Genomic DNA, 72,089 nt, shown 5'->3' on the forward strand with positions numbered 1-72,089 from the left:
TCCTTTCGCTTCTGCTATAAACCAGCGTGTTCAGAGCAGCTGAAGAGGGAGCGTGGTCATCTCTACATTAAATCAGGTAGGACCTGAACCTGCCATTTATGGCAGGCCATGTGTATATTTCATGTACACTCAACATTAGTATATCCTCTAATCTAATGTGAATGCTTAGCTTAGTGCTTAAAGGGACTCTGTCACCTGAATTTGGAGGGAACAATTTTCAGTCATTCACCCTTTCCTTACCCGCTGGCTGCAATATTGGATTGAAGTTAATTCTCTGTCCTCCGTAGTACATGCCTGCACAAGGCAATCTTGCCTTACGCAGGCGTGTACTATGGAGGACAGAGAATGAACTTCAATCCAATATTGCAGCCAGCATGCAAAGGGTGAATCAAACACCCGAAAACTTCGCCCCTATGGCTGAAAATTGTTCCCTCCAAATTCAGGTGACAGAGTCCCTTTAAGACCAACATCACTTTTAATGTATTAAGTATTAAAGGGAAGGTCAGGAAGAACAACCTCCTGCCCCCAAAACAACATATATGGATCTGCAAGTCTTTGACATGTAAATCCATAGGCACCTTTATAGCTTCTCTCTGTTGCTGCATTCCTAATAGATTAAATTAAAATATTAGATACAAATGAAGAGCCAAGTGTTGTGGGCATGACGAGCGCTTTCTGAGCCTCTGCCTTTTGAGGCTTAGTTCAGAGTCTGATACTCATGCCCAACGCCTGTCAATCAAGCTAAAGAGGCTGTTAATAGGCGGAGAATCAACCTCAGGAGGCAGCAGACCACGAAACACTGTCATACCCAGAGCACTGAAAGAGGTAGCCTGGGACTTTTATACTGATGGCCTATTCGAATAGATCACCAATATCTGATCCCTAGAGGTGACAACTGACACCCCTGCCCATCAGCTGTTCTGTGCTGGACAGCAGTGTTCAGCTGTAAAGCACAGCTGCGTCGACTGTATTGAGGCTGGATAGTACATACCTGCCCTTTTTCTAACCAATAGGGAGCAGATATGTAGTTGATGGAGGTTCTGCAACTTAGCACATCTGAACACAGCTAGATGTCACACCCCCACCGATCAGATATCCTAAGTACTGGACAAACTCTTGCATATGAATGAAAATACCATTTCTTGGGAATGCAGCAACAGATAGAAGATATAAAGATGTAGATGGATTTACACTTCAAAAGACCTGCAGGGCCAAATATGCAGTTTGAAGGTTAGTAGGGGACGTCCTGAGATTCCCATTGACCAAACTGTCCAAATAGCTGGAATCTTTCTAATGAAATCAACCCTAGATCACCATATAAGCTTTTTAAAACAGACAAAAAAAAAAAACATTTTTCAAACGGTCCTATTTTATTTATTTGCACCAGCAGCATTGAGACATATGGGGACATGGAGTGCAAGTCTCTTTTCAGTATCATTTTGCACGGTTGTACACATTTCCCACAGTATAACAGACACAGGAACAATCAGCACAATGATCGCAGGTTTGGACTGATCGGTCAGCATGTAGTGTAACAGTCTGGGGTGCAGTCCTCCCACTGAATGACCTAGAACCTCAATGTCTGAGGAGGATCACGTCACAACAATGGCAGTGCTAGGTTTGTCCTGCCGTAAGAATGGGCTCCAGATCTTCCATGGCTGGTTTATAACACTGAGACTTACAGCCGGATGTCCATTTTGGAAGAACACAAGAAAATAGGTAAAACTTACATAGCGTGTTGTCCTGCATGGACATTGCCTGACGTCCATGTAGCAGATGTCCTTTATGCAACATTGTCAGTGTATGAACACATACTAAGAGTTAAAACGAACTAACCTCCGAGCAGCGGACCGGTAGTTGTGCTTATGAAATACTTGCCCGTAAGGCAACCAGATTTAGGTGGCTCCCACTGGGTGGGAAAACGAGTTGAGGTTTTTTTTCATAGTGGGAAGAGACCCCCAATCCCTGCTGATGGCGGAATAATAAACGCCTCCTCCCCCTATTTCACACATATTTCATTTTAGATCCAGGAGCATGGCGGAGGGATTCTCCAAGTAAGATTTCCATAGGTTAGAAAACCGGGACATCGTCGCACCGTCGATAATCCTGTGATCTGCGGACCAGCTGACGTTGAGGATTTGGGCCTTCACAACCTGCCCCTGAGAGTCAAACCGCGGTACAACCTGTAAGAAGAAAAGTGGGAATTATTAAATATGGATATACCGGTATATTTTCCTTTCTTTTATACAGCCTTATCCACAAGGAAAAAAAGGAAAATACTATTACAGAAACATAGCAAATATAAAACAACAGTAACGCAGAACCTAAATGATCGCAGGCAGCTTAATAGGCAATTAGTGAGTAGCTGGGGGTTGGTGTCCAATATACAGAAAGCGAGGGGACAATGGTGAACACTGCATTCCTGTACAATTGTGGATTAGGATTCCTTACAAGTCTATTCTGCAGTTCCTCGGTTATTCCTCCTGGCAATGTAGGAATGTATTAACAGCCGAGTGTTACCGTTCCCATCGCTGATAAGACGTTTCATATACAGTTTTTCACTAATTGGACATCTTCCTCTGAAGACAAAAATCACTGCACAGCAGCGCTCCAGAGAAGAACTGAAGGAACGCACCAAGTCCCTAGGACCGTGTAATCAAAGGGCATTTCTCCACTAAATACAATTTTCACTAATCTTCGAGAACAGTGTCCCCAAAGTCATCTGTATAAATGGAGCAAAAGCTCAACTACCTCCAGTCAGCACTATGGACTGACAGGACTGTTCTCCAGATTAGTGGGGGTCTTGGTAGGGGGACCCCAAGTTATCAAACATTCATCTCCTATTCTGTAAATCGTGGGGAAGCCCAACACCACTATTCAAATAACCAAAAAGAAAAGTGAAATAGGTATTCATCCACGCTGGCTCTGCCGCTATTCCGGAGAGGCACCCCGACGCTATTCTAAGTAGGAAAAACCCCAGCAAAGCTCGAAGTGAAACAATTAGTCAGAAAACCAGGACTTTACTGATTCCTCTAATAGTTGTATCTGGAGGAGAAGAGAAGGATTGTATACAAACTAGAGGTGGTGGGAACAGATTCACAGGATCCAGTCCATCGACCACATCAGTAATCTGTGGTAACTGGACGGGGCCAGATAACCACCTCTGGCCTGACCGCATCCGTGGCTCTTCTTTAATTAGCGGACCTGGCGCCACATCATTATTGCAGCAGGCTGACTAATCACGAGTAGAGCCGTGGATGCAGTCAGGCAGGAGGCGATTCTCGGGGCCCGTCCAGAGACCACTGACTACCAATGTTGCGGATGGACAGAGTCCTGGGAATCGATTCGCACCAACTCTAATTCTAGACAGTGTAGGTCACGGCAGGTGGCAATATGATTTAGAACAATCAGGAAGATCACCCTCTTTAAAAAGCAAATATTTTGGATCTTGAATCCTGCATTTCTAGAACCAGAACTGTAATTTTTCCATTGATATGACTGAAATGTAGCTTGTTTTTTTATCTTTTTGCAGGATGAGATAGATTTTCAGCCAAGCCACGTGTATATCCAGCTCATCTATGGCTGAATGATGACATTGGGAAGACGACACTGCTGGAGCCTGGAGCTCTCCACTGCTGTACTCTGGTAGTACGATGCAGCGCGGCTGCTAATAAGGTGGGTGAGATTTTCATATCAACATGTGATAGCGGCCCGGCTGGCTTACAAACATGCACAAAATAAAACTAAATGAACAAGATTACTGTACAAAAAAAATGAATATAATTAGTGTTATAAACACAAAATTGTGAAAAAATAAAAAACAAGTTACCCACCTGCAGCTTTCCAATGGCTCCAATTGCCACTTCTGGGGGCATAATAACAGGTTTTGTATATGTGCCTCCAATCTACAAAAAGGAACCATAAAAAGAACACTAGAGTTATTACCCTGGGCTAAGATTTTTGCATTTTTGTGTGTGGATATGATGATTGGAGCAGCCATCTCACCGAGCCAATGTTGGAGAGAGTAAAGGTGCCTCCGGTCAGGTCCGCAGCCCCCAGCTGTCCTGAAGACCCCAGTTTCTGCAAGCGGTTCAACTCCACAGCAATATCGAAAATGCTCCGGACTTGTATGTTCTTCACATTAGGGACAATGAGCCCCTGTTGGGTATCCATAGCAACCCCAATATTATGAGCAGCCTAGGAGATACAATATCTTCTTTAATGACCTCTCACAATTCAGACTCCGATGGATCTGACAAACGTTGGGTTTCAGACTTAAAGACCAACCTTATAGGTGATATTCTGACAGTTTTCATCCACTGAGGCATTGAGTATTGGGTATTGCAAAAGTCCAAGGCTGGCTGCCTGTGGAAACAACGACCAGAATAACAATGTCAAGTACAACTTGTGCCAATGGGGGTCATGCTTGGGGTAGAGGTAGGTCTCTGTGATGAAGCCCTAATCTATCAGATATACAGTCATGGCCAAAAGTATTGACACCCCTGCAATTCTGTCAGATAATACTCAGTTTCTTCCTGAAAATGATTGCAAACCCAAATTCTTTGCTATTATTATCTTCATTTAATTTGTCTTAAATGAAAAAACGCAAAAAGAATTGTCCTAAAGCCAAATTGGATATAATTCCACACCAAACATAAAAAAGGGGGTGGACAAAAGTATTAGCACTGTTCGAAAAATCATGTGATGCTTCTCTAATTTGTGTAATTAACAGCCCCTGTAACTTACCTGTGGCACCTAACAGGTGTTGGCAATAACTAAATCACACTTGCAGCCAGGTGACATGGATTAAAGTTGACTCAACCTCTGTCCTGTGTCCTTGTGTGTACCACATTGAGCATGGAGAAAAGAAAGACCAAAGAACTGTCTGAGGACTTGAGAAACCAAATTGTGAGGAAGCATCAGCAATCTCAAGGCTACAAGTCCATCTCCAAAGACCTGAATGTTCCTGCGTCTACCGTGCGCAGTGTCATCAAGAAGTTTAAAGCCCATGGCACTGTGGCTAACCTCCCTAGATGTGGACGGAAGAGAAAAATTGACAAGAGATTTCAACGCAAGATTGTGCGGATGTTGGATAAAGAACCTCGACTAACATCCAAACAAGTTCAAGCTGCCCTGCAGTCCGAGGGTACAACAGTGTCAACCCGTACTATCCGTCGGCGTCTGAATGAAAAGGGACTGTATGGTACGAGACCCAGGAAGACCCCACTTCTTACACCGAGACATTAAAAAGCCAGGCTGGAGTTTGCCAAAACTTACCTGAAAAAGCCTAAAACGTTTTGGAAGAATGTTCTCTGGTCAGATGAGACAAAAGTAGAGCTTTTTGGGCAAAGGCATTAACATGGAGTTTACATGAGAAAAAAAGAGGCATTCAAAGAACAGAACACGGTCCCTACAGTCAAACATGGCAGAGGTTACCTGATGTTTTGGGGTTGCTTTGCTGCCTCTGGCACTGGACTGCTTGACCGTGTGCATGGCATTATGAAGTGTGAAGACTACCAACAAATTTTGCAGCATAATGTAGGGCCCAGTGTGAGAAAGCTGGGTCTCCCTCAGAAGTCATGGGTCTTCCAGCAGGACAGTGACCCAAAACACACTTCAAAAAGCACTAGAAAATGGTTTGAGAGAAAGCACTGGAGACTTCTAAGGTGGCCAGCAATGAGTCCAGACCTGAATTCCATAGAACACCTGTGGAGAGATCTAAAAATGGCAGTTTGGAGAAGGCACCCTTCAAATATCAGGGACCTGGAGAAGTTTGCCAAAGAAGAATGGTCTAAAATTCCAGCAGAGCATTGTAAGAAACTCATTGATGGTTACCGGAAGCGGTTGGTCGCAGTTATTTTGGCTAAAGGTTGTGCAACCAAGAATTAGGCTGAGGGTGCCAATACTTTTGTCTGGCCCATTTTTGGAGTTTTGTGTGAAATGATCAATGTTTTGCTTTTTGCTTCATTCTCTTTTGTGTTTTTTTTATTTAAGACAAATTAAATGAAGATAATAATACCAAAGAATTTGTGTTTGCAATCATTTTCAGGAAGAAACGGAGTATTATCTGACAAAATTGCAGGGGTGTCAATACTTTTGGCCATGACTGTATATGGCCGATTGTGCCAAGCATCCAAACCATTTCACCTAGTCAATAAAGTCCCCATTAGTGATGAGCGAACATGCTCGGATAAGGTGTTATCTGACCATGATCTTGTTCTAACACCTCGAACTGCTCAAAAAATATGTTCAAGTCCCAGCGCCTGCATGTCTCGTGGTTGTTCGAGAGCCTCAACACATACAGGGAATCTCTCCATGTGTTGCGGCTGTTGTACAGCAGTGAGACATGCAACTGCGGGGACGCAAACATATTTTTCGAGCACGTTGAAGACACTCGATTAGTACCCGAGCATGGTCAGATAACAGATTATCCGAGCACATTCGCTTATCACTAGTCCTCTCTAATTTGCTGTTTCTATGGAGCGCTGCCTTTTCTTTGGCAGTTCAGTTGTGAGGACCTCGTGTCTTGCAACCACCCAGACTCTCATACACAAAGATTCTCCATGTTTCCATCATTAATATATACGTTTTTCCAATACTAAAACCTATGGGTGATGCATGGCAGAGGAATGTCAGCCAACACATGAAAACATTTTTTATATAATAGCTTTAAAAAGAACAACAGTCACAGACATCAGGATCTGGATCAGCTGCACATAGGAGCATCCAATGAAGTAAACTCATACATAAACTCATACATTTCTACATGCCGTCGCCTATTTCTGTGCAGCGGTATCACATATTATTGTGAGTGCTGTATGGATTCCTTCCATGTTATCAGCACTGCTACGGTATACATATTTATTTAGGACTGTTTGCTTAAAACTCGCCTTGAGGAAAAAAGGCATAAACGACAGCCGGGCTCCACGAGATTCAGCCCAAGGCTTGAGGTCCTCTCGGAGCTTGACAAGTGCGGTCATATCCACCTCATCACAGTAACCAAAGTGGGGGATTTTTAGGGCTGAGGTCATAGTTTTCACCATGGCTTTGTGGAAGCCTGAGAATAAAGAACACACAGGAAGACAGCATCAGAGAAAACTAGCACGAGAAAATGCTAGTAGGCAGCAAAACACAAGGAGACCGATAAGTACTTGGTGTGATCCACAATACCTTCACCATCACAGTGGCTTTCCTCTAGGCTCACAGGGGCAGATCTATTAATGTGCCTCAATGGTAAAACTTTAGGAGCCCTCAGATATAATGCTGTCTGCCAACCCACTAATGCCCCCACAATACACAGTCCGGCCAGCTGCAGTTAGCAGTAGTAGGTCTGCTACATTACCCCTAAATCATGTCGGAGTTTAAGACTATGTTCCCACGATAAGTATTTGGTGAGTTTTTGATGTTGCACATTTTTTGCACCTGTTAAGTAAATTAGGTCACTTGCGTTTTTTCATTATGTTTGAGTGATTTTTTGATCACATTTTTTCCTCTACTTTTTTGCCTCTTGTTGGCATGTCACGTTTTAAACAAAGCCGTTTTATTCATAGTAATGGTGGAATTGAACCCCTAACTAATGTTTCTGGTAAATAATCGGCAATCAATGAGTAGGTTGTTTAAAAGTTGGTCATCACCTATTTAAAAAATGTATATTCTTTTATAACAGGAGGAGAACATATTGCTGGAAAGCTTAGCACATGATTATACCATTACCTTTCAAGGGCTCGGTGACATCCTTTCCTGAGAACACGATTGGTTGAGTAAAGGATACTGGAATGGTGGGAGCTTTTTCCTTCTGAATTGGTTTGGAGACTTCTTTTTTGGGAGGTGGTTGTATGATGTCCATTTTGGGAGACGGTGGCAATATGGCGCCTGTTTGTTTAGCCAAAAAGTTAAGAATGTCATCTTTTAAAATGCGTCCATCCCGGCCGGTGGCCACCACTTCACTAAGCTTTATCTGAAGAAATTGAACAGAAACACATAAGACACGGTAAATATATCTACCCAATAGCAAGCTGCAAGAGTGAATTTTACATGGTATCAAGTGTTAAGTGATTTATTATTAGCAGTGTGCCTTAATTAAGGTTCTAACGATCTATATAGGATTTTCACTCCTATATACTACAGTATTAATGTATGAAACCCACAAGAATAGATTTGGGTAGTAGTAGTGAGGATGTCTCAGTGTGTTTTATTTATTGACCGATTCCTCCACAGAATAACAACATAAAATTCAAACACTGCCTCCCAACAGGTTTCGCCTGTTCAGGCATCTTCAGGGGTTACTAGGTTAATAGAATGGTAAGGAATGCAGCCAGTGATTTTAAGAGGTCATATTTCAAGTCAGTCAAATCTGTCTGGTTGGAGAATTATTGCATGACCTCCATAAGTGGGACAAGTAATATAAACTTCTAACATACACAGCGGGTGGATAGTACAAGATGTCACATAATTTGCCGAGTTGCTTTAAGTGCCAATCAGCTATCACAGGAGGGAGAATCCCAGTTTAGGATACGATTAGCTTCCTTACTGACACGAAATGCAAACTCTTGAAAAGGGTTGGCTGCACCTTCTTCAGTAACCCCTGAAGAAGCCTGGACAATGACACAGGTCAAAGCTTAGTGTGCTGAATTTTAACTTGACCTATTAATTAAACAAATGATGCACTGCAAATATATACCACAGTGATTGCAAGTTTTCATTCATTGCAGGAGTGAAAATAAAATGAATATGAAGAAGTAAAGTGCCATGGAATAAATGGCGCAATAATAATAATAATAATAATAAAAGTAAAACCGCTAACTCCAGGGTGTTTCTTAATCACACTTCAATTTAATTGTAAATAAAAGTTAAGTTTTATTACAATTGACAACACGATATTAAATAGGAGCAGGTATAACAGATAATTTCAATAAATTCAACTAAAATTAAAAATGACATTCTAGACTTAAATACATGGAGGACTTTGAGCCAGAATAGCCATCTTTGGTAGCCATCAGAAACCACGCGACTCTTCTCATCTATTAATCATGGGCCCTTTCCTAATGGAAACCAAGGACACTCACATTGTTCTCCATCGCGAGGCGTCTGACAGCAGGAGTGGCCAGCGTTTTATGTCCCTTTATTTCTTGGTGTGTGTGTTCCTGGCAAATTGCTGGAGTCTCCACCACATCTTCTTCAGATGCCACAGCTAAGGAGCAGAATTCATTTTTTAATAAGATATATGCAGAGAAAACATGGCTTATACGTGGCTAAAGATCCAGAACGTTCGACTTTACCTATGAGGAAATATATACCGTACATAAAAATAGGCCTACAAGATCCAAATACAAGGTGCGACAAAATTCTGATATTCCATGTGAAAAGCGAAACCATAGCCATCACATTTACTGAATGCCCCCCATAAAATTTCATTAAGGATGGTGAAGGAAAAAAAGTGTGCAGAGCGTGCGTCTCTGATAAAAAGCAGAGACAAATTGACTGTACAGTGCGTTATTGGGTTTAGTCATGTAAAATTAAAAAATTGTTGGTTTGAGGATCACATGTAATAGTCTGAATAGCCCAAGAGCCACTTCTCAGAAGGATGGAAAATGGCCGCAATTGGGCATCTACAGTGCGGCCACAAGATTCAGTCAGATTGAGATTTGCGGCTGTAATATGGCCGACTAATAAAAATAATCCTGTCAGATTGTATCCTCCTGTTCTCATCTCATTCATCTTTCCTTGCAGAACGTGTCCTGTACACATTTACTATCCTCACATGACAAGACTCAGTTTAATTATCATTTCCAGTTTGTTTTTCAATTCTCTCTGCACATTTCACCTTTAGTGAGAAAAATCTGACTAAAAAGAGTATTGCCATAGTCTTACGTCACAACAACTGATATGCGTCTACTAGGCCCGGCACTACAACACAACTATGTAGGCGAATGTGTTCTTTGCAAAGTGTGGGTGACCAAAGAGTCTCTCTGCAGGGGGTAAAGGAAAGAAAGGAGCCTCGAGATTTACCTAGCAATATATTGCCACATTCTAGGGATTAGTGGGGGTTTGAGACTGGGGCCTGTAAGAACGAGTGGGCCGAGGACAAAAGGTGGCTCACCAATGGCCTGCACCATTTCTAAATAACCACGCATCCTGGAGCGCACGGTTAAAAACGATTGCGTAAAAGTGTGAACCTGGCTCCCTGCCCTAGCTAGAAAAACTAAATGCCAGTTACAGGCATGGACAGTGTACCATCAAATGGCTGCCCAAAACATCACTGCATTGCACTGCCTACATGTAAAAGAAGAAAGGCGGCAGAAGGGACAGGTGAGGGGCAAGTGATTGCTTTGTTCGTTTTTATTTTACATATTTGTTAGCGCATAAGGGACACCATTATAAAATGTCTTGGAGGCACAATATGGGTCAGTAGCGCTGGATGAGAAACACAAAAAGGACATTATTAGTTTATATGGTCACCAGTGGTGGGTCTTATTACCATAAAGAGGGACACTACTATAATATGGAGAGATAAGGTGGTCATTATGACTGTATGGGGGCCATAGGGTAGCATCATTATTGTATTAGGGCATAATAAAGAATTTAACATTTGTTTAGGCGTATAAAAGCATGAACACTTGATTGCGAACACAGGACAATATTTATACTGTGAGGTGGGCACAAAGGAGACATCACTACTGTAAGGCATTATATTTTTGAGATACTGTTACCAAGGGGGGGGGGGGGGGGGGTGACAAAAGCAAGGTACTGCCGCGGTACAAGGAACTAGAGTGGCACCAAGGTATGTGGGGTAAAAAGGGGTTCACTAGAAGTGATCAGCCATTGAGGTCTGTGCATTACAATCTGCAGAGATGAGTCGTGGCTGGAAGTAGTTATAGCGGTTTGTGCCAGATGGGAAAAAAAAATTAATTACTTCAACTAGAGACATCCCTGGATTAATCTGTACTGAATACATATAGAATGCCTGCATTCCACCTGTGTATAACGAATATCTACCTCCACACGGTCACGGGGGTAATATTGTTCTAAGTTCTGGGGTTTTTGTGAATAATCAGTATAGTGGTATTATTCGGTCATCAGAGTATAAGTTGGTAACTTTAACTTCAAATTGTTCAGATTTGCATTTTTACTAACTGAATGCTGTGTTAAGAATGGGGCCTATATTGCAATTCCTGAGAGCGACAGGATGGGAATGCTGGAGTCTCATTCTGAAGCAAGCTATGACTGTAAAAATCAACCTAAGGTGGAGAATCTTTCATTTGATTAAAAATGTGGCTTAGACGTCTGACGCAGGGTAAGCTCATTCACAAACCTTTCACAACATCTGTTTCAATGTCCACCAGAGGTTTCCCAACCAGAGCCGTGTCCTCGACATTGTAATACAGCTTCCTGACAACCCCATCATAGCGGCTGGTGATGGTCACTGAGGCTTTGTCACTCTGAACTTCACAGATACTATCAAACTGGGACACTGTATCGCCTTCCTTCACATACCTAAAAACAAAAAAGGGAGAAAGCAGAACTTGATAAGTAAAGAGGTTGCCCACTACTTTAGCACCTATAACAGCTGATCGCTGGGGGTACCGAGTGTCAGACCCCGACCGACATTAGGAAAGGTCATCAATGCTAAAGTAAAGGATAACCCCACATCACACATAGGACAGGTTACAAAATCGTGAAAAAAAATATGCGATAAGAGGCAAACTTTTTTTTAATATATGTACTGCAGGGATGAGGACATAAATGTTCATAGTCGTCACTGAGGTCTTCTCTTACCCAACCCTTGTCAGGAACATTATTATTACTCCTAACTGGACATGTAAATTTATACGTTTGCAAATAAGGGAAAATGGTATTTTACCCATTATTCACTCCATGCCATACAAAGAAGTAATAATAAAGGAAAGGGATCCTGGTCCAGCAGCCATGTCAGTATTTTGTGGACACCAGACAGGAGTCCTACAAACGGCCTCCGCGTCCCTTCTTCTGATTGTAGGCCTCTAGCTTCACATTGTTGCAGTGTAACACAGGCCTAACAATCATAAGAGGCAATAAAGATGCCGGCAGGTACGCAGTTCCCAGGGCTCCCCTCCGGAGACCACAGAATACTAACATGGCCCGGTCTTGGGAATGGATTTGCTCATCTCTACTGCCCATGTGTTGGAAAACTACAGATTAGCTCAACGCTTCTCTTCCAACTTCTGAAGCCTCAAAATACAACCTTACAATTTATCTATAAAAAGGTACCCATAAAATACAGAGTATGAAATTAGGATTAGGTATATCGTTCCCTCCAGGTTAGGTTTTGTTTTTTTTTTACAATTTCTCTTTTTGCCTTGTTTTATTGCATGTATACAAGATAGGAAAAAAGATTGGCATCCCACATCTGGTGTGCTTACTTTACAGTTTGTTGATTTCCAATTCATGACTGCATGGGTTACATGCCAACACTGCAGTATATCAGATGTGGCCGGTCTCCTACACAAGGAGCGCAGCACTTCCAAGCTCTCGATTAGTGTAAGTAAGCAATGACCTGAAAGTGGCCAAATTGCTGAATCCGGCAAACTTTAGGACCCCCAAAGTTCTGTGATGTAGAGGTAAAGCTCTGCTTGCAGCAGCGGAGTATATACAGGTTGTCAGGCCAGCAGGGCAACTATGTGTCTGGTCCAAATGGTCAATCAGGAGGTAAGCACAAAGCAAAGAGGCTGGGGAGCAGTGCGCCCCTGAAGATCAATCATGAGAACAACCCATAGGCACAAAGCAAGGAGGCTGGGGAGCCGTGCGCTCCTGAAGATCAATCAAGAGAACAACCTGTAGGCACAAAGCAAGGAAGCTGGGGAGCAGTGAGCTCCTGAAGATCAACCATGAGAACAAACCGTAAGCACAAAACAAGGAGACTGGGGAGCAGTGCGCTGCTGAAGATCAATCATGAGAACAACCCAAAGGCACAAAGAAAGGAGACTGGGGAGCAGTGCGCTCCTGAAGATCAATCATGAGAACAACCTGTAGGTGCAAAGCAAGGAGGCTGGGGAGCAGTGTGCTCCTGAAGATCAATTATGAGAACAACCCCTTCTAGGAGCTTACCAATCCTTCACTGTAACTTCCCGGATTCCCTCTCCAATGTCTGACAACTTGAACTGTACAATCGCACCATTCAAGGCTGAAAAACAGAGACAGATCATCAGATGCTCAATAATTACTAAGGTAAGGCGTTGAGCGAAAACTCAATAGTAATGAGCAGATATTTCTGATAATGTCACATACCTAGGAAATTCAGCTTATAGCATAATAAAGTCTGATGGCTGCCAGTACAAGGTCACTCCTAGACATTTCACTATAAGTCACACATGTTGCTGGTTGCCGACAGACATTTGGTGCTTACCGGAGGCGGTTCTGAAGAGTCTTCGCTGCAGAGGTTGCAGAGTCACGGAAGGAGGCTGCTTCTTGCATGACTTCTCTAGTAAAAACTGGTTACATAGGATCACTTGTCTAAAACTGGTCTGGGGAGGCGAGTGTCCAAGACGGTGATCAATGGCAAAAACATGAAAAATAAATATGAAACATAACAGAAAAGGTGAACTTTACACCACCATCCCTTTCTAGTATACCATCACTCTATATGTGCTGTAATAGTAGAAACGATCCAGACGAAGGGGAATAACATTCTGTCCAGCTTTATTTTGCATAGGTCACTCATTCAGCATAGAGATCTCTTTCCCGACCCCATGAAAAATGCACGCTCTATTTGGCAGGGCGCGAATGTGTTTTCAATGTGCTTCAACCTCATGCCACAAAATTGATGACAAGGGTTAAAGCTTCTGTAACCGGCCTGACAGCTACAGGAGCAAATAGGAGAGGTTTATGAGAGAGCACAATGCAGCCACCAGAAGCGTTGGACATGCTGATGCTTTTCTATGACCTGGAAATCAGATGATCGCTGGTCCCTGTCGACATAGCAGAGCTGCGGGGTCCTAGCAGACCCAGATCACCTTTGTCACAGGACTTCTGTCACTATAGAGCATTTTTCCCTGTATCTGGGGCAACACAGATGACACATAAATAACTGTTTGCAAAGTGCAAAAGGGACCTCTTATGACTTGCTTTCAAAATGGCTTTCTTCTTGCTAAGCTACAATAAAGGTCAGATTTGTGGAGCATACGACTAATAGTTTTTCTGTGGACAGATTCTCCACCTGAGTTGTGGATCTCTGCAGCTCCTCCACAATGACCATGGCGCTCTGCTTCTCCAGTGCTCGCCTGTGTTGGGCTGTCAGGTAGGTGGACGGCCCACACTGGCTTTTTACAGTGTATGTCATCTTATTGGAGGCATCAAAGGTAGGATCCTGCTGTAAGTAAATCTGCCGGAGGCAACGAGAATCGCCGTATCGTGGCTGCTGGGGACATGAATTGGCCAATTAATGTGCTAAGTATTCTAATTTTTTCCAATTTTCTAGAGCAGTAATGCAATTCATATATCATACATGTCATGTTTGCAAGCTATAGTGCGACTTTATTGGTTGGTTAAAATATTAAGCGATTATGACAGCCATGCCCCCAGCTGCTTGGCACTGATGCCCCCGGCTGCTCAGCACTGATGCCCCCCAGCTGCTCGGCACTGATGCCCCCCAGCACACCCCCAATGCTCAGGTGAGGCTCAATAACACAAGCCAGGTCTCCTTGGACCACACCGGCACAGGAGCCTGGTGTACTGCCACTGACAGCTGGCACACAGCTGCCCACCACATCTGCAGCCTCCTCACACCTCCACCAGTGCACACAGCTGCCGATCTCACCAGGAGGCCGAATGACCGGTTGCAGCTCCTCAGCGCCCTCACAGCCGCCATGTTATCCGGAAATGCTGGGAGACCAATCCCGTTAGGACTATTCTCCAAACAGCCAATCAGCGGAGAGCAGCGGGAACAATGTGTCAATTCCAAGGAGAAGGGGGCGGGGGAGAGGTGTGCGAGGCCGACAGCCAATCAGCGTGTGTGACTACACCACTGCCCGGCTGTCACTGATGGGCGTCTGATGGCTACCTTAGTGGGCGGTGTCATAGCCAATGTCGCCGGAGTGGGCGATGGCCGCCATGGTTTTGGCTATCTATAATTGTGACTCTAATATACGTTTGATCACACTATGCGGATGTTACGCTTCTTGTCCCCACAGACGGTCTTCGCTCTTCTCAGGGACACCACTCATAGCTAAACCTAGATGTATGGCGTCCTGTGTTCTCGGCCTTCCTATAATGAGGAGATCGCTCTATTTAGGTCGATGCGGCTCAGATGTAATCCCAGGGATTCTCTCCGGAAAGACAGCAGCTGCCCGGTACATCCGGCGATGAGAGGGTTAAGCACCTAACAGGAAGAGGCGGGGACTACAAGTGTCGGGAGCCGGCGGCTGCACAGAGCAGAGGGCCAGGTGTGAGGCTGCAGAGCCGGGAGGTGAGGGCCGGGTGTGAGGCTGCACGGCCGGGAGGTGAGGGCCGGGTGTGAGGCTGCAGAGCCGGGAGGTGAGGGCCGGGTGTGAGGCTGCAGAGCCGGGAGGTGAGGGCCGGGTGTGAGGCTGCAGAGCCGGGAGGTGAGGGCCGGGTGTGAGGCTGCAGAGCCGGGAGGTGAGGGCCGGGTGTGAGGCTGCAGAGCCGGGAGGTGAGGGCCGGGTGTGAGGCTGCAGAGCCGGGAGGTGAGGGCCGGGTGTGAGGCTGCAGAGCCGGGAGGTGAGGGCCGGGTGTGAGGCTGCAGAGCCGGGAGGTGAGGGCCGGGTGTGAGGCTGCAGAGCCGGGAGGTGAGGGCCGGGTGTGAGGCTGCAGAGCCGGGAGGTGAGGGCCGGGTGTGAGGCTGCAGAGCCGGGAGGTGAGGGCCGGGTGTGAGGCTGCAGAGCCGGGAGGTGAGGGCCGGGTGTGAGGCTGCAGAGCCGGGAGGTGAGGGCCGGGTGTGAGGCTGCAGAGCCGGGAGGTGAGGGCCAGCTGCAGGTTATTATAGAGCTGTGTATACCGCACGTGTCCGGGGGATGGTGAGCCGGGAGTGTATACAGGTCTGTGGCGACTGGACAACTACAACTCCCAGCATGCCCTGGCTGTACAAATGTATACACTGTATAGTATAGGACGCCCCTCTTACAGGAGCTGCTTCCCCTTTCCTAAGTTCTATAGTCTCCAATATGGGAAATATATCCGGTCATTGCAGCGATGTCCGCACTGTGTCCCAGCGCATGTAGCGTTACGTCATGTGAGCACTGCAGCCAATCAACAGTCGCTGATAGGTTGCAGCGTTCTGTCCGGCTGCAGTGCTCACATGACGTAACGCCGCATGCGCTGGGACACAGTGCGGACATCGCTGCAATGACGCAGATCCGGGAGCGATTATATATAATGTCCAAAAGTAGGTGGACGGTATGTGTAATAGGGTTATGAAGGGGGAGATTTATCAAACGGTGTAAAGTGAAACTGACTCAGTTGCCCTTAGCAACCAATCAGATTCCACCTTTCATTTTCCAAAGAGTCTGTGAAGAATGAAAAGTGGAATCTGATTGGTTGCTAAGGGCAACTGAGTCAGTTTCACTTTACACCGTTTGATAAATCTCCCCCTTCATAACCCTATTACACATACCATCCACCTACTTTTGGACCTATATATATAATAAAATGTAAAAACAAACAAAAAAAAAATTATATGTGGGGGAATTGCATGGTCGTTGGCCGGCACGTGCCTGGACATTCATTTTTTCCCAGCAGCGCGGATTATATCCACAATGTTTCTAAACTGATTATCCTCAGTCAGTCACTAGGTCGACCAGTGGATCTGTGGCAAACTGCCGAGTTTTCTAGGCTATATTCTTGGAAACACTAGGTGAGTGCAATCTCCTTTTATATCTCAAAATCTCCATCGGATAGGACCCTTTTTTTCCTGTGGTGTCTGATTGTATTCCCAGTGTCATGGCCGCTTCCATTTTATCCGCAGATACTCATCCGAAGCATCAGACACAAATCCTGGGACGATGGCAGAACAGGGTGGACCAGTGGACGTTGATGGCAGCATTATGGAGGGGGTGAGGAAGCACAGATTTCAAACCAAAATCAGAACCTGTTCCTTTTGGTAAACTTATGACAATCTACCATAGAGACGTTTAAAGTGATCCAGTCTTTGTAGTGGAGCTGTCAATTTGTAAAAGTTCTTATATATTATTACAGAAACTGTATTGTGTCGCTGATTGGTGGGGGTCTGGATCTTGAGACCCCTGCCAGTTAGTTAAAGGGACTCTGTCACCTGAATTTGGAGGGAACAATTTTCAGCCACAGGGGCGGGGTTTTTGGGTGTTTGATTCACCCTTTCCTTACCCGCTGGCTGCATGCTGGCTGCAATATTGGATTGAAGTTCATTCTCTGTCCTCCGTAGTACATGCCTGCACAAGGTAATCTTGCCTTACACAGGCGTGTACTATGGAGGACAGAGAATGAACTTCAATCCAATATTGCAGCCAGCATGCAAGGAAAGGGTGAATCAAACACCCGAAAACCCCGCCCCTATGGCTGAAAATTGTTCCCTCCAAATTCAGGTGACAGTCCCTTTAAAACACATCTCTGAAGTGCGCAGCTCCTGTATGAGCCTCGAGTACAGACACTGTATGGGTTGATTAGTAAGTCTATGGGTCTGTATATTAAATGGGTATTCCCATCTCCAAGATCCTATCCCAATATGTAGTGGGATTATTATTATTATTATTATTATTATTATTAGCAAATTCCTCCAATTAGAAAAGTAGTATAGTTTTTCTGATTCACTGTGTCTTATTTCCTCATGTGCAGGACCTTAGGTATCCATGGTTACGACCACTGGTATAGTGACAGCTAGTTGCTAGTGGTCGTAACCATGGATACATAAGGTCCTGCAATGCCTGCACATGAGAAAAGAGACATAGTGAATCAGAAGAACTATACTACATTTCTAATTGAAGGCATTTGCTAATATTATTATTACACCTACTACATACTGACATAGCATCTTGGAGATGGGAATACCTGATTAACTCTCTAACAGCGGTTTATGTGCCTATATACTTAATATTGAGCTTGATCAACTTCTTTGAGGTGGGAGCTGCGTACTTCAAAGCGATGACTGATAAGTGGGAGTCCCAAGACCTATTCTCCCACAGATTAGCAGCACATAGCAACACATGTAATATAAAAAAACTTTTTCAACACGACAGTTAGTTAAAGGGGTTTATCTGAGAACTTGGAGAGAAAAAAAAGTCATGTAGTTAACACAGGCAACCTCCTGTCTGTTGTACCTGGTGCCGGTCATTGACTGCTCCTGCCAGAGATTCAGCTGCTCCCTATCAACAGAGCGGCAGTTTATTTTCCTATTGACTGGACGGGACTACAGAAGTCATGCTGATTGACAGCCGTAACTCTGCTGCCTAATTGGGGGAAGTTGGCTGTCAATCAGCATGACATCTGTAGTCCTGTCAATAGCAAAATAGGAAAACTGCTCTGTTGATAGGGAAACGAACAAGAGTAAAATGGAAACAACTGTTATTATTATTTATTATATATATATATATATATATATATATATATATATATATATATATATATATATATATATATATATATATATATATATTATTTTTTTTATTATTTTTTTTTTATAAAATCTAAAAATCCATTTCATTAGAGAACACTAATCCATTATAAAAACCTAAGACAATAAAATTGAGAGTGATAATGAGTACAACACTGCTCATGGCGTATAAAGTAGCATAGGAGAAATGAACATGTATGAGAATAAATGGCGACCAGAAGTGCATATATCCACCATAAGATCAATCCTCACCGTAGTATCAGAGGTATAAAGTACCAGTCCTATATTATATAATGGTGCTATAGGAAAATCCAGATATGAATGCAAACATACTGGGATCAGATGTAGTAGTCTAAATCTGCCCATACAAAAAGAACTGTCTATGGATCACATAAACATCCTAGATGAAAGGTCTTAAGATACATATTGTGCAGGGAGAGTGAAATAAACAGTAAGTGAATTATTTCCAAAGGTATATCTTCCAGAGGGCACTCATTGCAAATTCACAGGCAGTTCTTTAGGCAGTGACACAAGTGTTAGTATAGTCAGTTACTCAGTAATACCGTCATAGTGATGGCACAGACATGAATACATAAATCGCAGACTTGTACAACCCGAGGTTGAAGGTAGCCCCATCGAGCGTTTCGCATTAGCTTCTTCTGGGGGCATGTACACCTGGACCTGTGGAAGTGCTAGAGAAGCGCGAAACGGCCGTTGTCCATAGTTTACCCTGCATTCCCTTGCTTACCACTTAATGTCCCGCTAAGGAATGGTAAGTGCTGCTTTTTCCAAAAGACATTATGAAATATATTTCAGCAAGTGATCCAACGAGCTCACAGAAGGTTGTTTTTTGTTTTTTTTTGATCGGTGGCAAAGTTCTTCTGTTTGGACATGTATATAGTACAGTTGGCGATGGCTCACGTGCTTCTGGTTTTTTTTTCCTTCTTATCGTGGTGTTATAGGGAGGTCAGATCCTGCGTATCTGCACCGCCCTGAGCTGCCTTCTGGGTATTCGAGTCCGAGTGTCAAAGATACGAGCAGGGCGAAGCACTCCGGGCTTAAGGTAGATCTGTTATGCGTCGTTACAGGAAGTACCGGGTCACTGCTTAGTTTTACTGTTCTTGACCATTTTTTTTATTTTTAAGGAAACAAAGGAAATATGCTGTTTCTCCAAACGCCGGCATTTTTCTGGCATGTTTTCTTAAAGCTTTGAACGAAAAACACAATAAAGCTGCTAGATAGACACAATCACTGTTTGTATTTTATAACTTCCCATTCATAATATGTGGATAGAATCACCTGCTAAATGTAACTTGACACACAGCAGGTTTGTTTATTTTAATTTTTTTTTACATTAAAATAAAAATACTGTGTTCAAAACTCCTTTTTCAAAGTATTTTAAGCCCCTTTTGTTGCAGTTTTTTGGCTGCAAATAACACTTGTGCTTTGTCTACAGGACATGTTTAAGAAATTTTAATTTTATTAACATAAAACACTTAAAATAAAGTTTACAGTTTTTACAGCAATTTTTTTCCCTTTCTCATTGCTTTCTATGTGTAAATAACTGCTGAAAGAATTGACACGCTACAGTTCTTAAATTTAGTCAGTGAAAGAGATCAGGCTTGTGAATGAGATGTTTGTAATCTTATAGCTTTTGCTGTAAAATTCAGCTTTTATTTTGCATAAAAAAGCGCTGCATGTGAACATGGCCATATAAATCTTCCACATTTATTGTGATCCGGGCAGAGCTCAATCCTGCTCTCTCTGCATATGACAAGGCTACATGAATTTAAAGGGTTATTCCAAGAAATCACTGTGTGGTCTCATAATAATGTACACATACATTTATTAATTTGTGCCAATAGAACTCCTTTTGTAATCTGTTGGGTTTTGCAAATATGAGCACCTAAAGGCTGCTCCTCATTTACCTGCTAATTACTATTAGACCCATCCTTCTGCTGCTATTCCAGTGCTCCTGGTTGTTGGTGTTCAGTGCAATGTATCCCAGCTGGCTTCCTGCCAGCATAGTGCGGCTCTACCTCCGCTTCTCACATAATGTATGCTATGTGTAGAATACACCACTCCTGAGCACTTTATGCTCCTCTACAGGACCCTGCTGGACCCATTTTATCTTCTGCCATCTACATCCGAGTTGCTCGCTGTGCTTTTGTATCATTAGTTGGTATTCAGTAGAGCACCGGTGTCCTCGGCAGCGAAGCTTGTAATAACTTGGCTCAGCAGAGCTGTCACAAGCAGAGCTGAGCTGTTTGATGTCTGTAGCAGACCGCTTATTGATGTAAAACTGCAAATACTGCTCAACTGATGCATATGGTAGAAGATAAAATTGGTCAGATAGTTGTATACATGGCCATACACTGCACAGGAGAATAGAGGGAATTCTAAACTTAGATGGTGTGCCAATTATCTGTGATGGGTGCAGCCAAGTTATCAACTCTGAGTGGTGGGGTGGTCACTAATACACAGGAGAGGCAGGGGTCTGCAGCACTGAGGAGGAGCAGGGTGCTGCTGGTCTTAGCAGTGTAAAAATAGCACTGCATATACATCTATATGAAGCTGGATCCGCAGAGGGGCAATAAGAACTATAAAAAAAAAAAACAAAACAAAAAAAACAAAGGTACAAGAAACCTTGTTAGGCTGAGTCTGCATATTAACAATAAGTATGCCTTTATTGAGCTTTGTGAAAAAAATAATATAATTGGTGGAATAATCTTTTTAAAAGTCTTGCTGACGGATTCTTTATTAGCTGTGCCAGCCCCCTTATTTGTTTCTGGATTTGATGGCCATCTCTGATGCCCACACTGCATATTATCCTCTAATGTTGTATAAGAAGCTTCAATGTGACGACTACCGGCCATTTCCCACCTCCTTAACACTGATTGATTCCGGGGGGCACGGACTGCAGATCTGTTTCCATGTTTCTAAATCTTCCTTTTTTTTCGTAGGCCACAACATTTATCAGGACTGGAGACTGTTCGAGATTTGTGCTCTGGCCAACTGGAAAATGCAGCAATAGGGTCTACAGAAATAAACTTTACCCCAGGAAGAATAAAAGGGGGGTCTCTGATTGCTGATACAAAAACTGCCGGGTTAGTAAACACATTCATTTACTTAGTTTTTTTTATTTTCTTAAAATTGAAAGTGTTAGTAATATACAATTCTAAAATGTGTTTTCCAAACTCCTAAATGTTATTATTGTAGTGTATTTGTCACCAGATTTTCCAATTCAAAGTTTAAACTCCATTTCCCCCTATCGAGCCTGACAGCCTCAGTGTCCCTCCTCCTCCTGTAAAGATCTCTCTCTGCTCAGTACAAGGTGCAGCTGTCAGTCAGGCTGGGCTGGAGGAGATGGAATACACTGACTTATTAGCTATTTTTCCCTTTTAGTTGGACTCCTAAAATGCTCATTTTTAATATCTGGATTGTGCAGACATTCTAACATGGATTTTCAGAGTAAGTTCTACAGTCTCATTAGGTCTAAGAAATCTATCTAATGTATGCAGTTTATATTGTGAAATCTGAAGGATCTGGCTTAATATAGAGAAATGGAATCTGGTGATTGACGATCATATCTTGCGCAGCTCCATATTCTTGGTAGTCACATGGCAGGAAGGCAAGCGGATACTGCTGTGGGGTCACTCCTCTCCATCTTTTCTGCCAAATGATGAATAGTCCTAGTGAAACAAGGGCACCTTTCTTATGAACTGTATATTGTAAGTGCCTTCAGCTTCACTTTATTTACAGGTAGTAAGAATTTCTTGTTGTTTTCCTGCTGACAAAGCAGTCCTAAATAAACATTTCTCAAATTGTCATAATTTGCTTTAGGGTTACCGCCATCTTCATAGATGCACATTGTCAGATGGCGATTGTAAAATCAATCGCTTCTGCAATTTGCTGCTGATTAAATTTTGCGTCCGTTCTTGAGTTACTAACACTTTTGTTTACAGCGTGTTGCCTAGGAGACCGACCACCGCCGCTGTCAAGTATGTAAGCACAGTGATGATACTGACTGCGATTAGAAGATAACAGTGCGCTTCTATGATCCCCATCTGCTTCAAAACATTGCATAGACGCTCCATAGAAAAGCTTTTATGCAGTGCCCATGTTCTGTTGCCTAACAGCGGTGGTCGTTCACCATGGCAACAAGTGGTAAACAAAAAAGTGTTAATATCTCAAGAACTGTTCCAAATTTTGTTAAGCAACAAATTGCACAATTGCTTGTTTACAAGCCCTATCCTACAATACCCATTTATGCAGATGGGAATAACTCTTAAAGGGGTTGTCTCAACACATACATTGGTGGCAAGGATAAAATGCCACCAATTTCTGATTAGCGGGGTTCCATGTACTGAGATCCCTTCTTAGACTCAAAACGACCAAGTGGAGCAGTGTACTTCTCTATCAAGGGTGTGACTTTTTTAGCGACTGAGGGTCAGACATTGCTTCACCAGATAGAACTAGTCTCTTTAGCGGACTGCTGATTCTTCCACTGCTGATCCCCTCTCGCTGTCTTTGTAGGAGTGTGTGCCTATTACTGCAGGTCTCCCTTCCCTGTGTCCTCTTTGCTGAAACACCTTCGGAACTGATCTTTAAAGGCGGCACAAATGCAGAGATGGCCCCACAGATTGACTACACCACAATGGTTTGTATGCAGTGTGACACTTGCTTTACCATCCTATTTGCTGTATTGTATGAATACAATATGATATTACTATAGTGGGGAAAATACGTTTTTGATACACTTTTTTTTTTTTTTTTTTTTGCAAGTTTTCCCACCTTCATGGAATGGCGAGGTCTGTAATTTTTATCGTAGGTACACTTCAACTGTGAGAGACAGAATGTAAAAATAAAATCCAGAAACTCGTATTACGATTTTTACATACTTAATTAATTTGCATTTTATTGCATTATTTGATATAGTACAAAAACAGAACTTAATGTTTGCTTTTTATGGAGCCACTCCTTAGTTGCCCTGACTGTGTTTTGGGTCATTGTCATGCTGGAAGAACCAGCCATGACCCATCTTCAATGCTCTTACTGAGGGAAGGAGGTTGTTGGTTCTTGCGATACATGACCCCATCCATCCTCCCTTCAATACGGTGCAGTCATCCTGTCCCCTTTGCAGAAAAGCGCCTCCAAAGCATGATTCTTCCCCCACCATGACTCATGGTTGGGATAGTGTTCTTGGAGTTGTACTCCTTTCTTCTTCCTCCAAATACAGTGAGTGGAGTTGATACCAAAAAGTTCTATTTTGGTCTCATCTGACCACATTACCTTCTCCCACACCTCCTCTGGATCATCCAGATGGTCATTGGTGAACTTTAAAGGGGCCTGGACATGTGCTGGCGTGAGTAGGGAGACCCTGCGTGCACTGCAGGATTTTAATCCATGATGGTGTAGTATGTTATTAACCATAATGATTGAGGCTGTGGTCCCAGCTCTCTTCGGGTCATTGACCAGGTCCTCCCGTGTAGTTCTGGGCTGATTCCTGACCTTTCTCAGAATCATCCTTACCCCACGAGGTGACATCTTGCATGGAGCCCCAGACCAAGGTAGATTGACAGTCATCTTGTGTTTCTTCCATATTCTAATAATTGTGCCATCAGTTGTTGCCTTCTCACCAAGCTGTTTTCCTATTGTCCAGTAGCTCATTCCAGCCTTGTGCAGGTCTACAATTTTGTACCTGGTGTCTTTAAAAAAAAAAAAAAAAAAAAAAAGCTCTTTGGTCTTGGCCATGGTGGAGAGGTTGGAGTGTGATTGATTGAGTGTGAGGACAGGTGTCTTTTATACAGGTAACGAGTTCAAACAGGTGCAATTAATACAGAAAAACTAGCATGTCCGTGAGAGCCAGAATTCTTGCTGGCTGGTAGGTGATCAAATGCTTATTTCATGCAATAAAATGCAGTTTAATTATTTAAAAATCCTACAATGTGATTTTCTGGATTTTTATTTTTAGATTCTGTCTCTCACAGTTGAAGTTTATCGAAGATAAAAATTACAGACCTCTCCATTTTTTTTGTAGGTGGGAAAACTTACACTGCAGATTTTGCATCAAATAATAATTTTCCCCACTGTATCTGGAGTAAGATAATTACACAGGATAATTACACAGGCTGGTCTTGCAGGAACGTCAGACCATGTGTCCTATCTCATTCCTGATCAGACCATGCCCCAAACATATTTTTTATTTATTTTTATTTTTTTAGACCTAAGCGTGTTTATTTTGTGCTGAATATACTTTTTGCTATTTTAATTTAATTGAACATTTCTACCGTTTTGGCTTTTATGGCTGTTTATTTCTCTGCACATTGCTGGCTGCAGAATTAAATTAACTGAGAATCTGCCAGTGAAATCGTTCCGATGGGGAGTAACTCTTGGGTGTTTTTCTGAACCCCTCTAAATGGGTTTATGGCCACAGATCGCAACAAAATAGCTGTACGTTCATACGATCAAAAATCAGCTGAAGAACTCTGTAAGGACAGATGTAAGAGTTACACACTGTCCGTCAGAACGAGCGCACTGATGGATTCTTAGAAGTGATCATGCAGCCAGCAATAGACAGCGGAGCACAGGGGCGATCCAAACAACATTATTAATGAGACCTAGCTGGATAATATAACTCCAGATGCCGTTTATCCGTCCATTATTCCTGCCACTTCCATTTTGATAAGGGAGACCCTATATGTATCTTGATTTATATCCTAGGTTTTATTTGCATCAGTCGTTAATGGTTAGTTTTGTTTTTTTTTATTATTTTATTTCCTCTTCAGGTTTTTAAGCCGATGGCCGAACATTTCTCCTTTAAATTAGATTGTGACATCCGGAAGAGGTGAGAACCGCTACGTAAAACAGGTTGGAAATGTGGAGACGCGCTCTGCAGTGACCAGTGACTGACATGGGGAAACCATTACATCCCAGTTCAAAGGAACCTGTCGTAATATTATTATTATGCTTTATTTTATATAGCACTAACATATTCCGCAGCGCTTTACAGGTTGCACACGTTATCACTGTCCCCGATGGGGCTCACAATCTAGATTCCCTATCAGTATGTCTTTAGAATCATGCTGCCCAATTCTCGGGTAGAATTAATCAGCCCGACTACTCTATTACCGTATGATATTGTTTTTGATGACGCTGTAAAGCAAGGAAAATGGTAGCAGGTGAGTATCTCAGTAGTCAGTCAGTAGCGAGCTAGTTTGCTGCCGCTGCAGTCAGTGCTGTGAGAAGGGACTGTAGCTGGGCACCCTCATAACACTACTACCCTGCGGATTAACCTATATGCAGGTTAATAATATTATCGGACATGTCCGGCTTCCTTTAATCCAATGATACATGAATTCAATGAACATCAAAAGGAGAATACAAAGGCAAAGTCTGCACGAGCCACAATACAGTTGAGATTATAACTGGATCACTGCTTTGTAGCCCCACAGTTATCATCTTCATAGGTTTCTGCCTCCCAGTGCCCCCATAACAATGCTCATATGGATCTACCAGAGCGCCTGCACTAACATGTCTGATCAGTGCAGGGATAGTAAAGTGCTCATCTACTGGCTGCACGCATTAGAAGAATGGATCCTCCAAACTGATGAGCGAACGTGCTGGGGTAAGGTATTATCTGAGTATGCTTGTGTTCTTTGGCTTGCTCTAATAATATGTTCGAGTGCCTGCGGCTGCATGTCTCGTGGCTGTTAGACAAACAGACAATCCCTGCATGTCTCGTGGCTGTTAGACAAACAGGCAATCCCTGCATGTATTGTGGCTGTCGAACAGCTGCGAGACTTGCAGCTGCGGGGACTCGAACATATAATATTCGAGCACGACGGAGACACTCCGTTAGCACCTGAGCATGCTCAGATAACACCTTATCCAGCACGTTCGCTCATCCGTAATGCTCAACCATCATCAATACAGACACCAAACATTGGGTTATAGCCATGCCTATCTGTATCGTGATGGTTTGGTGTCGCAGATTGTGCTCCCCTGTTCTTGCAGAAAGACCGCGGTGTCTGTGGCAAGCAGTAATGACCGTAAACTCTCCCTTCTCGCTCTCTCCCATGTTTTGGGTAATTGCAGGGGAAAAAAGTCATTAAGGAAGTATTAGGCTGCCGTCACACTACCAGTATTTGGTCAGTATTTTACATCAGTATTTGTAAGCCAAAACCAGGAGTGGGTGATAAATACAGAAGTGGTGACGTGTTTCTATTATACTTTTCCTCTAATTGTTCCACTCCTGGTTTTGGCTTACAAATACTGAGGTAAAATACTGACCAAATACTGATAGTGAAACCATAGCCTTATTGTGGTAGAGTTCATGGGCGTTGTTGAAAATGGCCCGATTTCTCAAGTCTTTATACCAGTTAGACCCTTTTTCCCACTTCTTTCTCTCTTCAGAGCAGGTAGTAATAAAACTATAATAGACAGAAAAAAGTGTTTCTAAACTCCATGTGCTCAACTTTAACAATTTGTGCCAGAAATTAAAACTTCACCTGGGCCTCATTATTTATTTATTTATTTTTGTTCTGTTGTGTTTTTTGTTGTTCAGGGGCTACTACCCTCGCGGTGGAGGAGAAATCCTAGTCAGGGTTTCCCCTGTCAAATACTTGAAGCCAATCACCTTGACAGATCGAGGATCAGTCACAAAAATCTATGGCCGAGCATTTGTGGCTGGTGTTCTTCCATACAAGGTGAGCGTACGTGTTACAACTAGTGTGAGAATGTGGGTACAACCCCAAATTTTATGTATGTTGCTTTATTCAGGACACCGTGCCTGGGAATCCCATAATCTTTCCTGCCTCGCCTCACACTTCTGGCTCTTGTGCCTGTGTAACACTATATTTTTTGTGGTGTTCTTGATGTATCTGTTTCTATAGTTAAAAAATATAAATATAATAAATTGCACTTAAACGCCTGCATTTGTATTTATATAGCGTGAAGACGCGCGTCATGTGTATCCATTTGATAAAGACTTCCTGACATATGTTTTGATCCGTTTCTCATGATCTCCAGACACTCCACTCATGTAATTTAAAAACAAACAAAAAAAAAAAAACATGTAATCATAACAGACTGCCATATTCAATTTTCCATTCATTGCTATGTTAATAAATAATAAAAAAAATGGATATACTTGCTTTAAAAGGACACCAGGTTTATGTAGTGCTCTGTGTGACCCTGGCCCCACTACTGATTGGCCGCTTTCTGCCTATACACAGCACACACAGAAAGCTGTCAATCAATAGTTATACAGAACTCCGCATTCAGAGAACTGCTAGGTCTACAGCAGATAAAAGTTTTTAATCAAAATTGCAGCACCCAGTAAAGTAAGTGACACATTGTAACCGCTACATAAAATAGGGCTTTTATGAAAAATCTAAAACAAAAACCACTCAGCCCAATAACATAATAACATCTCTGAGATTAGAATCTCTGCCCCTACATTATTCTGCTCTCAGATGGGGTAGCAAAAACTTGGTGACAGATTCCCTTTTAAAATGTATTTGTTTACATCAATTTTGGTAAAGATCAGGCTTTTTCTTCTGTTCTTATAATATGAAAACATATAGCTATTAAAGATTACTAAAATGTGTTATATATAAGTACAGGCTTTGTGCTTTTAATTTCTTCAGATGGTGAAGGACATGATTTCGGCTGCAGTACGCTGCATACGGCGGGAGCTCCGAGATCTCTACGTGAACATCCAAGGTGTTCAAGAAACTGGAGACAAAGCCGTAGGAAATGGCAGTGGGATTATGTAAGTTCTTTCTTTTCTTAGTAACTAGCGAGTGTTCTAGAACCAGAAAAACGAAACTTGCCTTACTAGCAGCGATCCTCAATGTCTCTAGGCAAAGTACAGTTTCCTGAGCAGTATACATTAGGGCTGTGATCATGTACTATATCTGATCCAATGAGAAATTCAGCATGGAAACCTTCAGTACCGCTAGACACGTGACATAGTCCTGGGGGGATTAATGATAGAGATGGAGGAATGGGGGTCCTACGCCAAGGTGGTTCTTGTACCCTGAATAGCCGTATCGGATACAATACGTGATCTACTTTCCTCTTGTTTTACAGAATCGTTGCCGAGACGTCTACTGGTTGTTTATTTGCAGGGTCCTCTCTCGGACGGAAAGGTATTTTTTTTCTATCTATCTATCTTTTATTATATTTTTTTTTTCCCAAAAGATTTCCATCTTCTCTCTATCTTCTCTCTCTTACCAAAAGATGATTTTTAGTAAGAAACTGGCATAATATGAGTGATAATATTTTCGATTATTTAAAACTTTTCATAGGTGTACCCTCAGATCGCGTCGGTGCAGAAGCTGCAGAAATCCTTCTCCGAAACCTCCGGCATGGGGGCTGCGTTGACGAATATTTACAGGATCAGGTAGTTTAACTAAAAAAAACATTACCCACCGTTCTAGAGAAAAGAAGGTTTGTAACAAAATATCTGAACAGAAACGTAGATCAGGCCACTGTCAACGAATATAAGTGGTCTGGTGAGCGCTGTCCACCCGGTGATCAGGCGCGGTGCTGTGAAGAATGGCAGATTGTGACACACAGGTAATGTTGTACAACTGAAAACCTGGGCCTGCACACCTATTACAGTGCAACGGGTAGGTGCACATTCACACTGTGGCCATTAACAGACATAAAACCAATGCGCAAATGCAGTAAGTAACTAAACAGTAGTAATACATGTAACGAACAGAGAACTTAGTTGTTGATATTTTGATCAAAAGAGCGTAAAAGCCATCCCACCGCGACAAGGTGACCCACCGCGACAAGGCGACCCAACTCTAGTGTCTCCTTGCTGTGTGCCAGCAGGCATCAAAACAGATTGGCAAAACCAACTGTGCCCAAGTCCATTTTAATCTGTCTTGTTCTCTTCCAGTATGGCTCCAGCACAGAATATAGTGTCACATGTATGAACACCCAAACATTCCTTTTATTTGTAGCAACCGCTCGAGTTTTATCTTCTATAGTTCTACACTTTTTAAAGGCTAAACTTAAGATTTGTTTTTATAGACAAAAAGTACAAATAACTTTTTTTTTTTCTCTCATTAATCTCCAGTTGATTATTTTTATGGCACTGGCAGATGGGGTCTCGCGGATCAAGACGGGACCCCTAACCCTGCACACTCAAACAGCCATCCACTTTGTAGAACTACTCACCAAGGTAAGGATTAGTTGGCAAATTTCCTGGTTTGCGGCCTGCCACAAAGTAACCGGTTTTTGAGCTACTACTAGTTTTTCGTCAGTGTAAACCTGTGTTTAAAACTGTTTGACATCTGCATATGCATTCATGTCCGAAAAACATGCAAGAGGTCTATGAAGGACAAACCTGAGCTCAGGGCAGTACGCTGCGTTTGCTCACTAGCTGAGGTGGTCCTTCAGGCAGTGCAGAGTCTCTTACTGATACCAATGTACTGGGAGCTGATGAAAAATATTAGTGCTTTTATTTAGCGGTTTTATGTGGCTGGTACCAATGCTTATATTTACATTTTATTTAACTTAGAAGGAAACTGAGAAATGCTCCTAATGGAAGATATCTCCACGATGTGGCAAAAATTGTAAAAAAAAATAAATAAATAAAAAAATTCTGGAGCACTTTTATCTTTTGGTCCAATAGTAATTAACATCCAGCAAATATTAGTTCAACTAGTTCTTTGAGTGCTGTGCTCTGTATAACCCCATCCAGACCCCTGATTGGCAGCTTTCTGCCTATGCACAGTGAAAACAGAAATCTGCGAATCAGTGGGTGGGTTTGTTTTGGTTTTTTTGACTACCTGATAACAGGATAAGTAGTCCTCTAGTGAGTCTTGCCTGCTGATTAAAATATTGATCTTATAAAAACTACAGCAAAGCAGCCCAATAAGGGGACATATTGCTGGAATCAGGGTCTCTGCCTCTATATTATGTTGATCCCAGATTAGGTAGATAAAAACCTGTGACCGATTCCCTTTAAGGCTCCCATGGAGGCACATAAGGAGCCTGGCTTATGGGCCACACAGATGCAGTAGGATTCAGAAAACCAGAATGTGGGTCGTGTTACTAGTGAAGAATGGAGGATTAAAGGACCGGAGTAAAGCACCCAGCAGGAGAATGAACGGCACTGCTACTTACTGGATGCTTACTACTATTAGCCCAATGTTGAACCTGTTCCCAGTATCTTTAATTTCTATATTAATGTTTTCCAGTTGGTTAATTTTGGCAAGAGACCTTCCTGAAATGTCACCTGCAGTGTAAAGCACAGGGGAAATAACCAATTCTTTAATTACTCTCCCCTTGTATCTGTGTGGTGGCAGAAGTCTCTGTATTGCACATAACTATTGATCGGAGTGTTACTACTCGCTGCCTCTTAGTGTGTAATCACTATAATATTATTGTATAATTATTGTTTGTTCCCAACAGGCCAAATTCACAGTAACAAAGTGTGACGAGCCAGGCACAGACAACTTCATCATAGAGTGCCAGGGAGTGGGCCTTCAGAATAAGAATGTCTGACCATCGTCCAAGAGCACCAGCGAGGACTGCAGTGTAGCACAGCATGCAGTGACCAAAGCATGACACTAGAGGGCAGTGCACATCCAGGGCTGTATTACTATTCCTCCAGCTTTACTGTCTGAGAGGCAATCAGCGGATTGTGTCAGCATGGAACCGACTCTGAGTTAAAGGCATTTTCTGCATCTTTGTTTTATTTAATGTATGGCCTAAATCTGCTAAGAAGGGGGGGGGGGGGGAAAGCAGCACATACTCCCCCATGGATTCCCTGCTATTTCTTTCTCCACAGCCTATGTCTCCTTTACTTCTCTTCCAGACTAGTCCACACTTAACCACTGCAGCTAATTTTATTGGCTGCAGCGGTAACACATTGGTCAGCATTGAGACCACTGATCGGCTGCAGCAGTTACACACTGACTAGGTCAGAGGAGGAGAAGAGACTAGTGGGAGCCCTGGCTAGCGAGATGGAGGGGTAACGAGATCCATGGGGGAGTATGTGCTATTTATTTAGTTTTTCATACTACAATCAGGCCACACGTTAATTTAAGACTCCTTTTAACATTGTGTTCTTGCCCACATTCCGTGGTCTCTAAAGGGCTTGTGTTCAGACCCCCATAAATCTGGATTTGTACGGGGCCATAGACTATAAAGGTGCTGACAAAGTCAGTGTGTTCTGTTGTGCATCATTTTTGGGAGTATACCCCTACTGGAGGTGGACACCCAGGCATAGTAGACTGTACGCCTGAGTCCCGAGGGGTTCGGACACAACCTCAACAGGACCACTGAACGCCGTAGCGGCAAGAACGCAATGTAAAAGCAGTAGTGATGAGCGTGGGTGCTCAGTACTCGAGTTTGGGTGCTCGGGTATGCACCGAGTATCGCGGGTGCTCGAGTGCCATGTTGGAGTCCCGGCAGCCGCATATTTCACGCCTGTTAGACTGCCACAGAATATGTGGGAATTGTCCGTGTATTGGGTAGGCCCCGCATGTTTTGTAGTTGTCTAGCAGGTGTGAGTTGTCTAGCAGGTGTGAAACATGTGGCTGTGGGGACTGGAACACGTCCTTCGAGCACCCATGATACTCGGTGCAAACTCGAGTAACGAGCACTTGCGCTCATCACTAGTGAGGAGTAGTAATGAGCGAGTGTACTCATTGCTCGGGTGGTCTGCGAGTATTTATGACTGCTCAGAGATTTAGTTTTCAGTGCCTCAGCTGAATGATTTACAGCTACTAGCCAGGCTGAGTACATGTGGGGGTTGCTAGGGATCCCCACATGTTCTCAGCCTGGCTAGTAGCTGTAAATCATTCAGCTGAGGCGCTGAAAACTAAATCTCCGAGCAGTTACAAATACTAGGAGACCACCCGAGCGTGCTGTGGAAAACCCGAGCAACGAGTATACTCGCTCATCACTAGTAAGGAGCCTTCGTGTTTTCCCTCCTCCCCATGGATGGTGTCGGGTGGTGCTTGTAAAACAAACACTCTTGCAATTTGCTCCTTATTATAATTGGCAGCTGTTCTTGAATAATTACCTCTTCTTCTGTTTACATCTCGTTGCCAAAGTTCTTGTATGTACAAGCGCCATCCGAGAGTACGCCTTTATGGAGAAGGGAATAGCCCTTTAAAAGATATGGGCGGAAAATCCCTTTTAATATTTTACTTCTGCGTGAATTATCTGTGCCAGGGCTCCAAATAAACTGGGGGGAAAGAATGTGACTGAACTTTTATTTAATTAGATTGAATAATAAGAAAAAAAACCTGCTGCCGCAGAGCCCTGTCTGAATGGGGCGTGTACACCACATCCATTCATTGTCTATGAGACTGCTGGGAAACGAGCATGATCTCTGCCAGTGTATGGTAGAGCTAACGCAAAGCTAGATGTTGGAAATCAGTGACTGGAAGCATTGCCACTCATCTTTCTTTTGATCATATAGGTGCTTCGGCCTTGATTAGGTACCACCGGCTAGAATCAAAGCTCAGCAGCAATCACTCAGTGAAAACCAACCTGCTGCCGTCACTGCTGGCATTAATAGTAGACTGTGATGTTTGTTATATCCAGAAATACTGTGGTATTGCTACATATAGTACAAGCGATCACCTGCACTAAGGGCTAAAAATAAGTGGAAAAACAAGTTTGTGTGGTTTTTTTTTCCATATTTAGAAAATCAAAAGTTAACATCGCCCACCTTTTCTCATATTAAAAATTCAAGAAAAAAAAAAATAGACCACTCAAATGAAAGTTGGATCTCTCAAACACAAATAAACCTTGTCGGTAAACTGCAAAACAAAAATAAAAACTCAATGCCAGAATTGCATATTTTCTTTTGTTCAGCCCAATACTACTTGTATTACTTTACAAAAAAAAAAAAAAACCATGCATGTTTGGTATTGCTGTAATCGTACAGAGATGGAGAATTGTATTGTCGGGTTATTTTTTTTTTTTTTTACTGTACGATAAACAGTTAAAAAAAATTGTGATTGTGTTTTTTTTTTTTTTTGTTTTTTTTTCCCCCGCTATTTCACTGCACTTGGATATTTTTTTCCCACTTTCCCGTACATCACATGATAAAATGGATGGTGTCATTCAAAAGTACAACTCATCCTGCAAAAAAACAATCCACCCATGTGTTGATCTAAATGGGAAAGATAATAAAGTATCTGGAGAACCAGCCACGCGATGTGAGACGGACGAACCCTCACTCTCGAATTGACTGTAATTCTTCATTTCCCCTGCGGGGGAGCTGCAAGGGGATGAAGTCTGTAATGTGGAGCAGAGTTGTGAATGAGTGTCATGGTGGCTTCAGGCATGCTGTAAGGCTATTCTGTGCGGCCCCCGTACATTGGGTCACAAACATGCTTGATGGCTCAGAAAGTCACCACATCCTTTTCCTTCTGGTGCAGAAAGCAGATGTCCTGTGTAGACATTTTCTCATTGCTCATCCTCCAGTAAATCCCATAAAGTACAGAACAGATAGTCATTAGTGATGAGTGCTGCTTCGGTATTGCGGGTGCTCGAGTGATGTGTTCGAGTTCCCACGGCCGCATGTTTTGCTGTGGTCAGACTGGCACAAAACATGCAAGGATTGCCCGTATATGTGAGGCAATTCCTGCCTGTTTTATGGCCCTCTAACATCCGCAAAACATGGGACCGCGGGAACTCGAACATGTCACTGGGGCACCCGCGATACCCTGTGTAGACTCGAGGAACAAGCACTTGCGCTCATCGCTAATAGTCATGTGTCTGTGTCTCCACCTTGTGTCCCGGAAGTGGATCCCCCTCTGTAAGACACTTGTGGCATGTCCTGTGCTATCAATCTGCCATAACTGTCCCGGAAGGGAATACCTGGGTAATGTCAGCCTTCGTGTAGTCTGACAACCTGGAACTTCTGATGTAGAGGGTCTTGGTGCTAGGGTGGGTGTTACACAGCAGATAAAGCTCCGTATGGCGGCTCGTACGTGAGGTGACTGTAGCGTCGCGGTGATGTAGGACGTTTAGCATGTTGCCGGATGCAGCCATGAGATGGCAGCCGAGACTCAGCACCCGCGCTTCAGGTTGATGATCCACGCCAGGGTTAGCTGTGGGATTAAAGGATTACTACAACGCTAATGCCGGTGTCCTAGGCTTTCCTCTGCTCTCCCAGCGTCTGCTTACAAATGAATCTTTTTTATGCATGAATTCTAGGAGGGAGCTGGAGAGCAGTGGCCTTTCCTTCACCCGGAAAGTGAAATACACCGCCCACATCTGGTACCTAAATACCCCAGTCCTGGGTGGCTTGTTGGCATCTAGGGCAGCACGGTGGCGCAGTGGTTAGCACAGCAGCCTTGCAGCGCCGGAGTCCTGGGTTCAAGCCCCACTAAGGACAACATTTGCAAAGAGTTTGTATGTTCTCTCCGTGTTTGTGTGGGTTTCCTCCGGGTATTCCGGTTTCCTCCCACATTCCAAAGACATACTGATAGGGAATTTAGATTGTGAGCCCCAACGCGGACAGCGACGATAATGTGTGCAACCTGTAAAGCGCTGCGGAATATGTTAGCGCTATATAAAAAAAAAAAAAAAAAAAATATATAATAATAATAATAAATGCCCCTGTTGTCTCCTAGTTCCACCCCTGGGTGCTGTGGTGGTACACAGATGACTTTCTCTGTTCTATAAAGAGTTTTAGGAGTTGGATCCCATAAAGCAGATTGTTGGGGGACGGGAGTGACGTCCCCCCCCATTGCAAGACTAGGCTAGCGTCGAACAGAGCTTTACATGTAAGAAATACTAACAATATAGACTTGTGTAGCCCTCGTCACTGGCTCCGAGAATGCCTTCAGAATAAAGTTTACCCCTTAGGGATATCAGGACAGATTCATCATTTGCAATCTCTTAAAGTCCCCATATTTGCTGATATTTTTGCACCACATTTTTCAAAATGGCGCACACGGTTCTTGAATTTGGTGTAAAATCAAAAATGCACTTTATTTTATCTTTAAGCATTTTTTTGCAGCTTTTCACCAAAAGTCCAAAACTCTTTTAAAGTCGCACATTTGTTTAAAAATGTGGAAAATGTTTTAAAAAATGGAGAGTGTTCATGGACTCTTTATTGTCTACTGGGGAAATTCAGGAGATAATGAGGTCTTTTGATAACTCAGATTGGTATTTGTTAGAAGAGTTAAGTGGTAGTTTGGGTAAATGAAAATGTGTCACATGCTAATTGCATCAGAAGTTTTTATGTTCAGGATTTGATTGTCGGATTACAATCGTTGAAGCTGGATAGATGTGGACATTAGGGGATATGTTAATTGTATTTGTGTTACAAAGATTAACGATTGTTTTGTTTTTTTGTGTATGTATTTTGCTGATTTGTTTTAAAAAACAAAACCCAATAAAAATGATGTTTAAAAAAAAAATAAAAAATAGTAAATAAAATGTGCAAAACTGAAAACTCCTCCAGAAACCTTACTAGAGGGACGGGAGTGAGATGCGCCAAATTAATGCGACATTTTGTAAAAGTCACGTTATATAAACAGCTGGATAAGCAAAGTTGTTGGGGAGGAAGCAAAAACAGATGTAAGAAAGAAAGTGGCGAAAAATGTATAGATAAAAAGGTGCAAATAATAAAACCACTAAAAAAGGAGCAAATTACTCCAGAAAAGTGGAGAAACAGCAATGAAGAATCTGGGCCATATTGTGAAGATACTAATATCACTAATCCGAGAGCAACATAGTGTAGAGACAGGGACCCTGATTCCAACAATGTGCTACTGGGTTGCTTGCTGTAGTTTTTAGAAAAATACTGTTTTTTCAGCAAGATACTATATCTAGATGACTATTTAGATTGCTGCCATGTAGTCCAGCCACGCCTCCACCACTGATTGGCAGCTTTCTGCCTATGCACAGTGCACACAGAAATCTGCCCATCGGTGATGTGGGCGGGGTTATACCGAGCTCGGCATTCAGAGAACTGCTAGATCTGCAGCAGAGAAAACTATTTCTTATCCAAACTGCAGCACCCAGTAAAGTAAGTGACACATTGTAGCCCCCACATTACGCTGCGCTCAGATGGGGTAGCAAAAACCTGGTGACAGATTCCATTTAAAGATATGTTGAATATTAGGGCTGAAGAACCATCACCCTCTAACAGTGGACACATTTCTAATTTTGGGGGGTTTGGAGTAAGAAATGTATATTTGTGCATTATTACATTTTAGGTGTTTTGCAGGGAATCTGGCACGATAAAACGCAAGCGATTTTACAAAACAGAAGCGATCTGTGTGGCTTCATCCATATTAATCCGTGCAGAGTTAGTTCCAGCTTGTGGAAAACTCCCACTCTATGTGGCATTGCTTAAAGGAGAAGTTTAAAGGCATCCACATAGCACTGTGTGAAGAAAGGGAGAGTGCGGCAGAGGACAACAAAACGGATAATTGTTAAATATTTAGAAAAATTAATAAAAAAGGAATTTGAACTGATGTGGGTGACAAAACATGTTGCACTTGTGAGTTTGCTGCATGTCCGCCCCATGATGTCAGAGACAGTAATAAGCATTCTGCAGGTTTGCTGACAAGTTCATGGCAATACATTCCAAATCGTCTCTTTATGATGTGTGATATATATATTCTAGGTGCTGGAAAAGTTGACGAGTCCTGACATATATAAGAGAAAGCCGCGGCCGTGTCCTGAATCCACTGTTCTCCTCATCTGTGATACATTCTGTAGAGGCCATCACCTGTATGTCATCTGCATGACTGGGACATCGCACCCACACACTGAAGCTGTGCACACCCTGCGTGAAACCATCTTCTGCTTCATAAATATTATTTCTGGAGTCCTTAATGCGCTGACACCCCTGTGATATTGGTTTATTTCATGACTATGACTGCACACAGGCACATGATATGTGGTCTATTGCCTAAATAGAAAACAGCCTGAGAATTGTAGGGACTGCCAATGCCAAATACAGGGCCAGGGCGTTTTACTGATACTCTGCCCCATACATTTTTGTGGGGCTTGCTGAAAATCCTCTATATGCTGCCAAACTGTTCTCAATTATACTGTATACAGTGGCTTGTAAAAGTATTCATTCCCTTGGCATTTTCTGGGTCATTACTTTTGTAGAGCCTCCTTTTACAGCAGTTACAGCTGCAAGTAACTTTGGATAAATCTCTATGAGCTTTCCACATCTTGCCACTGGGATTTTTACCTATTCCTCAAGGCAAACCTGCTCCAGCTCCTCCAAGTTAGATTTTTTTCCTCTGGTGAACAGCAATCTTCAAGTCTGGCTACAGATTCTCAGTTGGATTAAGGTCTGGGCTTTGACTAGGCCACTCCAGAACATTTACACATTTCCCCTTAAACCACCAGTATTTCTTTAGCAGTATGCTTTGGGTCATTGTCTTGCTGGAAGGTGAACCGCCGTCCCAGTGAGAAATCACTGACAGACTGAAACAGGTTTTGCTCAAGAATATCCCTGTATTTTGTACAATCCATCTTCCCTTCAAGTTAGATCATTTTCACTGTCCCTGCTGCCGGAAAACATCCCCACAACATGATGCTTCCACCACCATGTTTGACTGTGGGGATGGTGTTCTTGGGGTGATGAGCTGTGTTGATTTGGTGTCAGACAGTGTTTAACTTGATGGACAAAAAGTTCAATTTTGGTCTCATCTGACAACAACACCTACCTCCAAACATTTTGGAAGTGTCCCACATGTCTTTTGGCAAATGCAAAATGAGCCTTACAATTTTTGTGTGCAAGTAAAGACATTTTTTCTGTCTACTCTTCCATAAAGGCCACCTCTATAGCATGTATGGCTTATTGTTGTGGTATGAACAGATACTCTAGTCTCTGCTTGGGAACTATGCAGCTCCTTCAGGGTTACCATTGGTCTCTGTGCTGCCTCTCTGATTAATGTCCTCCTTGCTTAGGCTGAGCGTTTTGGTGGGTGGTCCTCCCTTGGTAGGTTTGTTGTGGTACCATGTTCTTTCCATTTGATGATAATGGATTTGATGGTGTTTTGGGGGATTATCAGAGATTGGGATATTTTTTATAACCCAACCCTGACTTGTACTTCTCAACAACTTTGTCCCTGGCTTGTTTGGAGATCTCCTTGGTCTTCATGGTCTTGTTTGGTTAGTGGTGCCTCTTGCTTTATGGTGTTTGGTTAGTGGTGCCTCTTGCTTTATGGTGTTTGGTTAGTGGTGCCTCTTGCTTTATGGTGTTTGGTTAGTGGTGTCTCTTGCTTATTGGTGTTGCAGCCTCTGTGGCCTTTCAGAAAAGGTAAAGTGTATATACTGACCAACATGTGACACTTAGATTGCACCAAGGTGGACGTCCTGTCACTGAACATGTGACTTATGAAGGTAATTGCTTGCACTAGACATTTTTAGGAGCTTCATAGCAAAAGGGTGAATACTTATGCCCATGCCAAGTTTTAGTTATTTGATCCCATAAATTTATGTTATGCCTATAATTTGTTCACTTCACTTCACCAACTTAGACTATGTAGTGCTGATGCACTACACACACGAATCGTATTACAAAATTATTTAAGTATAGGTTGAAACATAACAAAATAGGTAAAAAGCCAAGTGGGTGAATACTTTCGCAAGCCACTGTATATGGAATGGATTTTCAATAGCAGGAATTTTAGCAATAAATCTGCAATATGAAACTATATCTTTATATGGTACTTCAAAAATAACTTTTTGCTTGTTTACTGGATCACTAATTCTCAGTTGAGAAGAAAGTGAACACTCGTCCACGGATATCTACAAGACTTTGTATTTATGGTGTTGCTTATATAGCACCGTTATATACTGTAGTGCTTTACAGACATTATCATTGCTGTCCCCACTGGGGCTCACAAAATAATTCCCTATCAGTATGTCTTTGGAGCGTGGGAGGAAACCGGAGACAGCCTTGTTGCTTCCGGTTCTAATGTATTAAAAAAATAAATCTCTGCTTCTCCTACCCAAACAACCGTAAAATACTGACAACACACAGATGACAACCGTGTACTATTTCTTTCTTATTGGGCCATTGACTTGCTTTGGACATATGCGTGTTATTTGTCAAAAAAAAAATTAGATGTGTAAAAAGGGCACATTAATTTGATGGGTCCTTGATCTATCTGCAAAAATAGTAGCACATGTTCCAAAAATACTCATCATGTGCGACCGTGCCGCGACTCAAACATTCTATGAACCCCACTGGTTTAATCTGGATTTCTGTATTCTTTATTATACCAGTTGTTATGACCTTTTTGTAGTAAAAATGCCACCTAGTGATCTAGTCCAGCCCATCTGGATTACAGGGTCAAGATATTCCACAGATAACAGTAACATTAGTAACATTAGTGTCGGTCTGTAGACGACCGTGATACCGTAACTGGACTGTTGCAAAATGAAGGAGATTCTGCTGTGGAGATCACTGGCAGAACATTGCAAAATTCAGCAAGCTGTGCAGAGTGTAACCCAGCACCAGCTGTCGACCTCAGCACACGTCATCCTGTTGCCTCTGATTAGACTTTTGAAACCTGCAAGTTTGTCGCCTTCTGTAAAACAGTAACCATTAAGCTTGTTGCTTTCCCATGAGTAAAGAGTGAAGGACGACTTTACCAGCAAAGGCCAGTGCATTCCAGTATATATTGAAAGCGTTAGATATGTCACACAAAATACTTAATAAGTAACATTTCCCTCATGTCTACTTTACATCAGCACAATTTTGGAACCCCAATTTTTTTTTGTTAGGGAGTTATAAGGGTTAAAAGTTGACCAGCAATTTCTCATTTTTGCAACACCATTTTTTTTTTTAGGGACCACATTTCATTTGAAGTAATTTTGAGGGGTCTATATGATAGAAAATACCCAAGTGTGACACCATTTTAAAAACTGCACCCCTCAAGGTGCTCAAAACCACATTCAAGAAGTTTATTAACCCTTCAGGTGTTTCACAGGAATTTTTGAAATGTTTAAATAAAAATGAACATTTAACTTTTTTTTCACACAAAATTTATTTCAGCTCCAATTTGTTTTATTTTACCAAGGGTAACAGGAGAAAATGGACCCCAAAAGTTGTTGTACAATTTGTCCTGAGTACGCTGATACTCCATATGTGGGGGTAAACCACTGTTTGGGCGCATGGCAGAGCTCGGAAGGGAAGGAGCGCCGTTTGACTTTTCAATGCAAATTTGACTGGAATTGAGATGGGACGCCATGTTGCGTTTGGAGAGCCCCTGATGTGCCTAAACATTGAAACCCCCCACAAGTGACACCATTTTGGAAAGTAGACCCCTTAAGGAACTTATCTAGATGTGTGGTGAGCACTTTGACCCAACAAGTGCTTCACAGAAGTTTATAATGCAGAGCCGTAAAAATAAAAAAATCAAATTTTTTCACAAAAATGATCTTTTCGCCCCCAATTTTTTATTTTCCCAAGAGAAAGAGAAGAAATTGGACCCTAAAAGTTGTTGTGCAATTTGTCCTGAGTACGCTGATACCCGATATGTGGGGGTAAACCACTGTTTGGGTGCATGGCAAAGCTCGGAAGGGAAGGAGCGCCGTTTGACTTTTCAATGCAAAATTGACAGGAATTGAGATGGAACACCATATTACGTTTGGAGAGCCCCTGATGTGACTAAACATTGAAACCCCCCACAAGTGACACCATATTGGAAAGTAGACCCCCTAAGGAACTTATCTAGATGTGTTTTGAGAGCTTTGAACCCCCAAGTGTTTCACTACAGTTTATAACGCAGAGCCGTGAAAAAAAAAAAATTTCCACAAAAATTATTTTTTAGCCCCCAGTTTTGTATTTTCCCAAGGGTAACAGGAGAAATTTGACCCCAAAAGTTGTCCAATTTGTCCTGAGTACGCTGATACCCATATGTGGGGGGGGGGGGGGGAACCACTGTTTGGGCGCATGGCAGAGATCGGAAGGGAAGGAGCACCATTTGGAATGCAGACTTAGATGGATTGGTCTGCAGGCGTCACGTTGCATTTGCAGAGCCCCTGATGTACCCAAACAGTAGAAACCCCCATAAGTGACCCCATATTGGAAACTAGACCTCCCAAGGAACTTATCTAGATGTATTGTGAGAACTTTGAACCCCCAAGTGTTTCACTACAGTTTATAACGCAGAGCCGTGAAAATAAAAAATCCATTTTTTTCCCACAAACATTATTTTTTAGCCCCCAGTTTTGTATTTTTCCAAGGGTAACAGGAGAAATTGGACCCCAAAAGTTGTTGTCCAATGTGTCCTGAGTACGCTGATACCCCATATGTTGGGGTAAACCCCTAAACAGTGGAAACCCCCCAATTATAACTGAAACCCTAATCCAAACACATCCCTAACCCTAATCCCAACGGTAACCCTAACCATACCCCTAACCCTGACACACCCCTAACCCTAATCCCAACCCTATTCCCAACCGTAAATGTAATCCAAACCCTAACTTTAGTCCCAACCCTAACCCTAACTTTAGCCCCAACCCTTACTGTAGCCTTAACCCTAGCCCCAACCCTAGCCCTAACCCTAGCCCTAAGCCTAACCCTAGCCCTAACCTTAACCCTAGCCCTAACCCTAGCCCTAACCCTAATGGAAAAATGGAAATAAATACATTTTTTTAATTTTTCCCTAACTAAGGGGGTGATGAAGGGGGTTTGATTTACTTTTATAGCGGGTTTTTTAGCAGATTTTTATGATTGGCAGCTGTCATACACTGAAAGACGCTTTTTATTGCAAAAAATATTTTTGGCGTTACCACATTTTGAGAGCTATAATTTTTCCATATTTTGGTCCACAGAGTCATGTGAGATCTTGTTTTTTGCAGGACGAGTTGACGTTTTTATTGGTAACATTTTCGTGCATTCTTTGATCGCATTTTATTCCGATTTTTGTGAGGCAGAATGACCAAAAACCAGCTATTCATTCATTTCTTTTGGGGGAGGCGTTTATACCATTCCGCGTTTGGTAAAATGGATAAAGCAGTTTTATTCTTCGGGTCAGTACGATTACAGCGATACCTCATTTATATAATTTTTTATGTTTTGGCGCTTTTATACGATAAAAACTATTTTATAGAAAAAATAATTATTTTTGCATCGCTTTATTCTGAGGACTAAAACTTTTTTATTTTTTCTTTGATGACGCTGTATGGCGGCTCGTTTTTTGCGGGATAAGATGACGTTTTCAGCGGTACCATGGTTATTTATATTGGTCTTTTTGATCGCATGTTATTCCACTTTTTGTTTGGCGGTATGATAATAAAGCGTTGTTTTTTGCCTCGGTTTGTTTGTTTTTTGGTTTTTTTTACGGTGTTCACTGAAGGGGTTAACTAGTGGGACAGTTTTATAGGTCAGGTTGTTACGGAAGCAGCGATGCTAAATATGTGTTTTTTTTATTTAGATAAGGAAATGTATTTATAGGAACAATATATTTTTTTTATTTTTGGGGGATTTTTTTTTTTTTTTTTTTTACACATGTGAATATTTTTTTTTTTTACACAATAACATTGGGGGGGGGGCATCATGTTATAGTGTAAGATCGCTGATCTGACACTTTGCTGTGCGTGATGCTTCCTTATACCGCCGGAACACTGCCATCATGTTTGATCGCAGTGTGCCAGGGTTTAATGTGCTGGGGGCGGTCCGTGACTGCTCCTGGCACATAGTGCCGGATGTCAGCTGCGATAGTCAGGTGACACCCGGCCGTGATCGGCCGCGCTCCCCCCGTGAGCGCGGCCGATCGCATATGACGTACTATCCCGTCACTGAGAATTAAGTCCCAGGTCACCTTGACGGGATAGTACGTCATATGGGATTAAGGGGTTAACAACAGCTTGTGCTGCATTATATAGAGAAACAAAATTCTAGATTGCTGTACTATATGGTTGTTCTTGTGATTACAGTGATACCAGATTTAAATCGTTTTTTTTATCTTTTGCTGCTATCGCACAGTAAAAATATTTTTTCATTTTTTTTATTTTTTGGCAAACAGAGCTGTATAAGGGCTTATTTTTTGCGAGACGAGTTGCAATTTTTTTTGGTGCCATCTTGGGGTACATAATATTTTTTTATCACTTTTTATTCAGATTTTTCAGAAACAATGAACAAAAAAACAGCAATTCAGTTCTGTTTAGATTTTGCGCCGTTAACCATGCGGTAAAAGTGATCAGACAGATTTGTCTGTGTGGTCGGTACGATTACAGCGATACCAGGTTTATATCTTTCTTTTTTTAAGCTTTGCTATTTTTGCACACTAAAAATGATATTTTACAAAAATGAATTTGTTTTTGTATTGCCATATTCTGAGAGGTGTAACTTTTTTTACTTTTTTGCCAAATGAGCCAAATTAGGGCTTGTTTTTATGCAGAACCTTTTGGCGGTTTTATTTATACAATTTTTTTTACATATGACTTACTGAACGGTTTTTATTCACTGTTTTGTGAGACCATAAGAAAAAGTAATATTTTTGGCATGTTTTATATTAATTTTTTCGGCGTTTGCCATACAGAATAAATAATGTGCCAGTTTTATAGATTGGGTCGGTCCGGTCTCGGCGATACCAATTATGTTTACCTTTTTTTTTGTTTTATCACAAACACCGCATTTTGTGTGGCGAAACGGCTTTTAATGATTTGTGTGTGCTTTTTTGCAAGTTTTTTTAAATTGTTTTACAAATTTTATTTTACTTTTTTGCTTTTTCACTTAATCCCACTGTTGGACATGTATAATTTTTATTTTGCTCACTGGTCTCATGCACTGTAGTACTCGTGTACTGCAGTGCATGAGACCAGTCAGCAAGTCACTGACAGAGCCTGTGAGACCCAGCTTACAAGCACAAAGGGGGTTCTTGTAATGTACAGCTGACACACGAGGGGCACCGCTATACACCTATTCCTCAGCACCGTTAAAAAGCGGCACTGAGGAATAAGGCCCCTTAACGGCCGCCATTAAAAGGCTTATCGGCGGGTGATTAGGGGTTAATGGACAAGCCACGAGACAAACTGACGAGCACAGCAACCTGTTAAATCATGCTTAAGATGTCCAAATAATGATAATGAAATTGGTACAAGGATGTTGACATTGTTTTTACATGTACGGCGCATGTTGTGTCCCTCCGGCGCAGAGCCCACATCTTTCCCGGCACGTCAGCTGTTTTGAACAGCTGACATGTGCCCCTAACAGCCGCTGGTGGAAGCGCGATCCACCCACGCCTGTTAACCCGTTAAATGCCGCTGTCAATCTCTGACAGCAGCATTTAATGTGATCGCGCCGGAAGCAAGTCACGTGACTGCGGGTAGCTAATGGGATGGCATGACATGGTATGTCAGTTTTAGAATTTGGCGAATATGGTAAAAAAAATGTTAAAAAAACAGTTGTGGAATTGTACTTTTTTTTGCAATTTCACTGCGCTTGGAATTTTTTTCTTGTTTTCGAGCACAGGATATGGTAAAATCAATGGTGTCATTCAAAAGTACAACCTGTCCCGCAAAAAACAAGCCCTCACATGGCCATATTGACGGAAAAATAAAAAAGTTATCGCTCTGGGAATTACATTTTTCCTGGTTTGCCATCTTCTTAAAGAGGCTGTGTGCACATACCCTAATACTGTGCTTAATATATTAATCTATAGTGCAAATTGTATTTTAATTATGTCTATATTAAACAGAGAATTTGTACAGTTCCTTTATTTCCAAGCTACCAGTATTCACTAAAACACACCTTTTGTTGCCATAATTTCGGGGGTCTGTCCTGTGTTTTCTTCTTGCAGGGCAAGAAAAAACAGAGGACATTTAAAATGGGGTTTCCAAGTGCATTCAAGCTCATAGAAGAAATTGCGACATTCCCCTCCCACCTTTGAGCTTACTCTTATTCTGCATTGCACATTTTTTGCATAGTGTGGTCAATGAGCTCAATGATTCCTGTAATTTTCCGGTCTTTACAGTCAATCTACTATATAATTGTCTAAGGGTCACTTCTGTCTGTCACAGAAATCCCGCGTCGCTGATTGGTCGCTGCCCAAGGCCATGACCAAGCATCGACGGGCACAGTCCAGCCGCGAATTGGCCCCTCCCTCCTCCCCTGCAGTCACTGCCCCCTCCCTACTCCCCCCCAGTCAGCGCCCACATAGCGTTAACCGGACTGCCTTACACAGCGGCATAACGCGGTGTAAGGCAATCCATTAACGCTGCCATTAACCCTCTGTGTGACCAACTTTTTACTATTGATGCTGCCCATGCAGCATCAATAGTAAAAACATATAATGTTAAAAATAATAAAAAAAAAAAAAATCATTATATACTCACCCTTCGACGGCCCCGGATCCAGCCCAGGCCTTTCCCGCTCCTCGCGCGCCACTCCGGTCCCCAGAATGCATTGCGGCAATGACTGGAGATGACGTAGCAGTCTCGCGAGACCGCTACATCATCACGTGTTATTGCCGCTTGGGACAAGAGCGGTGCGCAAGGAGCGGGAAAGGCCTGGGCTGGATCCGGGGGCTGTCGGAGGGTGAGTATATAACTATTTTTTATTTTAATTTTTTTTTTACAGGAATATGTTGCCCACATTGCTATATACTGCTTGGGCTGTGTTATATACTACGTGGGCAGTGTTATATACTGCGTGGGCTGTGTTATATACTACATCGGCTGTGCAATATAATACGTGGCTGTGCTATATACTACGTGGGCTGTGTAATATACTACGTGGCTGTGTAATATACTGCATGGGCTGTGCTATATACTGCTTGAGCTGTGCAATATACTACGTGGCTGTGCTATATACTACGGGGCTGTGCAATATACTACGTGGCTGTGCTATATACTTCGTGGCTCTGCAATATACTACGTGGGACTACGTGGGCTGTGTTATATACTGCATGAGCTGTGTTATATACTACGTCGCTGTGCTATATACTACGTTGGCTGTGCAATATACTACGTGGGCTGTGTAATATATTGCGTGGCTGTAATATACTGTGTGGGCTGTGCTATATACTGCATGGGCTGTGTTATACTGCGTCGGCTGTGCAATATACTACGTGGCTGTGCTATATACTACGTGGGCTGTGTAATATACTACATGGCTGTGTTATATACTACGTGGGCTGTGCTATATACTACGTGGACTGTGCAGTATACTACGTGGCTGTGCAATATACTACGTGGCTGTGCAATATACTACGTGGGCTGTGCTACATACTACGTAGTCTTGCAATATACTACGTGGGCTGTGTTATATACTACGTGGCTGTGTTATATACTGCGTGGGCTGTTATATACTACGTGGGCTGTGTAATATACTACGTGGCTGTGCTATACTACGTGGCTGTGCTATATACTATGTGGGCTGTGCAATATACTACGTGGGCTGTGCAATATACTACGTGGCAGTGCAATATACTACGTGGGCTGTGCAATATACTACGTGGGCTGTGCAATATACTACATGGGCTGTGCTACATACTACGTCGCTGTGCTATATACTATGTGGGCTGTGCAATATACTACGTGGGCTGTGCAATATACTACGTGGCTGTGCAATATACTACGTGGGCTGTGCAATATACTACGTGGCTGTGCAATATACTACGTGGGCTGTGCAATATACTACATAGGCTGTGCTACATACTACGTGGCTGTGCAATATACTACCTGGGCTGTGTTATACACTACGTGGCTGTGTTATACACTGCGTGGGCTGTGTTATACACTACGTGGGCTGTGTTATATACTGCGTGTGCTGTTATATACTACGTGAGCTGTGTAATATACTACGTGGCTGTGTAATATACTACATGGCTGTGTAATATACTACGTGGCTGTGCTATATACTACGTGGCTGTGCTATATACTACGTGGGCTGTGCAATATAGTACGTGGGCTGTGTAATATACTACGTGGCTGTGTAATATACTACATGGCTGTGTAATATACTACGTGGCTGTGCTATATACTACGTAGCTGTGCTATATACTATGTGGGCTGTGCAATATACTACGTGGGCTGTGCAATATACTACGTGGGCTGTGCAATATACTACGTGGCTGTGCAATATACTACGTGGGCTGTGCAATATACTACATGGGCTGTGCTACATACTACATGGCTGTGCAATATACTACCTGGGCTGTGTTATACACTACGTGGGCTGTGTTATACACTACGTGGGCTGTGTTATATACTGCGTGGGCTGTTATATACTACGTGGGCTGTTATATACTACGTGGCTGTGTAATATACTACATGGCTGTGTAATATACTACGTGGCTGTGCTATATACTGCGTGGCTGTGCTATATACTATGTGGGCTGTGCAATATACTATGTGGGCTGTGCAGTATACTACGTGGCTGTGCAATATACTATGTGGGCTGTGCAATATACTACGTGGCTGTGCAATATACTACGTGGGCTGTGCAATATACTACATGGGCTGTGCTACATACTACGTGGCTGTGCAATATACTACCTGGGCTGTGTTATACACTACGTGGCTGTGTTATACACTACGTGGGATGTGTTATGTACTGCGTGGGCTGTGTTATATACTACGTGGCTGTGTTATATACTACGTGGGCTGTGCAATATACTACGTGGCTGTGCAATATACTACATGGGCTGTGCAATATACTACATGGGCTGTGCTACATACTATGTGGCTGTGCAATATACTACCTGGGCTGTGTTATACACTATGTGGCTGTGTTATACACTACGTGGGCTGTGTTATATACTGCGTGGGCTGTGTTATATACTACGTGGCTGTGTTATATGCTATGTGGGCTGCTATATACTACGTGGCTGTGCTATATACTACGTGGCCGGCCGCGAACAATCAGCGACAGGCGCACTCCGGCCATGAATTGCCGCAGGATTTGAACCACGCTTTGCTAATTGGTCGCACCCGGCCAGCCGAATTCTGTGTATGCATTGTATTATTCTAAAATCTTCGTAAATAAACTACATATATATTCTAAAATACCCGATGCATTAGAATCGGGCCACCATCTAGTCTATATATATAATTGTCTAAGGTCCACTTCCGTCTGTTTGTCTGTAACAGAAATCCCGCGTCGCTGATTGGTCGCGCCCAGCCGTGACCAATCAGCAATATTACGGCGGGATTTAAACACTGCTTCACTTTTTACTATTGATGCTGCCTATGCAGCATCAATAGTAAAAATATATAATGTTAAAAATAATAATAATAAACAAATCGTGATATTTTCACCTTCCGGCGTCCCCGGCAGCTTTTCCCGCTCCTCGCGATGCTCCGGTCCCAGTAATGCTTTGCGGTAATGACCCCAGATGACGTAGCGGTTTAGCGAGACCGCTACATCATCACGGGTTATTGTCGCAAGGCATTACTGAGAACGGAGCATCGCGAGGAGCATTGCTAAAGGCCTGGGCTGGATCCGGGGGCCGCCAGAAGGTGAGTATATAACTATTTTTTATTTTAATTCTTTTTTTAACAGGGATATGGTGCCCACACTGCTATATACTACGTGGCTGTGTTATATACTATGTGGGCTGTGCTATATACTACGTGGCTGTGCAATATACTAAGTGGCTGTGCTATATACTACGTGGCTGTGCTATGTACTATGTGGCTGTGTTATATACTACGTTGCTGTGCTATATACTATGTGGCTGTGCTATATACTACGTGGCTGTGTTATATACTATGTGGGCTGTGCTATATACTAAGTGGCTGTGCAATATACTAAGTGGCTGTGCTATATACTACGTGGCTGTGCTATGTACTATGTGGCTGTGTTATATACTACGTTGCTGTGCTATATACTATGTGGCTGTGCTATATACTATGTGCACTGTTATATGCTACTTGGGCTGTTATATACTACGTGGCTGTGCTATATACTACGTGACTGTGCTATATACTACATCGCTGTGCTATATACTACATGGCTGTGCTATATACTACGTGGGCTGTGTTATATGCTACGTGGGCTGTGCAATATACTGCGTGGCTGTGCAATATACTGCGTGGCTGTGCAATATACTACGTGGCTGTGTTATATACTACGTGGCTGTGTTATACGCTATGTGGCTGTGCTATATGCTACTTGGGCTGTGTTATATACTATGTGGGCTGCGTTATATGCTATGTGGGCTGCCTTATATGCTATGTGGCTGTGTTACATACTACGTGGCTGTGCTATATACTACGTGGGCTGTGTTATATGCTACGTGGGCTGTGCAATATACTACGTGGCTGTGTTATATCCTCTTTCTGACCTCGGACGGGATAGTATGTTTGAGGTCAGATGCCCTGTTTTGATGCAGGGCTCCGGTGGTGAGCCCGCATCAAAGCCGGGACATGTCAGCTGTTTTGAACAGCTGACATGTGCCCGCAATAGCAGTGGGTGAAATCGCGATTCACCCGCCGCTATTAGCTAGTTAAATGCTGCTGTCAAACGCTGACAGCGGCATTTAACCGAGCGGCCGGAAATGAGCACATCGCCAACTCCTGTCACATGATCGGGGGTCAGCGATGCTTCTGCATTCTGCATTGTAATGATAGAGTTCCTTGAGACCTCTATGGTTACTGATGCCGGCCTGCTGTGAGCGCCCCCCTGTGGTCGGCGCTCATAGAACACCTGCATTTCTGCTGCATAGCAGCGATCTGATGATCGCTGCTATGTAGCTGAGCCGATCGAGTGGTGCCAGCTTCTTGCCTCCCATGGAGGGTATTGAAGCATGGCAAAAGTAAAAAAAAAAAAAAAAGTTAAAAAAAAATGTGAAAAAAATAAAAACAATATAAAAGTTTAAATCACCCCCCTTTCGCCCCATTCAAAATAAATCAATAAAAAAAAATCAAACCTACACATATTTGGTATCGCCGCGTTCAGAATCGCCCGATCTATCAATAAAAAAGGATTAACCTGATCGCTAAACGGCGTAGCGAGAAACAAATTTGAAATGCCGGAATTACGTTTTTTTGGTCGCCGCGACATTGCATTAAAATGCAATAATGGGCGATCAAAAGAACGTATCTGCACCAAAATGCTATCATAAAAAATGCCAGCTCAGCACGCAAAAAATAAGCCCTCACCCGACCCCAGATCATGAAAAATGGAGACGCTACGGGTATCGGAAAATGGCGCAATTTTTTTTTTTTAGCAACGTTTGGAATGTTTTTTCACCACTTAGATAAAAGAGAACCTAGACATGTTAGGTGTCTATGAACTCATAATGACCTGGAGAATCATAATGGCAGTCAGTTCAGTTTCAGCATTTAGTGAACCTAGTAAAAAAGCCAATCAAAAAACAAGTGTGGGACTGCACTTTTTTGCAATTTCACCGCACTTGGAATTTTTTCCCCATTTTCTAGTACACGACATGCTAAAACCAATGATGTCGTTCAAAAGTACAATTTGTTTCACAAAAAATAAGCCCTCCCATGGCCATATTGACAGAAAAATAAAAAAGTTATGGCTCTGGGAAGGAGGGGAGCAAAAAACGAACACGGAAAAACGGAAAATCCCAAGGTCATGAAGGGGATATGCTACGTGGCTGTGCTATATGCTACGTGGGCTGTGTTATATGCTACGTGGCTGTGCTATATGCTACATGGGCTGTGTTATATACTACGTGTGCTGTGTTATATGCTACGTGGCTGTGCTATATTTCTCTGCTGTGTATCTGTATATAATGAATCGTGGACGGTATGTGTTAAAGGGGGGGGCCCACTGAGACTCTTTCGCCCGGGGCCCTCAAAAACCTGGAGCTGGCCCTGGCTTCACTGATTGGTCGCGCCTATCCGGGCGTGACCAATCAGCGACAAGCGCAGTCCGGCCATGAATTGGCGCTGGATTTGAACCACGCTTCACTGATTGGTCGCGCCCGGCCGGCCGAATCCTGTGTATTCATTGCATTATTCTTAAATCTTCATAAATAAACTACATACATATCCTAGAATACCTGATGTGTTAGAGTCGGGCCACCATCTAGTAGTTAATAAAGGCCCACATATACATTCAATAGTTGGGAAAGGCCAAACCTATCCTGACTCCCACATACACAGGAATTTACGGAGGAGCTCTGCTGTGTTTTCATTGAGAGCCGGAGGAACTCTGCTGTGTTCTCCTTGAGAGCTGGAGTAGCTCTCCTGTGTTGTCCTTGAGAGCCGGAGGAGCCCTTCTGTGTTGTCCTTGAGAGCTGGAGGAGCCCTTCTGTGTTGTCCTTGAGAGCTGAAGCAGCTCTCTTGTGTTGTCCTTGAGAGCCGGAGGAGCTTTCCTGTGTTCTTCTTGAGAGCCAGAATAGCTCTCCTGTGTTCTCCTTGAGAGCCGGAGGAGCTCTTCTGTGTTCTCCTTGAGAGCCGAAGGATCTTTCCTGTGTTGTCCTTGAGAGCTGGAGCAGCTCTCTTGTGTTGTCCATGAGAGCCGGAGGAGCTTTCCTGTGTTCTTCTTGAGAGCCAGAATAGCTTTCCTGTATTCTCCTTGAGAGCCGGAGGAGCTCTCTTGTGTTCTCCTTGAGAGTCGGAGGAGCTCTTCTGTGTTCTCCTTGAGAGCCGGAGGAGCTCTTCTGTGTTCTCCTTGAGAGCCAGAATAGCTTTCCTGTGTTCTCCTTGAGAGTTGGAGGAGCTCTCCTGTGTTCTCCTTGAGAGTCGGAGGAGCTCTTCTGTGTTCTCCTTGAGAGCCGGAGGAGCTCTGTTGTGTTCTCCTTGAGAGCCGGAGGAGCTCTGTTGTGTTCTCCTTGAGAGCCAGAGCAGCTCTCCTGTGTTCTCCTTGAGAGCCGGAGGACCTCTCCTGAGTTCCCCTTGAGAGCCGGAGGAGCTCTGCAAGATGCTTGACTCTCCTGGCATTATCTGTTGGGAGAGTCAGGAGATCCCCATACCCATTAGGGCTCATTCAGACGTCCATGATTATTTCATGTATGCAAAAAAAAAAAAAAAAAACAGTTTAAGTTTCATCTGTCTTTTGAATCCAAATTGTTTGGAAAGTGTTTAATTTTTTACCAGGAGTTTTTCATCACTGACTATTCACGTGTTAAAAAGCTGCTCCTATTCATCAAAATGTTAATCATGGACTGCACACTGATGGCGAAAACTTTGATGACTTGGGCCCATAGACTTGAATGAGTTAGTTGATCTATGATACAGACATGTCGTCATGATTTTTTTTCTAGATGCAAGGACATGTGGGGCATTGAATATAATGGGTACATGTTTGATCCATGAAAACCTCAGAACACCAAGCATTGCACATGTCGGTGTCGCTATGATTTCTATTTACACAGACAGATAGCGCCAACTGCAATAACAAAAAGGGCACTCACTGTATTGGGTGCAGAGGTCGCAGTCACATGTGGGTTTTGGAGCTAAGGATGGTACATGTATGAGAAAGCAATTACTATTAAAAACCTGTGATAATTAATGGGCCCTGGTGGAGATCTTGCATTGGGGCCCACACTCAATTTATGTGGCTTAATGACAGGATTAATGTATGTGCAATTGATTACAGTGCTTTTTTGGTTCAGAATACTAGTGGTCTGTCCGATTATAGTTGGGGTCCCAGCTGTTTGCAGTGGATCTGTTTACCTGCATGCGGTCAGAATAGTATCGGCTGTGCGTCCTATTGAAGTGAATGGAACCAAGCTGTCATACCTAACACGACCAATACTACATAGATGGGGAACAGGTAATCAGGGCATATGACGAGCCGGCACTTGCCAAGTACTGGGACCCATTAAAACGGTTGATCCATTGAGTCGCCCGTCACTGATCATGTATTGATGGCTGATCCTAAAAAGAGGCTGTCAATATTCTAAACCCGGAAGGACTCTTTCAAATTGATTAACAGTATTTTTCGCTGACTGAGCCATTACCCCAGCAATAAAGCGGCCTACAACAGTTGCTGCAGCATTTGCGCCTTCTTTTGTCTTCGGATCTGATTGAATTTTTTAGGCAATTTTTTCCAGCTCAACCCTGACTGTGTGGAGGATACATATAAGAGTTTAGCGTTAATGTATTTGGGCAACAGACCGCAGCCCATTTGACACAGGATACTATTTTTCCCACTCAGTCTCTGCATCAACCTATATTTTGCAAGATTACGTCCCACCCTCAGCCTCACTGATTTCCTCCCACAGTCACATAGTTTGTCCAAAGCTTCGCCATCTCAACAGTATCCAGGGAAGCAATCAGCCACTCCCGGATTTGGTTTGTCAAACCAGCTTTGTGGTTTGTGTATCTATCTTGCACTTAGTGCGAGGTATCTGCAGTACATCTATTTAACCTTTTATCAGTCCAGAAAACAGTTCTAGCGTTAATGCTCTTAATTTCACCAGACAAAACTACCGAGCAGAATAAGGGTTAATGGCGCCAGCTCCTATTCTGAAGTGTTTTTGAGAGAACACCTTCAAGAACTCATACAAGTGGATGCAGAGGTATTATCAAGATATCACATCAACCTGGGAGACAGGGTGACGCAAGAGCAAAACTGGGAGCGGCCCTAACCTACCGTGTTTTTACACCGTCCGATGTGTGGTTTTAATAGCCTGTTTACACAGGCAGGCTGCACTTCTCACTCAACAATAACCAATCATTCAGTGGGCATAGACTGCCATTGCTCTCGGCAGTGCAGATCCTGTTTACACAGGATGATGTACCGCTGACAACGATGATCTTTCAGGCAAACCGGAAGATCGTTTAACCCAATGAAGAAGCGTTTAGTAAGGCCGTACCGGGCCGCAGGCCTTCAAAGGGAGGACGCCATGACAGGGTTAAGTGATAATACATGAGAAAGCATTGGGTTGAGGGAATTTTGGGTGGGGAAGGGTTAATAAATTTGAATCAGGGGAATGATGTATGGCTAGGGGGAGGGGGAATGGGGAGAAGAGGCGGAGTAAGGGCGGGCAGTATAAGGGGCAACGGCCATCTCAGTGGGGCAACCATTTTAGGTCCCCCACCGTACTAGAAACAAGCTCAGAGCTGATTTTAGTTATGGAGATTGAGGCGATTTTGCGGCAATTGAGAGCGGCTGCGGGAACCAGAGGTGCGGGATGGCTGCAGGCATCCATTCAGGGCCTGCTGCCTGATGAGGGAGCCGACCAACCCCAAGGTTTAAGTGCAGGGCGACGGACTCGGAGGTCTAGGCCTCCGGAGCGCCTCAGCCCTGAGGCTACCCCCAGGGCCCGGCGCCGTATAAGGAGCCCCTCTAGGGACCCTCCGGCCGCGGTCACGAAGCGTCGGCAGCCGGCGCGTAAACCTGCGGCTGGGAGGAATCCGCAACACCGGCGGGGCCTGCAACAGGGGGAGGTGTCGGCCTCCCCTGCAGCGATGGCGTCTGGAGGAAGCGTGGATCCAGGAGCAGGAGCGGCCGCTGCCCAACCAGGAACGGGCTCGGCTCGGCGGGGCAGAGAGGTACTGAAGAGCACACGAGGGCCTGCTAGTCAGGTGCCTTCAGCGCAGGGGGGAAGCCGGCAACGCGAGCACTCACCAGCAGCAGAAGGAGCCAGGGATCCGGGGTCAGGAACGGCTGGGGCCCCTTCGGTTCGGCCCCAGGCTCGGCATTCATCCAGCAGCAGTGAGGAGTCGGCGGGGCGAGCATCAGCACGCAGGGCGGCTGGTGAGTGGCAGTGGGGAGTCTCCTCCTGCTCATCGGCTGCTGCTGCTGCTACAGAGAGCAGAGCTGGACGTCCCTGTGCTGCAGCTGGGAGGGGGAGGGGGAGGGGGGGCGAAGCTGACCGCAGGCATGGAGGAGATCGCTGTGTAGTAGGAGGGAGGGAATCTCTGGCCACTGGGGAGGGGGAGAGGAGGGGGGAGCATGGATTAGGCCATTCATTTAGAAGAAGAGGATCATCAGATGGATTTGAACCAGGACATGTGGGACGTATGGACACTGGGGACGCAGCGGTCGAGTCAGGCTGGCTGCACACTGCATCAACTTCCATGGGACAGCACGAGGATGGAGGAAGCACGCGCCCAGAGAGATCGCGTCAGGACGCCGGATTGGCGGCTGCTGGGAACACAGCACCCAGGCAGCCAGGTGAGCGAGACTGCACTTCTTTTTACTTACCTGCACTAGCCTCAAATGTGAATGCAAGGGGGGAGGAATTATCTGTTGGGGGGGCTAGTGGCGGCTCTGGTGTTTTATTACAAAGTCTTAAAGATTTAGTGCGGTTATGGGAGGCGGGGAGTGCGCAGGGTACGTTATCTCCCTCAGCGGCTTGGTTAGGTAATAGAAGGGGTATAGGGGATGGAGAAAGAAGTCTGGAGTAAGTCCTGTGGTACAGAGCGAGGTAACGGGGGTTACTGCGGCGGCTGGGGATGAGGCGGCTTCGGGCAACGCAATAACGGGTCAGGTATCCACGGCGGTTGATAACGGGGGCAAAGATAAAGATGAAGCAGTGCGTTTAGGGGATGCTGCAAAATGTGAAGTGTATGTCTGTTTTGAGGGGCCTCTGGGAACACATTTAAAGCAGGAAGTAAGGGATAGGATTTGGAAGGGGGAATACGTGGAGATATTCTCACTTCTCCCACTCGAACGTTTTAATTTAGACAGGGTCCGACGGGATGAGTATAAAAAGGAAGACGAGGAGAGGAGACGTTTTCGTTTGATACCCCGCACATTCAATAATTGGTTACAGGCTTTCGCTATATTGGCTAGTGTGATTGGGGAAAAAGCGCCAGAAAATTGTTCGCCCCTATTCTGCTATATGGATACCATAGGGGAGGCATATAGAGTATACGGGGGACAAGGATGGTTGAGATATGATGAACAATTCCGCCAGAGGAAAGCAGTTCGTCCAAACATTAGATGGGAACATAAAGACATAGCTCTATGGATGAGAGTGACGGCCCCTGGAAAAGGGGGTTCGGGTTCACAATTGTTTCTTGGGGGCACCGGGGGTTCAGGGCAGTCAGGGCACTCGGTGGCAGTACAGAAAGGACTGTGCTTCTCATACAATGACGGCACATGCAGGTTCGGCGCCAAGTGCAAATTCAAACACGAGTGTTCCGCCTGCGGAGGTAATCATGGGGTGTCGAAGTGCTTCAAGGGAGGAAAACAGAAGGGATCTGAGGGTTTTGAAAAAAGGGGTGACACCGGTTCGGCTGGAAGAGATGGAGCACTTCCTAAATAAATACCCTGACAAAGAGGCTGCAAAATTGTTGCGTGATGGTTTTCGGGAGGGATTCAAGATCCCTTTTGTTGACATGGAGGTGAGGTTATCAACCAGGAATTTGAAATCAGCCAGGGAATTCCCAGAAGAGGTCACTGAAAAATTGCAAAAAGAAGTGGCTTTAGGTAGAATGGCTGGGCCGTTTGACACAGCCCCCATGGTTAACCTGAGAGTGTCGCCATTGGGGGTTGTACCAAAAAAGGAGCCTAACAAGTTCAGGTTGATTCATCACCTCTCATTTCCGAAGGGCTCTTCGGTAAACGATGGAATTGACCCCCAATTGTGTTCTGTGTTATATACTTCTTTTGATTCGGCAATGTCATGGGTTAGAAAATGTGGACAAGGGGCCATGTTGGCAAAGACGGACATTGAGGCAGCGTTTAGACTGCTACCAGTTCATCCGGACAGTATGCATTTGCTTGGTTGTTTTTGGGACGGGGGATTTTTTGTGGATCGTTGTTTACCGATGGGGTGTTCATTGTCATGCGCCTATTTCGAAGCATTTAGTACGTTTTTAGAATGGGTAGTTAAGGACGTGACAGGACTCGGTTCTTGTGTTCATTATCTGGATGATTTCTTGTTTGTTGGGTCGGCCTTTTCTTCGGATTGTTCGGTTTTACTTCACTCGATGGAAGGGGTGGCTAAAAAATTTGGCGTTCCGTTGGCAGCGGAAAAAACGGTTGGGCCTGTTACATCTTTGAGTTTTCTGGGTATTGAAATCGACACGGTGGCAATGGAGTGTAGATTGCCTGAGGACAAACTGGTGAACATGAGATTGGAGGTGAAGCGTGTGGGTAGCTTGAAGAAGGTAACACTTCGTGAGGTCCAGTCGTTGCTTGGTAAACTGAACTTCGCATGTCGGATCATGCCAATGGGAAGAGCCTTTTGTCGTAGACTTTCATTGGCCACGGTTGGGATTAGGGCGCCAAATCATTTCATACGGCTTAGAAGGGATCTGAAGGATGATTTGAAAGTTTGGGAATTTTTTCTGGATTCATACAATGGAAAGTCACTCTGGATTGCGCCGGTGGTGTCGGCGGAGTTTCTCGGCATTTTGGTCGGTTCAGCGGACGAATCGGGTTTTTCTTTGTTTTTTCGGAACGAATGGTTAGTGGCCGAGTGGCCAAAAACGTGGAAAGAGAACGGTTTAGTGGCTGATATTACACTACGCGAAGTTTTTCCTATCGTGGTAGCTTTGACACTATGGGGAGGCAATGTTCGAGACAAGAAAATATGTTTTTGTTGCGGCTCAGTTGGGGCCATGGAGGCTATTAATTCGTTGTCATCATCAAAACACTCTCTTCTGCGAGTTTTACAACAATTGGTTTGGGCTGGTTTGAATTTTAATTTGTGGGTCACGGCGGAGCTTGGGGTTTTGAAATATAACAAAATTCTTGAAGCTCTTTCTTCTTCGCAGTGGGATCGTGTTCGGGAGTTGGCACCTCAAGTGGAACCCACGGGGAAGGTTTGTTCAGAGGAGCTTTGGAATCTTCCGCTGGGGCAGTGAGAGACTTGTTGGCCAGATCGCTGTCGGCTGGAACTTGGTCGCACTATACGAGGGCCTGGGATTCTTGGGTCCGGTGGAAAAATCAGATGGGTGCGGATTTAGAGGACGAAAGCAAATTGATTTTATTTATCGGTCATATCTGGGAGTCAGGTTGGTCAGTGTCAAAAATCAATAATTCGTTATCAGGCTTGGCTTTTGGCTTTAAACTTAGAGGGTTGCAGGATTTGACAAAATCGTTTCTGGTCCGGCAGGTGGTAAAAGGCTGTCGTAAAGGCTGGAAGGTGTCAGACGGTAGGCGGCCGGTGTCATATGAAGTTTTATTAAATCTGGAAAATCAGTTAGAGGCTGTGTGTTCGAATATGGGGGAAGTAATTTTGTTTAGATTAGCATTTTCTCTAGCATTTTTTGGTGCGTTTCGGTTAGGTGAATTGGTTAGTCCTTCCAAGTGTAAGAAAGGTGGTATACTGAGGCAGGATGTGGACATGTTTGGGGACAGGCTAGTGATAATTTTGCGTTCTTCCAAAACGGATACTGCAGGTAAAGGTTGTCGAGTGGTTCTTTTTGAGGTAAACGGCTCTCCAGTTTGCCCGGTAAAATGTTTGAGGGAGTTCCTGTCTGGTCCAGGTTCGGGGGATTGCCCATTGTTAGTGCATAAGGATGGGTCATTTCTCTCCCGTTTTCAATTTTTGACTGTATTTAGACGTTGTTTGGAGAAAGGGGGCATTTCAGCGAAGAATTTTAGTGGGCATTCATTCCGGATTGGGGCGGCAACGGAGGCTGCCAGGAGGGGTCTAGGAGATGAAATGGTTCAGAGGATCGGTCGGTGGGAATCAGTAAGATTTCGTTCTTACATTCGCCCGTCTTTGTTGTAACGGATTGATCTAATTGACCGCAGTTTTCCTTTTCAGTTATACGGTGTTGATGTTTCCTTTTCTATTTTCAGAGCCGAGGCAATTGCTTATTTGGATCATGGGTCATTCATTTGTATTCTGGGCGGCATTGAGGGCCGACGTTCGGCCGGACGGGAGACAACTGGGAGTGCCCCGATCGCGTGGAACCCTGAGGTGGATCGGAAAAAGGGGTATGATGTGGAAGCAATTGCTGTCGGAATTCCACAGATTTGTTCGATTGGATCGGGTGCCAGACTTGTTGGTGGTTCATTTGGGGGGCAATGACTTGGGCAAACGTCCCTGTAGGGAACTAATTAAGGATATCAAGTTTGACATGTTACGGCTTTGGTCTATGTTTCCACGTTTGTTGGTTGTTTGGTCGGACATTGTGCCCAGGAAGGTTTGGCGCGAGGCAAGATCTGTTCATGGTGTGAACAAGGCGAGGATTAAGTTAAACAGAGCGATTTCACGTTTTATGGTGAGAAATGGGGCACTTGTGGTTCGGCATAAGGATCTGGAGTCTGGGCAAGGGGAATACTGGAGGAAAGATGGGGTCCATTTAAATGCGATAGGTCTAGATTTGTGGTGTCTGGCGATTCAAGAGGGCATTGAGAAAGGTATTTTGGTATGGCGTGACATAAATGTTTGAGGGGTCAGAACATTTATGCTGGTGGCGTGGGGGGGGAGGTCCTCGAGGTTGGTGGTGATGGAAATGGTGGATCGGAGGGGGGGGGGATCTCTAAGGTCCTGGACTCCCCCGTGGGTGAACAAATTTGGAATGGAACAAAAAGATCACATGGAGGTGATAATTAGGATATATGGGTAATTTTGGAGGAAATTGGCCGGGTGAGTCTATGGGCGTCTCTGAGCTGGAGCGTAGCGGCTAGAGGCAAGACGTGACCTGGAGGCCAAGTTTTACGGTTATGGAAGACAAGTTTTTATGGTCTGGAGGCCAAGTTTATTACATTTTGGGGCTTCGAGGACCACCCTCCCCGTGGTTAATGTTTAATAAATAAACTGTTTGTTATTATGTGTTAATAAACGGCTGCTGTGGCCAACTTATCCAAATACCATTGTGGTCAGTTTTTTATTTCAGATAAAGCGGTCGGGCCGTTTGGTTGAAGGGTAAAAATGAGGAGTAAAAAAGGTGGGTAGAGAAACTCATGGGGATTCACGTATACCAACTGTCATGCATTTAGGTCTGCTGTGCTCCAGTATATGTCATCACACTACAGTAATGAGAGCAGACTGTCACATGTCTCCCACTGAGCATTATCTAAGCTATTGTGGGGGCGTGATCTTCTTTCCTCAATGAGTTGCTGCCTTCTTATGATTGGTCAGTGTTGGAAAGAGGAATAAGTACACACCCCCAGTGAAATCTCTCTGATAATGTCCACTTTGACTTAAAAAAAAAATTAACTGTCTATGTGCTGTGACAAAGTCACTGGTAAAGTGCTGGATGGGAGATATGTTTCACTGCTCCTAATGGCGTCAGTGATGTAAAACCCAGAGGTTTCCCTCCAGCACACTAAGTGCCGTGAGGGGTTAACAGCTAATTTATGTAATGGGCTGGGTTTTTGTGGACAACCATAGAGCAAGTGGGAGGTTGTCAACCTTATTTCCACCCCAGTGTGTGGTCTGGGGCTTAAATAGCTGGCTTCCAGAGTCAGTCTGAGTTCAGTAGGGCTGGAGAGAAGATCTCCAGTGGTTTGTGTCCTGAAGAGGAAAGACTGAACCTGTAGTATCTCTAGGTTGCTCCAGAGCGGGCAGCTCCCCGCAAATGTATGGACTGTGTTACAGTATTTTTTTTTTTTGTTGCCCTGTTTTGCCCAAAGGGCTGTGTTTATTTTTCTCATATCCAAAACAACCAAAATAAACAAATAAATACAAATAGGACTCACAAAAAATCACATTTAGGGAACATTAAAATTGACCACTCTATCCCAGAGATCCTTGGACTCAAATTGTTTTACACGTCTCTAGGGAAATGATTCTCCCAGCAAGAGAATCCTAGACATACCACATTGTCAATCACAAACCACATATCCCACATCCCATATGTCAGTTATTGGGTAAATCACAGTGATAGTGGTTATAATATAGAAAAATGGAACGATCTCACCTCTATGCTTCCTTCCACATGTGAGGTTAGAACCGCTCAATATTGGTGCTGTATCCGGGAAGGAGGCGCATTCCAGCCCCACAAAAACCCCACCATTGTACGCTACAAATTACCAATTTGGGAGATGTATTTAATCTATTGGGGCTATTATAAGAAAGGGGGCGCGTGTGTATGCACATGGACAGGAACATGGGTAAGACTACTTGATGGGAACACTGCTTCACTAACATGTTGTGGCTCTCTGTTGATTGTTTCTGCCTGACTATACTTATGTTGTATCACATCAGGAGGACCAAAGGAAGCTTTGTTTCATTATAAAATAGATTTTTATTTGTAACAAAAACACACAATAAAAGCACTATTAAAAAGCACATGACACATTACTGACAGTGCATATAACACAAAAGTGCAAAAAAAGACACCAGAACTAATAGGATGTCCCGCATGAACCATTAATTGTATATCACCATGATTGCAATATCACTACGGTGCAGACAGGCTTTAGACCCCATGTGTTGCTCCAACAGGGGAAATTTCCCTATATATCTATAAGGCCATGTACAACATAAGTACCGTATGTGAGCATCCGTCACAGGAAAATAATCAGCATACAGCATTCAGTATTCAATACCGTCACTACTACAAATAGACTATCAAGCTATATAAGTGCTGAATCCTAAAGTCCTGTGAGAGGGACATGGAGCAAGCATGTCTCACCTGATGCAGGGACACTCCAGAGCGCACCCCGACGCGCGTTTCGCTACTCGTGAGCCTCGCTTTCTCAAGGGGGAAGTGTGATCCGGATGGCTTGCAGGACCTTAAATAACCATAGTAACACACCATGTGATCATCACATGGTAGTACCACCCCCATGTCGCGTCTGTGCGGCGCGTGCGCGTACCGCCATCCCAGTCCCTCCACCCCCGCCCGGACCTGCCCGACCGCGCACGCAAGCAGGCACCAATTGGTCCCGATCGTATGCACAGGAGGACGTTGCCGGATGGGAGCGGGTGACCGCGAAGGAAAGGACCGCGCACGCGCACCACGACAGGGGTATCTATGCTACATGTAACCATAACATATATCAGTCCAACAATAAAAAAACAATACATTAGTGTATAATAAAGGCTGTCTCCTCAGAGTGGGATCCATAGAATACGAGTTTTCCAGATATACACTCACCGGCCACTTTATTAGGTACACCATGCTAGTAACGGGTTGGACCCCCTTTTGCCTTCAGAACTGCCTCAATTCTTCGTGGCATAGATTCAACAAGGTGCTGGAAGCATTCCTCAGAGATTTTGGTCCATATTGACATGATGGCATCACACAGTTGCCGCAGATTTGTCGGCTGCACATCCCAAAGATGCTCCATACAAGGCAGGATGGATCCATGCTTTCATGTTGTTTACGCCAAATTCTGACCCTACCATCCGAATGTCGCAGCAGAAATCGAGACTCATCAGACCAAGCAACGTTTTTCCAATCTTCTACTGTCCAATTTCGATGAGCTTGTACAAATTGTAGCCTCAGTTTCCTGTTCTTAGCTGAAAGGAGTGGTACCCGGTGTGGTCTTCTGCTGCTGTAGCCCATCTGCCTCAAAGTTCGACGCACTGTGCGTTCAGAGATGCTCTTAGGCCTACCTTGGTTGTAACGGGTGGCGATTTGAGTCACTGTTGCCTTTCTATCAGCTCGAACCAGTCTGCCCATTCTCCTCTGACCTCTGGCATCAACAAGGCATTTCCGCCCACAGAACTGCCGCTCACTGGATTTTTTTTCTTTTTCGGACCATTCTCTGTAAACCCTAGAGATGGTTGTGCGTGAAAATCCCAGTAGATCAGCAGTTTCTGAAATACTCAGACCAGCCCTTCTGGCACCAACAACCATGCCACGTTCAAAGGCACTCAAATCACCTTTCTTCCCCATACTGATGCTCGGTTTGAACTGCAGGAGATTGTCTTGACCATGTCTACATGCCTAAATGCACTGAGTTGCCGCCATGTGATTGGCTGATTAGAAATTAAGTGTTAACAAGAAGTTGGACAGGTGTACCTAATAAAGTGGCCAGTGAGTGTATATTGGCAAAGTCCGGTCCATAGTCCAAGTTTAACCATTTGTCAGCCATTCGTGCTCATTTCTCATAAAGGAGACCTTGCCACTGCATTCCCTATTACCAATGGAAGAGGCGCCTATATCATATAGAGAAAAGTGAATTAAAACCACACACAAAAACACACAAAACATAAATATAAAATACAGGATGGAGAGAGAAGGGGGGGAAAAATATACTAAATAGTATATATATCTAGAAATGACTTCACAAATATGGGGCAAAATTAAGAGATTCATTTAGACCTGCCGGTTTCATAGTTCCTAGCGTCACTATCCATTTAAGTTCCCGTTGCGCTAGTAACTTCTTTATGTTTCCCCCTCTGATGCCAGTATGTACTACATCTATACCCCTAATTTGAAAATCCTTAGGGTTACAGTTGTGCACCATGCGAAAATGTCTGGGTATTGTTTTAAGAGATGACACATCCTCATCCTCTACTGTTCCGGCAGCGCAAATATCACGAACATGTTCTCTAATGCGTATCCTTAACTCTCTGGACGTAAGCCCTACATATATAAGGGGGCAGCTACAAGTGGCATAATAGATTACATTCTTTGTTCCGCAAGAAATATATTTCCTTATCTGGAATTGTTTTTGATCAACTGAGACAAAAGTAGACGTTTGGTAAGCGTTGGTACATGCCAGACAATGGCCACATTTAAAGAATCCTTTCCTGGGTTGCGTAATGCCAAAAAAGTTTCTACTCGGTGCCACGTAGTGGTTCCTGACTAGCAGATCACTCAAATTCTTAGATCGCCGGGGCGTCATTAGAGGTCTATCAGTCAGGAAGGGTCTCAGGGAGGGTTCAGCGCTCAGCACTGGCCAATATTTGGTCAATATGCCCCGCATATTGTCCCACTCATGATTGAACACTGAGATGAAACGTATGCTATCATCTTTTTTGTTTTTATTCTTTTTCTGGTACAACAATGAATTTCGGGACACCGATTTGGCCTTATTATAGCCATGTTTTATACACCTCCGGCTATAGCCGCGCTGTTCGAATCTTTTTTTCAAATCAGAGGCCTGTGTTTCAAATTTCTGATCAGTCGAGCAGATCCGCCGCATCCTCAAGAACTGTCCAACCAGGACGGCCCTCACAGTGGACTGGTTGTGCGCAGTCGTGGCATGGATCAAAGAATTTACAGACGTCTCCTTACGAAAGACATCAGTCTGGATGGTGGAGGATGAATCCACCTCCAGACTGATGTCCAAGAAGTCAATTTTGGCCTTATCATGTCTGTATGTTAGTCTAATATTAAGATCATTTTCATTTAGTTTTGCCATGAACTCATCCAACTGCCCCACCGTCCCCCGCCAAAAAATCAAAACGTCATCAATATAGCGTAACCAGCACAGCACATGGTCAGCGGCCCCTGCCCCCGTGTCACCAAACACCAACCTCTCCCAGTAACCCAGAAAGAGGTTGGCGTACGCGGGGGCACAGGCCGCACCCATGGCCGCGCCACGCCTCTGCTGGTAAAACTGATCCTTAAAAGTAAAAAAATTATGCGTGAGGACAAAGTGGAGCAGCTCAAGGATGAATTCACACAGAGGGCCGTCCAGGTTGGAGGTCTCGAGGAAGAAACGGAACGCCCGAATACCGTCCTCATGGTTTATACAGGTATATAGCGTTTCAACATCTACAGTTACCAAGATGATATCCCTATCCACAAAGGCACCGTCAACCCTCGTAAGGACGTCCGTCGTGTCTTTGACATATGAGGGTAATGTTTCTACCAGTAGCATAGCTACTGGGGGGGCAAAGGGGGCCATCGCCCCGGGCCCAGTCACATGGAGGGGCCCACTCAGAGCCGCGGCCGCTTTAGTCATTAGCAATAAGCGGCCGCGGCTCTCTGATGTTTCAGAGTACAGGAGGAGGCAGGAGCGCAGGCTGCAGCATTGCCCTGGGCTTTGTAACATGATGCAGGAGGGGATGGGGGGGCTGGGGCCCACCCATCCATCCAGAGCCGCGGCCGCTTCAGTGTTAAGCAATAAGCGGCCGCGGCTCTCTGCAGTCCAGACATGGCGACCCGCTGCTGCCTGGTCTCCGCTCAGCTGGAGACTCTGCACGCTGCACAGCAGCCAATAGCAGAGTCCCACTGTGAGGCGAGCGCACGGTGCGGGCTGGAGCTGGAGCCTGCTAACCTGATAGTATCTGACAGGCTGGCAGCGCTGCAGATAGCTCCGCCTCCACCCCAGGTCTGCTGCTCCTATTGGTCCGCTGTTCTCAGGTCCTAGTCAGCACTCAGCAGCATCTCTTATTGTGCCAGGAGCCCAAGATGGTGCCTGGCCTGCCACCTGGTCAAACTGACGGACGGGAGAGAGACACAGGAGTCAGGAGGACGGACATTTTCATAAATGTAAGGGCTGCTGACTGTGAAACTTAGTGCAATGTTCGACTTCTTTTAAATAAATTGAAGCACAAATGACACTGCACATGATGTTAGTAATGCTACTGTACTGTGGGAGTGAGGTGAATGTTAGGGGGAGAGGGGGAGTTGAGTTAGGATAGTGGGGGTGGGTGGCGCTGTAGGGGCCTGCTGTATTTCTTTTCATGGAGTATTATTATCTAATAGTTGTCTGGGTGGATGTAGGGGGCTTATTATATTTACAGCTGTTAGGCTATCTCTCCATGTTCAGGATTCCCTGTGCTTTGGATGCAGCAACTACCCCGCTCCGCCAAATGCACTGCCCCCTGCTGTACGCGCGGTGATTCTGCCTGTGTTCATTGAACATAGGCGGAATCACCGCATCATATTCATAGACTGTGTTATTCATCTTGTGGAGATGGAGCGTCTTCAAAAGATAAACAGACATGCTGCAGTCTATAAAAACGTGCCGCATGTACGGTTACGCAGGTCTGCCACCTGCGTGTTTGTGCGCATAGTGGAGACGGGATTTCATAAAATCCCATCCACTATGCTGTAACATCTGGACGCTGTGGATTGGATGCTGCGGCTGTATGCAGTGTCCAATCCGCAGCAAATCCGGAAGGTTTCATGACCATGGAAACACAGCCTTGGTATAGCAAGCCCTCATACAATAACCATGGCTCTAGCTGCACTTTATTTAAAGGGATTGTCTGATCTCATGCTGCAAGTTTGCAGGTACTCCTATGCGGCTGCAAAATTGTGACCCTTCACAACTCACATACTAAGGATTCGCCATTACCCATATTGACAAGTATGTGATTTGCTTACTCCTGGCCATGTTCTAACTGTGCAGCCTCAATAAGGCCTCTTTCACACGTCCGTTTATTTCCAATACCAGAAAAAACGGTACCAGACATATCCATGTCCGTGTGTGTAATACGTGCGACACACATGTAACTTAGATGCCCACAAGAGTGTTTAAAACCACCATAAGGCTGTGTGCACGTTGCAGATTTTTCGCGTTTTTTTCACCTTTTTTGTGCTATAAAAATGCGGAAAAAAATGCATACATTATGCATCCCATCATTTAAAATGCATTCCGCAATTTTTGTGCACATGATGCGTTTTTTTCTGCAAAAAAACGCATCGCAGTAAAAAACGCAGCATGTTCATTAATTTTGTGGATTTTTTGCGGATTTCCCACTATATTATTGCACTGGGAACCTCCAGAAAAATCTGCAAAGAAACCGCACCAAAAACGTGGTAAAAACGCGCAAAAAACACATGTGGATTTCTTGCAGAAAATGTCCTGTTTTGCTCAGGAAATTTCTGCAAGAAATCCTGAACATGTGCACATAGCCTAATTATGTAAACAAACGTTACTCAGGTTAAGGGGCCCACTCAGATGTGTTTCGCCCCCCCCTAGCCTGAACGCTTAGCTACGCCTCTGGTTTCTACGATTGTCTTAAGATAATAATCAATAAACTTACATATGGGGTCACATAGACCACCTATCCCTGACACGATCGGACGTCCCGGAGGGTCGACGGCGTCCCTGTGCACCTTGGGAAGTAGATAAAACGTAGGCACTTTCGGGAATTGTACAGTTAGGCCATCTAAAACTTTCTTATTAATCACCCCCAAATCAAAGGCTTTTAGCAAAATTTTCTGGAGCTGTGCAGAGAAGGACACCACTGGATTAAATCCCATTTTAACATACACCTCACTATCTCATAACTGTCGGAATACCTCCCGTTCGTATTTAACGACAGGCCAGACCACGATATTCCCCCCCTTGTCCGCTGCTTTAAACACCACGTCATCCATAGATTGTAATTGACGGATGCTTTCCCTTTGTATATGGGTCAAATTATCATATCGGCGTTGAGTTGGTAATGTTTTTAGTTCGTTTGATACCAATCTAGTAAAGACTTCTACCGCCGGGCAGAGTGACAAGGGGGGGAAGCTCGTGGATCTGGGAAAAATGTTTTTAGGGAACCCACCTTCAACATCCGGGATTTGTTCCTCGAGGAGTTCCTCCAAAATCCTTATGGTGTCTCTCTCTGCAGCGCTCCAAGCTTCCAAGTCATTTCCTCCTTTACTATGTAATTTTTTTAAGATTAGCTTGCGTGAAAATAAATGGAGATCTTTTAATGCTGTGAAATAATTATAATTGTTAGTAGGAGAGAACGAAAGGCCCTTACTAAGTACTTGTAACTGGGTATATGTTAACTCATGGTCTGACAAGTTAATTACCTGAAGACCTCCCTGAGACCCATTCTCCGGCACAGGGACGCCGTCGACCCTCCGGGACGTCCGATCGTGTCAGGGATAGGTGGTCTATGTGACCCCATATGTAAGTTTATTGATTATTATCTTAAGACAATCGTAGAAACATTACCCTCATATGTCAAAGACACGACGGACGTCCTTACGAGGGTTGACGGTGCCTTTGTGGATAGGGATATCATCTTGGTAACTGTAGATGTTGAAACGCTATATACCTGTATAAACCATGAGGACGGTATTCGGGCGTTCCGTTTCTTCCTCGAGACCTCCAACCTGGACGGCCCTCTGTGTGAATTCATCCTTGAGCTGCTCCACTTTGTCCTCACGCATAATTTTTTTACTTTTAAGGATCAGTTTTACCAGCAGAGGCGTGGCGCGGCCATGGGTGCGGCCTGTGCCCCCGCGTACGCCAACCTCTTTCTGGGTTACTGGGAGAGGTTGGTGTTTGGTGACGCGGGGGCGGGGGCCGCTGACCATGTGCTGTGCTGGTTACGCTATATTGATGACGTTTTGATTTTTTGGCGGGGGACGGTGGGGCAGTTGGATGAGTTCATGGCAAAACTAAATGAAAATGATCTTAATATTAGACTAACATACAGACATGATAAGGCCAAAATTGACTTCTTGGACATCAGTCTGGAGGTGGATTCATCCTCCACCATCCAGACTGATGTCTTTCGTAATTAGACGTCTGTAAATTCTTTGATCCATGCCACGACTGCGCACAACCAGTCCACTGTGAGGGCCGTCCCGGTTGGACAGTTCTTGAGGATGCGGCGGATCTGCTCCACTGATCAGAAATTTGAAACACAGGCCTCTGATTTGAAAAAAAGATTCGAACAGCGCGGCTATAGCCGGAGGTGTATAAAACATGGCTATAATAAGGCCAAATCGGTGTCCCGAAATTCATTGTTGTACCAGAAAAAGAATAAAAACAAAAAAGATGATAGCATACGTTTCAACTCAGTGTTCAATCATGAGTGGGACAATATGCGGGGCATATTGACCAAATATTGGCCAGTGCTGAGCGCTGAACCATCCCTGAGACCCTTCCTGACTGATAGACCTCTAATGACGCCCCGGCGATCTAAGAATTTGAGTGATCTGCTAGTCAGGAGCCACTACGTGGCACCGAGTAGAAACTTTTTTGGCATTACGCAACCCAGGAAAGGATTCTTTAAATGTGGCCATTGTCTGGCATGTACCAACGCTTACCAAACGTCTACTTTTGTCTCAGTTGATCAAAAACAATTCCAGATAAGGGAATATATTTCTTGCGGAACAAAGAATGTAATCTATTATGCCACTTGTAGCTGCCCCCTTATATATGTAGGGCTTACGTCCAGAGAGTTAAGGATACGCATTAGAGAACATGTTCGTGATATTTGCGCTGCCGGAACAGTAGAGGATGAGGATGTGTCATCTCTTAAAACAATACCCAGACATTTTCGCATGGTGCACAACTGTAACCCTAAGGATTTTCAAATTAGGGGTATAGATGTAGTACATACTGGCATCAGAGGGGGAAACATAAAGAAGTTACTAGCGCAACGGGAACTTAAATGGATAGTGACGCTAGGAACTATGAAACCGGCAGGTCTAAATGAATCTCTTAATTTTGCCCCATATTTGTGAAGTCATTTCTAGATATATATACTATTTAGTATATTTCCCCCCCCCCTTCTCTCTCCATCCTGTATTTTATATTTATGTTTTGTGTGTTTTTGTGTGTGGTTTTAATTCACTTTTCTCTATATGATATAGGCGCCTCTTCCATTGGTAATAGGGAATGCAGTGGCAAGGTCTCCTTTATGAGAAATGAGCACGAATGGCTGACAAATGGTTAAACTTGGACTATGGACCGGACTCTGCCAATATATATCTGGAAAACTCGTATTCTATGGATCCCACTCTGAGGAGACAGCCTTTATTATACACTAATGTATTGTTTTTTTATTGTTGGACTGATATATGTTATGGTTACATGTAACATAGATACCCCTGTCGTGGTGCGCGTGCGCGGTCCTTTCCTTCGCGGTCACCCGCTCCCATCCGGCAACGTCCTCCTGTGCATACGATCGGGACCAAGTGGTGCCTGCTTGCGTGCGCGGTCGGGCAGGTCCGGGCGGGGGTGGGGGGACTGGGACGGCGGTACGCGCACGCGCCGCACAGACGAGACATAGGGGCGGTACTACCATGTGATGATCACATGGTGTGTTACTATGGTTATTTAAGGTCCTGCAAGCCATCCGGATCACACTTCCCCCTTGAGAAAGCGAGGCTCACGAGTAGCGAAACGCGCGTCGGGGTGCGCTCTGGAGTGTCCCTGCATTAGGTGAGACATGCTTGCTCCATGTCCCTCTCACAGGACTTTAGGATTCAGCACTTGTATAGCTTGATAGTCTATTTGTAGTAGTGACGGTATTGAATACTGAATGCTGTATGCTGATTATTTTCCTGTGACGGATGCTCACATACGGTACTTATGTTGTACATGGCATTATAGATATATAGGGAAATTTCCCCTGTTGGAGCAGCACATGGGGTCTAAAGCCTGTCTGCACCGTAGTGATATTGCAATCATGGTGATATACAATTAATGGTTCATGCGGGACATCCTATTAGTTCTGGTGTCTTTTTTTGCACTTTTGTGTTATATGCACTGTCAGTAATGTGTCATGTGCTTTTTAATAGTGCTTTTATTGTGTGTTTTTGTTACAAATAAAAATCTATTTTATAATGAAACAAAGCTTCCTTTGGTCCTCCTGATGTGATATGGCACAGCTAAGGGAGATAAAAATAGTACTTTGTGACAAATGGGTGTCGCAACAATGATTCTGGAAATTGTGTTAACTATACTTATGTTGGCAGATACCCATATATATTGGACTAGCGAATAGGTTATGATTATTATAACTTTTGTTGCACTGACACTTTAGTTTTCTATTTTCTGGTTGTTATTGAGCCTAGACTCTCCATCTACACTCACCGGCCACTTTATTAGGTACACCATGCTAGTAACGGGTTGGACCCCCTTTTGCCTTCAGAACTGCCTCAATTCTTCGTGGCATAGATTCAACAAGGTGCTGGAAGCATTCCTCAGAGATTTTGGTCCATATTGACATGATGGCATCACACAGTTGCCACAGATTTGTCGGCTGCACATCCCAAAGATGCTCCATACAAGGCAGGATGGATCCATGCTTTCATGTTGCTTACGCCAAATTCTGACCCTACCATCCGAATGTCGCAGCAGAAATCGAGACTCATCAGACCAAGCAACGTTTTTCCAATCTTCTACTGTCCAATTTCGATGAGCTTGTACAAATTGTAGCCTCAGTTTCCTGTTCTTAGCTGAAAGGAGTGGTACCCGGTGTGGTCTTCTGCTGCTGTAGCCCATCTGCCTCAAAGTTCGACGCACTGTGCGTTCAGAGATGCTCTTAGGCCTACCTTGGTTGTAACGGGTGGCGATTTGAGTCACTGTTGCCTTTCTATCAGCTCGAACCAGTCTGCCCATTCTCCTCTGACCTCTGGCATCAACAAGGCATTTCCGCCCACAGAACTGCCGCTCACTGGATTTTTTTTATTTTTCGGACCATTCTCTGTAAACCCTAGAGATGGTTGTGCGTGAAAATCCCAGTAGATCAGCAGTTTCTGAAATACTCAGACCAGCCCTTCTGGCACCAACAACCATGCCACGTTCAAAGGCACTCAAATCACCTTTCTTCCCCATACTGATGCTCGGTTTGAACTGCAGGAGATTGTCTTGACCATGTCTACATGCCTAAATGCACTGAGTTGCCGCCATGTGATTGGCTGATTAGAAATTAAGTGTTATCAAGAAGTTGGACAGGTGTACCTAATAAAGTGGCCGGTGAGTGTATATACCCATGATGATCCTGTGGTGCTACACCTTTTAGTGGGTGCACCTTTGCTCCTGATTCAAATTTGCTCTGTTTGTGTGAACTATACTTTGATTGTCATATACAAGCTTTGCACAGTTCTTGTGTATTTTTTACAAATGTTAAATAAAGTGTATTTTTACCTCTACTTCTTTGACGCG

The 72,089-nt window shown here is 44.0% G+C and overlaps 2 protein-coding genes across 12 annotated transcripts; one reads left to right on the top strand and one right to left on the bottom strand.

Annotated features, from left to right (window-relative positions):
* Window positions 1-579: 579 nt before the first annotated feature.
* Window positions 580-15,316, bottom strand: DBT (dihydrolipoamide branched chain transacylase E2). Of its 4 annotated transcripts, none has more exons than XM_077276090.1 (11): window positions 14,687-15,227; window positions 13,382-13,499; window positions 13,084-13,159; window positions 11,312-11,493; window positions 9,066-9,190; window positions 7,714-7,957; window positions 6,887-7,057; window positions 4,288-4,361; window positions 4,006-4,197; window positions 3,834-3,905; window positions 580-2,183 (listed from the first exon to the last, which is right to left on the bottom strand). In XM_077276090.1, exons 1-11 carry the CDS (start codon window positions 14,840-14,842, stop codon window positions 2,016-2,018), a joined length of 1,578 nt encoding a protein of 525 aa, XP_077132205.1. In that variant the 5' UTR covers window positions 14,843-15,227; the 3' UTR covers window positions 580-2,015. The 4 variants fall into 4 exon arrangements, with proteins under 4 accessions (XP_077132205.1, XP_077132204.1, XP_077132207.1 ...); XM_077276089.1 differs by having other exon boundaries at window positions 1,282-2,183; window positions 4,288-4,365; window positions 6,891-7,057; XM_077276092.1 differs by having other exon boundaries at window positions 1,289-2,183; window positions 14,792-14,994.
* Window positions 15,317-15,366: 50 nt separating this feature from the next.
* Window positions 15,367-33,095, top strand: RTCA (RNA 3'-terminal phosphate cyclase). 8 transcript variants are annotated; one of them, XM_077276098.1, is made up of 13 exons: window positions 15,367-15,439; window positions 16,771-16,843; window positions 16,955-17,042; window positions 19,537-19,637; window positions 21,538-21,681; window positions 23,111-23,234; window positions 25,363-25,421; window positions 27,141-27,282; window positions 28,225-28,349; window positions 28,670-28,728; window positions 28,888-28,982; window positions 29,670-29,774; window positions 31,010-33,095. In XM_077276098.1, exons 3-13 carry the CDS (start codon window positions 16,992-16,994, stop codon window positions 31,100-31,102), a joined length of 1,098 nt encoding a protein of 365 aa, XP_077132213.1. In that variant the 5' UTR covers window positions 15,367-15,439; window positions 16,771-16,843; window positions 16,955-16,991; the 3' UTR covers window positions 31,103-33,095. The 8 variants fall into 8 exon arrangements, with proteins under 8 accessions (XP_077132213.1, XP_077132210.1, XP_077132216.1 ...); XM_077276096.1 differs by having other exon boundaries at window positions 15,400-15,473; XM_077276097.1 differs by lacking the exon at window positions 15,367-15,439 and adding an exon at window positions 15,910-15,949.
* The last annotated feature ends 38,994 nt before the right edge of the window (window positions 33,096-72,089 follow it).

The sequence above is a fragment of the Ranitomeya variabilis genome, chromosome 8 (assembly GCF_051348905.1).
Source record: "Ranitomeya variabilis isolate aRanVar5 chromosome 8, aRanVar5.hap1, whole genome shotgun sequence".
In the NCBI taxonomy this organism is placed as follows: Eukaryota; Metazoa; Chordata; class Amphibia; order Anura; family Dendrobatidae; genus Ranitomeya; species Ranitomeya variabilis.

Coding starts and splice junctions, on each gene's coding strand:
- DBT (XM_077276090.1), bottom strand. CDS start 14,842: ATGGCGGCTGTGAGGGCGCTGAGGAGCTGCAACCGGTCATTCGGCCTC. Junction 4,198..4,287: donor GTCAGAATATCACCTATAAG/GTTGGTCTTTAA, acceptor TGTATCTCCTAG/GCTGCTCATAATATTGGGGT. Junction 3,906..4,005: donor CTCTCTCCAACATTGGCTCG/GTGAGATGGCTG, acceptor TCCTTTTTGTAG/ATTGGAGGCACATATACAAA.
- RTCA (XM_077276098.1), top strand. CDS start 16,992: ATGGCAGAACAGGGTGGACCAGTGGACGTTGATGGCAGCATTATGGAG. Junction 17,043..19,536: donor ATGGCAGCATTATGGAGGGG/GTGAGGAAGCAC, acceptor GTGGTGTTATAG/GGAGGTCAGATCCTGCGTAT. Junction 23,235..25,362: donor AGATTGACTACACCACAATG/GTTTGTATGCAG, acceptor TTTCCTCTTCAG/GTTTTTAAGCCGATGGCCGA.